Source organism: Cupressus sempervirens, chromosome 3 (genome assembly GCF_028749045.1).
Source record: "Cupressus sempervirens isolate cs-2001-9-10 chromosome 3, ASM2874904v1, whole genome shotgun sequence".
NCBI lineage: Eukaryota > Viridiplantae > Streptophyta > Pinopsida > Cupressales > Cupressaceae > Cupressus > Cupressus sempervirens.
In genome coordinates, this window is record NC_143120.1 from 1068311025 (window position 1) to 1068383113 (window position 72089).

Below are 72089 nucleotides of genomic sequence, written 5' to 3' on the forward strand. Positions count from 1 at the left end.
GATCTATACCATTGAACTAGTGAACTTGAACTTTGAACTTGAACTATGTGGTTCAATGGTCAAGTTCAATATGATAACTTGAAGTTGTTAGTCTATTTTGATAGGCTTGTACTCAGAGATTAATCAATTTTACATTTGATAAAAAAATTTGAATCACTCTTGTGAGAATCTGGGAAATTTGCCTCTCAACAACATATCCAAAATGGAGACAAATCTAATAGTTAAATTTGGATATATTGACCCCACACCAAGACTATTTCTTTTGAGATAATCATTTTGAAATTTGAACTTCAAAATTCTAAACTTGAACCATAAAATTGGCAAACCTTGAACCTTGAACTTGAACCTTTGCACTGGTGAGGTTCAAAGTTGGAGTTCAATGTAACCATAGAACATTGCCTTATTCAAAAATCATCATTAGAAATAAAGACCAACTAGATTCTTTCCATGGGGTTGATTTTTAAAGTCTTAAATTTAGGTGCTAAAAACATGCTTATAGTTGGCTCTAACTATGGATGTAGGTCATGAGGGGCATGAAGAATTTAGAAAACCTCTATTAGGAGACCAGTGCTTAGACATTGGAAAAATAGAGTCAGCATACAACAAAGGTCAAAGGGACTACTTGCAGAGAGGGAAAGAATAGGGGAACACCCAAAAGCACCTAAGCTACCAATAAGAAAAACCAACCAACTATGCTACACACTACCAAAATTGCAAAGAAGAAAACTATTTACAACATGTAAAGGTGAGAAGAATCTCACCATGAAAGACCAGATCTGAGGGAGACTTACACAAAGCCATTTACTAGTTGTAAGATGAAAGATCCTTTTTGGAACAATAGATTGTATCAACATAGTGCAACCTAACACCAACTCCATTTGGAAAACTCTTCATCTTGGTAACTCAAACTGATCATGTGCACAGATTTTATCAACCAATCACCATGCCCAAAAAGCCACATCTCATCATACATTTCTAATTTTTCCTTATCCTTATCCGAAGAAATTCCAATTCTCTTTCCAATACCCAACTTAAACAAAACTTGTTCCAACATTTCCAAAGAAGAGGTTATATCATTTTCAATATATATACTCTTAGGATCAGCATAAGTAAGAGGGTCTTTGTGATTGAAAACCTCCTCAAAATAAAAGTGAGATTCCTCAAACATGGGATTAATCTCAACTAGGATATATTCATCATCACTTGCAGCTACTAAATTTGGAAATCCTTGATCTAAAACAAAGAAATAAGGACTTTTACCTAGAGCTTTCATTGAAGCAACTCCTTTTTTGTCAACTGGGAAGGATGAGAGAACAATTTCTTCAACATCAAGAAATTTTTTTGTTGAGATATCCAATGGTTATTGGGGTTGCATCACCTTGGAAGCTCAGCATTCTCCTTGCTTAACACTTTTCTTAACACTTTTTATCCCAAGATAAAGAGACAATGTTTCTCACTCGAAGGTGATATCTAGAATAGAAAGTTGTCTACATGCTCATAAAACCCTATTGGTAGGTATAATAGGTTAGGCATACTCCAAGTAGCTTTACCTTCTATTTTTGTGAATTTTTCCTTTGTCTTATTCTCCGTTGCATCTGGATTCGAATACTCCATGTCTAGAATGAATGCATCATTACAATTTGAGCATTTACCTTTGGGATCTTCTTGCTTGGTTGTTGATAAGAACCCTTCGATAATTTCCACTTCATTTGAAGAATCACCACTTGAGAGAACCAATGTTGGACTAGATTTTAGCCTTTCAACATCCTCATTTTTTTAACTGCTACACCCATTTCAGATTTATCTTCCTCTGATAAATTGTTAGAGTTTAATTTAAATCTTGTAGCCAGATATGAATTAATTTTGTTCTCAGCATAAGAATACTCGTATGAAAGAAAAGACTCTACAATAGGTTGATTTAGAGGACCATACTTATCCTTATCCCAAGTAGAAAAGGTAACCTCAAGCTCTAGTTGTTCATACATCTAAGAGTGTTCATCCTTAAGCTTACTAGAGAAAGAACAACTACTAGAATCTTTAAACTTACATAGATGAATTAATTTTGTTCTTAGCATAAGAAGACTCATATGAAGGAAAAGACTCTACAATAGGTTGATTTAGAGGACCATACTTATCCTTATCCCAAGTAGAAAAGATAACATCAAGCTCTAGTTATTCATACATCTAAGAGTGTTCATCCTTAAGCTTACTAGAGAAAGAACAACTACTAGCATCTTTAAATTTGGGAAAAATAATGAAATATGGGAGGCTTTCTTCACTTATACCTTTCTTTCTAGTTAATTTTTTATCTCCATAAGGCTACATTGTTTCTTTTTTAGAGGATAAGAGTGGACTCTTTTTGGTCTCACCTTCACAAGGAGTACCTCCTGGGTTCCTTGGTGGTCTTTGAGGTTAGGTTTTCTCAACATAATTGTCACATGATCTCTATTTCCTTCGGTAATCTCCTTTCTAAGAAGAGTTTCAAAACCATAAGGTTGACTCTCAATGCATAATTCCAACCCACTACCATCACAAGTTATTCTCTCTTGGAGAGGTTGAGATGCTTCTTTTTAAATCATAACAAGGTATTTGTATGAGAGGGATGAACTAAAATGACTAGAGCTTCATCATCATCCACCTTAAGCTCCTTCTCAAGTTGTTGCACTCTTTTCTTTCATTCTTCCAAATCTTTCATCTTGTGAAATCTATAACAAAAACTCCTCTACAACAAGGTAGAAGTGTGATCATCTTTAAAGTTGAGGTTTGTTTTCACAAGATGCAAAATACTTTCTTTACAGTGCTCCAAGAAGTCTTGCAACACTTTGTCATTCATATGCTTAATTTTAAGTATAGTAGGGTCATATCTCTTCTTCTTCATGATATTCCTATATGGAATGATCATTTTCATAGAGTCATCAATATTCTACACACAAAGATAAATTAAAAGTTGACGAACCAAATATTAGGCATTGATCTTTTCCTCTGAGCTCCCTAGTAGAGTCGCCAAAAATATGTTAGTAAATAGATTTTTCCTTCAAAAAGAAATATATAAATTGAATCCAATTTCTTAAAATGAAGGACAAAAAGTACCAATCGTTGGATAGATTATCATTTCATTAATAATCTTCCTCTAGATTGAGAGGTACAACTCCTTCTTTTAACATATTCAATGAATCTAAATAACTAGATATGCCTTTAACTAGAATACATTAAGGCTTTCAACACCCACCCATAAACATGTAATGAATGTGATTATAAGATTTCTAATTTTAAATAAAGAGAAAGACAACCAAACAACCACAAGATTGTATGTTTAGTCCTTCACATATAGAGGAAATGAGAGAAGTTAAACATCTGATTCTGCAAGACATGAGTATGTGAATTACATGATTACATACAACACATAATTATGTAGGAAGATATCCAAAATCATGGAAAAGAAACCATGTGATTAATCTTAATCAAAAAAAGTAAATATACAGACCACATGATCTATTACATAAACTCATTTTATTCATATATATATATATATATATATATATATATCAAAATGAGTATAAGACCATTTGGTGCCCTACCATTACAATAAAAGATACAGAAAAGATTAAATAGATTTTTCCCTCTTCCCTCTGTTATAAATATATTATGCTCCCCTGTAGCCACAAGACTACTGAAAGAAGAAGAAGAAGAACCCTTTCTTCAAATTTCCTCCATAAATAGCCTATTGTAACCTTTCAATTTTAATAACTCATTCTTGATTTAAAAGAGAAATAAATGAAAATTCCACATTCCCATGAGACTTGTGTTGTTCAAATTGGTTAAAAAATTACTTAAGTATTTTAAAATGTTTCTCCAAAATTGATTTAAATCATTATTAAAATGTTTTAAATTGTTGCATTTAAAAGAGTGGAAAAATATGTAATTTCACCTCCAACATTTTTTTGGAAAATTCACCATGATTTAATTGAGCATCCTAGAGTCCTAAAAATTTGCAAGCCTTTATGATTTTTAAAATTACAAATGGGTTTTTAACGACTTCTTAATAGCTCGCCAAATCATGGTACTTCATTTGTAAACTTTCTCTGCTAACCATATTGTTACACTAATAAAATATTAAAATAATATATCATATGAGCTTGTATGATCATTAAATTAAATTTGTGTGCATTTGAGGCCAAAATATTAGGTGGGTCATCCTCAAATTTAGACTTTTAAACACATTTTTTTCAAATGCATTTTTGGACCAACTAATATATATGTAGATTTGACTGGCATGTTGAACCAGACTATCCTTTTGAACCATGATGATTTTGAACTATCTAAAACCTTGAGTTGGATGAACTATTTGAAGTGGTCGGTCCTTGGAAATTGAACCATTAGGATGCTCATAACTCTGAACTTGAATTTGCACCAGCACTTTGAACTTTGAACCTTGAACTATGTGGTCCATGGGTCAAGTTCAATATGAAAAATTTCTAACTTGAAACTTTGAAGAATAATTATAGATTGTTAGACCACCTAATTCTTTGAACTTTTGAGCTGTTGAACCTCAAACTTGAACTTCTAAACTAGAGTTTGGATTTGTACCTTTAAACTAATGAAGTTGATTTTTGAACTTGAACTGTGTGGTTTAAGGTTCAAGTTCAATATGATAACTTGAAGTTTTTAGTATATTTTGATAGGCTTGTACTCATTGATTAATGAATTTTACATCTAATAAAACTTTACCAATCACTTCGATGAGGATATGGGAAATTTTCCTCTCAACAACATATCAAAAATGGAGACAAATCCAATGGTTAAACTTGGAGATATTGCTACCGCACCAAGACTTTTTTTTTGAGACAGTCATTTGGAATCTAAACTTCTAATTTTTGAACTTGGACTATAAAATTGATGAACCTTGAACCTCTAAACTAGTGAGGTTCAATGTTCAAGTTCAACGTACCCATAGAACATTGTCATCTTTAAAAATTATCATTAGAAATAAAAACCAACTAGATTCTTTTCATGGTGTTGATTTTTAAATATTGAAATTCAAGTGCTAAAAATATTCTTACAAAAACAATTGTGGTTTGTGATTTTTGGGAAGGTAGTCTTGGTGTATGTCTATGGGAATGGCTTGCAATGGGGGTCGAGACCCAAAGTGGCTGCCAAGATAGCTCTCTATAAATTATGTAACAAGTGATAATATAGTAATTGAAAATATTGTCTCACCCATCCCTTGAGATAAATTAAAAGGATAAGTTAGATATTTTTCCACATCCATGTCTTGAGTGTTTGTATAGGCTAAGGATAGTAATGAGATGATACCTTGAGAGGTATGACTAGTTTTCTCATCTTTACAAGAGGGTATTATGGTTCTAAATAGAGTCTCTAAGGACTCAGGGTCTTGAGAAACTACCAGAGTAACCTTAGAGTTCACTCATGTGATAATACTCAATAGTATGTAGCCTGAGTCTCCTTCATGGTTTTTTCATATTTTCATCTAGTGGTGTAGTTTTTGAATGTTAATTTTAATGGTGTATTTATTGTGAATTATTATTTACTGATTAGATGTTAGTAACCATTGACAAATGAGTTTTATTAATGAGTGTCAGTTATTTATTAGTGGTGCTTTTATTGTCAAAGTTAGTGATTAGTAGTTTATTTTATTGATGATAATTTTTATTTATTGGTTATTGTGCTTGTAACACTTGACATTGATTTGGAGGTGGTTGTATCTTTTTAATTTTGATATTTGATTTCTAATTGTTATCTATTATTTATTTTGGTATGTAATGTTGGTTTGGATGGGTATCTTTTCCACTTTGGTTATCTTTTCTTTATCAGTAGTTTATGTACCCTTGAGGTAGATTTGGCTATTAGGATCCCTTTCCTAGGATTGTTTTATGGTTTGATTATCTGTGTGTGTGTATCATACATTATCTCTCCTACATGGTGGGAGTGAAAGCTTGATTAGGTGACCACATTATTGAGAGGTAGTGACTTCTTACCATTTAGGTCCCCAAGAGATTGACAGTTATCGGATGTTCATTGATATAGTTGTATCATTATGATTCATATTCTTCTCTTGGAGACTTCTATTCATATTTTGTATGTATGTATTGTGTATCTTGTATTTTGAGACCCTATGAGATGTTTATTATATATTGTTTTACTTGTATTTACTATTGCATAACCTACGACATGTGTAGTGGATGATGTTATCTAAATGTGCTTTATCATATTGTATGCGTGAATATGCGGCCTATGCTAACACACACACTTCAACACGGTCTTTGTATGTGGATTCATCCTGGAATGAACATTGGATTGTTCATCCAAAAATCAGCCAGCAAGGTGACCTGTTGCCTTCTATCTAAAGGGAATTGCTTGTTAGATATCCTTAGATTTGAGGTGTTTAAGCAACCAGACCCTCTAAGAATGAAGGATTTGAAATAAAATGTGACTAATCTATATGAAAATATAGATTAATCTAGAATGGAGTGTGCATGTTTAAGCTAAGAACATGTAAAAGAAATTATACTAAATGTATGCATATTAAATCTAGAAAATGAATATGAAAGTAGGGAGCTCAAATGAATGCACAATCTAGCAGCAATTCGATGCAAATTCTCATTCAACCTCCTCTAAAATGAAGAGCTAAAGGTTTCTTAAATAGACTTTCCTAGAATCCATCAATGGTTGAGATCGATTTCAATCAACGGTCAGGATTAAAGGTGAAGTTCAGTCATAAAGGAAGATTCCCAAATTAAAGGGAGTTAACTTATTTAATTTGAGTAGAAAAAGGAGTTAACTGATTCAATTTGAGTAGAATAAGGAGTTAACTAATTTAACTCATTTTTTATCAATAGTGAACTAGAAATTTCCTTTTTTGAACTAAAGAGAGATTTTGGTGAAATATTTAATTTAATAAAATGAGATATGTCCTCATAATTACCTTTTCTATTTAATTAAATAATCTTTTAATTAATTAGAGACATTTTTCTTATTTAATTAAATAACTTCATTTAATTAATTAGGAATGGCTTCCCATTTAATTAAATAACTTTTTTTAATTAATTAGAAGTAAGTACTCCATTTAATTAAATAATTTTCTTTTAATTAATCAAGATAGGCATATTTATTAAATTAAATAAATTTAATTCCATAGTACATTAGCCTTAAGATATAATTTAATTTAATTAAAGTATAAATACTTAGTAATTAAATTAAATATTAATCAATAGGTTTAATGTGACTAATATGAGTAAATACTATAGGAATTAAATAATAAGCATGATGAATGCAGATTAGGGTTTTCTGCATCTGACAATCAAATCAAGTAGTGAGTAGTAGAATAAGAATTTGCCTAATGGAATAGGACTTAGGATTGATCAGAATAGACTAGAATTGGTATCATGGCAATGAGCCAATTTTGGCATATTACATTTTGCCCCTCTTTGAATGAATGTGCGAGCAGCACATTCAATTCAAATAAAATCAGAAAGCATGACATGAACATGAGATTGGTTCCAAAGTTGATTACACGGAGACCAATTGATAAGCTTTTAAGGACTATCTCTAGAACAGAGCTTAATCCCAAGGAATCCAAGTAGAGTGCCTAGATACCTAAAATTGATAGCATTTAAAAGACTATCTCTAGAATAGAGCATAATCTTTAAGGATCTAGACAGAACATCTTAGATACCTAAAATTGATAAGCATTTAAAAGATTTCTTTAGAACGAAGTTTAACCTTCAAGGATCTAGATAGAACACCTAGATACCTGAGAGTAATAGTATTTAGAAGACTACCTCCAGAACAGAGTGTAATCTTCAAGGATCCATACAGAACACCTAGATACCTGAGAGTAATAGCATTTATAAGACTATCTCTAGAACAGAGCTGTTAGTGAACAAATTGTCCTTTTAAATAATTTATCAAATTTACTCTATACCCAATATTATAAAAGAACATAATCGCTCACTACAGTTGAGAAAGCATTATTTTTACTTTACACTTCCTCTCTGAATTTTTTGAAGGTACAGCTCCCTTACCAAATTTACAATAAATTGAAAATTACTTTCACACTTTTTCTCGAAAGTACATAAGGGTCTCTTAACTACTCTTGGGTAGTGAGGTAATTATCAAAAGACTACTTAAAGATGGACATATTCAACTGATACGAAAAAGAAAACCCACTTCAAAGAATGAATTTTTGCTAAATCTCAACATCCATCACTAACAAAGAACAGAAACTAAAAGAACTTACAACCAAGTAACAGCAATCTGGAACTTTCGAATCACAAAATCACATCCACAAAGTAATAATGATTCAACACTCTGAACACAAAGTTTCAAAGCATAATTCAAAATTCTTCATATATGTATATTCAAATTTCAATGCACCAAGTCTTTGAAAGCCAAAACATTCATATACTATCACTAATCACTGTTATTGAGAAAAAATCTATATCGAAATGCTACTATCTAACTTCTATCTTCTATCCCCTATTTGCTAAAAAAAACACAGTTCAATGCCCCAACATTTATAGTTTTTCAAATCCGAAGGGCCCCCATCAAAACCCAGCCCTATCGAATTAATACAAGAAATCGTTATTACACTAGAAAGCAGTTATCAAAAAGAAAGAGCACCAATAGGTGACAGTTCAGTTTCCAGTATCTTCATCAGTTTTCTCCTCCTCTTCGATAGTTTGGCGCACTAACTTCCAACTTCGAAACGTGGACATGAATTCTTGCATGGCATGGGATTATGGGTTTTTCAAGCTCATCAACCAGGCTCTGCATGCCTCTTTCTACCACCTATACTCCTTCACTTTCAGATTCTAATGTGGCATCAGGTTCTCATTAAGGCACAACATTGATTTGATGCTTGCTAATGAGGTGAAATCGTCAGCCTTTGGTGATTCTTTGTCTCTAATCTGTTCTACTACTCCGGTGAAACTCCTAGTTAATACTTAAGTGTCTATATTCCCTTCATTAAGTTGTAAGATGCCTGTAGGTTTGACAATCTTCATGTCCTTTACTAGTTCCTCATACATTTCTATGATCTTATTTTCAATTCCTTGTATTTCTTTGATGGTTTCTTTATATATGGACTCCTTCCAGTTCATATTATTTTTCAAAATAAAAAGCATGCAAGGGTCGACGGTCTTCATAGGATTTTCATTCCAAAATTTGAGAACCTCAAATTTTTCAACCTCTGATACTTGGAGAACCACAGCTTGGCAATGTGCTAATTCTGTTTCCCATACTAGGATCAAGGTTTGAATCTCCCCTAGCAGCGCTTCACCTTTGGAGTAGATACTAGTAACTTCAGAAATAAATTTATTTCCCTAGTCTACTATGTTATTCACCCAATTTTTCATGGCATTAGTTAGCAATTTTCCCCTCTACATCTATTTCATCAGTTGCTGGCTCTCAATAGAGTTTGGGTCAAAAGGCTATGGTATCTGGATTATGGGAGCAGCCCCTAGGTTGATTAGTGAATCTATGTATGCAGCCTTTGCCACCACCATTGCTTTCAATTCTTTTTTTCTCTGGAATCTTTCTCTAATTGTGTGAGCATGTGGTCAGCAGAAAACTTAAAGAAATTGTTGCCAGTATTCTTATTAATAGCACCTAGTTCAAAAGAAGTAACTTTGAACCCTTCATCATCAATCTCCCCATACTCTTTCTTTTGTTTATAAGTGGCCACCTCTGCTATGATTTTTCCTGTTACTGGGTCTTTGGTGAGAGAAGCATCGGTTTTCACTTTCTTTGTTTTAGAACCTTTGGCCACGTATCTAGTGACTATGTCCTTTACCGGTGTGGATACTGGCTGTAGACTCCGCTTCTTGTTGATTGAATTCAACAACCACGAAGGAACACTAGGAGTAGTTGACATCACCTAAGTGTCTCTAGTTGGAGTTAAGAACTTGGGTTGATCTACTTTTAGGGCTTCAATGAATTGAACCTCACTGTCTGCCCCATCAGGGGAATCAAATTTATTGTCTAAACCCTGCCCTTGAGATGTCACTTTCTACTTCTGAACACTAGGTTGCTTCAAGGCTTTAGACTTAGAATGGGATCTCATCCTAGGAGCCATAGCTTGTGAATGGGGGAGGGGATCTCACTTTCTTATTTGGAATCAGTGCATCACCTGCAATATGAGAAAATGGAATGTCAGATTGAAGTGGCCCTGGGGAAGAAATCACCTTAGGAGAAGACTCATTGATATTTCCTCTTCTTTTCCTCTGTAACCAATCCTCTATATAGGTTAATATAGATCTAGCCCTCAAATTGATATCATCTTCTTCCTCTTTGCTCCAGTCTACTGCTAGGAACTTTTCCTCATTTGACTCCTCCCAACCGGGTTCAATTAGGTATGAACCGTCTTCAATAATTCCTTGTGTTTTGAACTTCAATCTAAAAGAACTGATTTGCTGTAAGGTTAATCTAGAATGGTCTTTCTTCAAGACTTCTTCTTCATTTCCACAATCTCTCCATAGATCTTCTAGATGAGGAGCAGTTGAAGGGTTGATTTCATGGCCGAGGGTTAGAGCTGCATATCCCTTACTATCAAAGTTTTTCCTGTTGTGATAGAAACCAAGATTGAATCCTAGCAAATTGTTTCCGATGATGGAAGCATTATTCATTTTAGTATAGACTAAAGAGCCCAATTTGATAGGGAAAGCCATTTCCCAATTCTCCTAAGGAAGATTATCTTTGATGACAGAGAAAAGTTGTTTGCATAACTCAGCTAAAATGAAACAATCAAGGGCCTATCCGGGTAACTTCATAGGTTCATCTTCAAACCCTCCAACTCTCAAATATGTGAACCTAGGAAATTGAATGAAGTGACTCCCATAGTGTTGAACTAGCCTCTACAATTTAGAAGAAAGTCACGACATCTGAACACCTTTTAGAGTTAGATAAACACTTCCATACAATACATCATGCACCTTACGAAAATTCCTCTAAAACTCTATCTTTCTGCAACAAAGGACAATATTGGAAGATAGTTATCTCTTTATTCCATACCCCATGTGGAAGGGTAGTGAGATCACATGTACAGGCAATACAATAGGTTGAATATGAGGCCATATAGAAATCCTTGCGAGATTCTTTGGCGTGTTTGAGTTGATTCCTCAAGGAATTGGCAATGATCTCCGCCCAATCCATCCATTTCTCACCCTTTAAGATAATCTCAATGTACCTATACATCCACTCTTCAAACAAATATACATTAGTTGAACCCTTCACTCTGTGCAACAATACAACCAGGTCATGTATATGGGGTTTCATGTGATCCTTAGTAATGACCTTGGGCAGCCTAGACCCACCTCCATAGTTAACTTCAGTCCATTTCCTAGCAAGGGTGTTTCGTAATATGCTAGGGGTTTCTTGGTATTCGGTTAAACCTTGAGTGGGCGAGAATGCGGCAAAGGTATTTGCTGTTAATTGTAAAATAGATGAAATTGTTTCCCTTGAGATGGAAAGAATGGTGTTTCCATTCTCACTTACTATGCTTCTACTCCTTACATCATAATGGTTAATGCAAACTTACAGAAGCTCAGGGTTTACGAAAGCAGGAGGAAAGGCAACGGCTTCAATTAACCCACTTGTTAATACTTCCATGCACCCCTTAATCTCCTTAATATTCTCAAGAAAATTTGTTTGCAGCTTCTCTACATTTACCCCTTCTAAGTTTGTATCACAGATCACCAATCTCTTACATTCAAGGCTAGAAGCATTGCCGAAAAAGTGCAAGGCTGACTTCATTCTAAAAAAAACAAGCAAAACCTCTAGCAAACAATCCTTTGAAAATAATAGATTTGTAGAACAAAACAAAGATTTCTAAACTCTCACCTGCTTTTCGCTGAAAACCAAATTTCTTCTATCTTCCTTAACAGCTCCTTCTCTTCGAAATCAACTTTTTGCAAAGTAATTCACAAAGCTACTGAATGGGTTTTATTAAAGGAGAGGCTTACATGCGAAAGTACTAGATAATTAATAGGCATGATAACACATTACCTCACATCAAGCTTGGCATGTCTGAAGCATCGCTACATGAGCTTTTCGTTTAATGATTTCTCTTCTCACATGAATTAACAATGATTGATTTCGTACAATATTCGATCATTCCTCAAATCAAAGATCTATTCTCCCACTTCTAATGATGATGACTTCCTCCTCAAAAAAAGGACAACATATTTTGATTCTTGATATTCTGACAAGACCCTCAATTGATTGTGAAAAGGTGGCACACCGTACTTCAGAAATAAATTACCACCAATCATTCCAATCAAGAACTACTTTGAACTGCTTTGAACTGAGATTCAAAGTGCTTCAAAGAAAGCCACCACATGAAGAATATTTCCTGTCAAAGAAAAAGTGTTAGTATGAAAATCTTAGGTTGAACTACTTTGAACTACTTTGAACCAAGGTTCTAAGTGGTTCAAAGCGGTTCAAAGGAAGGGATCACAACTGCAGAAGCTTGCAACTTCGACCAGCTACTTCAAGGGATAGTGAACACATGAATGGTGAGGAAAAGGCTTCGAACAAAGATAGGTAAGGATTTGAAGGAGGTCCTCAGAAAATGAAAAGGTGACTCTATGCACAACTAACATGGGCTCTGACTAGGGACTGTGTATGCGAAATACACAGAGAACTCAAAAAAAGGGGACAAAAACTAAACTAAGAAAACAGGAAGGAAAATGACAAGAACAAGAAAGGCTAAACACGACAAAATTGTGATGTACATGGCAAGGGACATCAAAAATTAGAAGTTGACCAACTTCAAATCCTGCCCATTATATGTAAAAGGCAGATTTGTTCCATCTGGATATCTCAATCAGAAAGTGTTAGGACCAACAATCTTTGAAATAAAGAATGGACCTTTCCAAAGAGACTCAAATTTTCCATGTGCCCCTTTTGGTTCTTTCCTCTTATCCCATAGGAGTACTTCATCATTTTTAAGGAAATTTCTTTGTCAACCTCTTCTGTCAAAGATACGTTTCACATTCATCTGGTGTTCTGTGATATGATCAACTAGTTTACATCTCTCATTTTCCAATTTGTGCAGATACATGACTCTTTTTTCCAATGAATACCTAAAGAATTGATCCTCAATGACTAATTGCAATTTTGTAGCTAATAACTCCAAAGGTAAAGATACTTGGGCCCCAATACCATATACTAATTCAAAGGGAGCCATCCCAATAGCTCTTTTTGGTGTAATCTGGTCTACCCATAATGCTTCATAGAGTCTTTTGTGCCAATCTCGGGAATTAGACACCAATTTTTTAATGATGGCTACTAGATTTTTATTACTAGACTCTGCCTACCCGTTCCCCTATGGGAAGTAATCTGATGAATGATCCAATGATACACCATGCTCATAATAGAAAAGGGATATCTCTTCCAATGAAAAATAAGTGGCATTATCTGAAACTACTTTCTAAGGTACACCAAATCTGACAAAAATCTGCTCCATCAGGAACTTGACACCACTTGAGAATTAGTTTTCTTCGTTGATATCACCTCCACCTATATAGTGAAATAATTTGTTGAAGTTAAAATGTAGCTATGTCCAGCACTTGATGGAGGATTTATAGGTCCAATAAAATCGATACCCCATTGTCGAAAAGGTTCATCAATTACCACAGGCCTGAGCGGCAATCCTCTTAATTGAGGGCGTCTAGTAAAAAGATAACATTTTTCACATTTTTTCATGAATTCATAAGCATCTTTGAACATGCCCGGCCAGTAGAAACAATTCTACGAATACGAATATGAGAATCTTCGTGCGAAGAAAGAATATTTTGTGCAAAATTAGAGAGCTTCGTGCAAGATTTCACAAATTTTGCACAAAATCTTGTGACAGTTATGCTTAAAATTTTGATTTTCGCACTCCAAAATTGCATTTTAGTTTGTTTTGATGCTTCGTTTAAACTTGATACTGATCGTTTGTTTGTCATTTTTTGTTTGTGCGCGCAGGAGGTCTTTGGAGATGTTTCATTCAGATCACACTATCTGCCATATGGAGAGCTATTACGAAGTCTTGATGATGCAGATCGGGTGCACATTGCCCAATTGGGGCTATCCTCTCTATGCCAAATTCTAGCTATGATGGTGAATCACGACTTACTCACAGCTTTGGTGGAGCATTTCCATTCGGAGATGAACACCTTCCACTTGCCGATGGGAGAGATGACCATCACTCTGGAGGACATCTGGAGGATTCTGAGGATTCCTTTTCATGGTGACTAGGTTATCTCTGATATAGTACCCCTAGTAGGGACAGAGGCATTATTTGTTGTATTCGGGAGAGAGTTACCGAGAGGCAGGGCCATTAGCTGGGATGAGCTGATGCATACTTATGGACCCACACATAGGCTGGCATCCATGTTGGGTATATTTCTAAGCTACTTCTTATGTCCTAAAAGAGGATAGCATGGGTTGGAGTGCAGATGGTGTGCCATGTTTTGCAAGATGCTAGAGGCACCAAAGATCTTCGGGTGGGGTCAGTGCATGTTGGCCCACCTTTTCCATGAGATGCATGAGGTCATCTTTCATGAGAAGAAGACCATGGCAGTGGGAGTATATGTGTTATAGATATGGGCTTAGGAGCATCTCCCTATATGTAGGCCAATATTTTAGGATGCTAGAGAGCCCATGGAGCCCTACATTTGTAGATATCGAGGGCATATTACCTAGGCCCCCCTAGGTAAGACTAAGCATTGGCAGATGCATCTTGATGACCTGGTGTCCATTGTATGGTGACCTTGTGGAGAGACAGAGGATTGGGATGATGCCCCCAGAGAGCTGCCATGGATGTTTAGTTCTCGACCTCTGGCAGGCAGGACGACATCAGTTATAGAGAGATTTTCTATTTCATGAGTATGGCGATAGTATGGCCATCCCCAGGAAATTTCTCATGAGTACTATGCCTATGCCAGGGTGCAGAAGGATATTGAGCGGAGATGGCCACCACGAATGGATCCAGGGTGATCCATGATAGATATCTGTAGTCTAGCTGCAATCCAGTGGGACTACCTACCAGAGGTAGTGGATACAGGGATGACACCTACATATCAGGCATTTTTTATCAGCCATCCATTCCCATGCTTCACAAATCCACTAGGGATGGCAGGGCAGGTATAGAGATAGGTGCCCCAACAACAGCAGGCACAGCCACAGCTACTAGGTTAGCCACAAATTTTGCCACAGGTTTAGCACCAGGTACAGCAGATGCCTATTCCCCCACGTCAGATGGGATTAGACCCAAGTGCTGGTGGTAGTGGGGCAGGACACAGTAGATGACGAAGGCAGAGGATAGAGGAGCAGGCCCCTTAGTAGGAGGCTCCATAACAGTAGGTGCCACCACAGCCATAGGCACCTCCACAGCAGCAGGCACCAGAGCTGGTAGATGAGGATATGCCAGATTAGCTAGAAGGTGGGGTGCAGGACATGGTGTGGCAGTATCGCAAGCAAGTTCATCAGGCCTCTCGATAGTTGGGAGAGTTACAAGTTGCAGTGGCAGTCAGGGATGCACAGCTGGTAGAGCGACAGCGAGACACTGATCTTTGGAGAGAGTGTGCTAAGACTGCAGAGCGGAGATTAGAGCTAGCCCAAGATGAGATCCACTTCTAGTTAGCTCGAGCAGCGTATTACTATGCTACATACACTAGTGTCATTCCTGATGAGACACTTTAGGTGTAGCAATATTCTCAGTGTGCGCAAGAATCTAGGGGCGCACGACCTCTTGTCAGGCCAGATATGCCACCGTCACCTCTGCCACCTACTGCCCCTACCCCTCCTGCTCCTCCTAGAGGTGAGAATTTGGGACAGAGTTAAACACTCTATGGCTGATCTTTGATTTTTATTCCTGGCTATGTATCAATTGGTGTGTCAGCACCACATGTATTTTTGATCGATTGCACTCGAGTAGCGCCCATTTTTGTACTAACCCATTCTTTTGATATATATATATATATATATGAGATTTTGAGCCAATTTTCTATGTACATGTCATTGTCTATTTTGTTTTGCTTTGATGTACATGAGATGTATTTTGTACTTAGATAGAATGCATATGTATGAATTGACATCTCACATAGTGTTGCGTATTTTTGCTTGACAATCACAGCTATTCCATTGAGCAGCATGAATCGATGAACCAAATGCTTGTGCAGCCATGGAGGAATCTGATACATGTGGAGTATGAACAAAATGACCATTGAATTGTGCACTTATACAAATGAAGTATGTAATGAAAGACTATGTTAAATGCAACCCTAGGTCTGGTTACCAAGCCTTGATGATTTATCATCACTGGATATAAAATAAAGCTGGTATATTATACAATTCCCACTAACATTGCAATCATGGAAATATGAATATAACATACGTTACTGGTTTTTTGGGATTAAATATAAGCATTCGAGGCACAAGAAGCTAGAATGGCCAGAACATTTGTCCCTTTTAATGTAGCAAGTTAACATAAGCATTAGAGCATAAATGCTAGGATGACCTCAATGTTGCTTGCATGACAAGCACACCAAACACATGGGAGATCCCTCTTATGCTAAGTATTCAGTATTCATTTTGTCTGCAATGACCCTTGAGTTCGTAACCTCAGATAGAAGTGTGCTAGATATACTCGCAGTGACCCGTATGTTCACTTAGTAGGACGAGCATCAGTATTTACTATAGCATGAAGAGTTTACTCCAACAAATAAGGAGAAGAACCATTATCATTGACGTATCTATATAAAAGTAGTTGAGGTACACATGGCCATTCAATACGAGATAGAGGATCTTACAGTGGACACCCCTCTTATAGGAATATATCAACTTATTGAAACTAAACCGCAAATAGGAAGCAAAGAAAAGATAATGCCCCCAATCATTACTTCTCTAGTCATAGATGACATCATCGAGTTACTCAAGGAGATATGATAAAGCAAAAACAAAGAAAACAAAAAAAAAGCTTAGCATATCCAAACAAGTATATCATTTTTTTTGAGTTCCATGTTTTTGGGATTGATGTCAAGTGTCAATGTCTAGAACAAGTTTGAAATAAATCTCATCAGTAGGGTGAAGACAGTAGGCAAACGCAGTCAGAATGACTGGTGACTGAGGTAAAAGAGGAATCTTCACGATGAAGAACCTAAAGAGGACTAAACGATAGTAGACAGACATAGCCAGGATGACTGGTGACTGACACAAAAGAGATCTTCCATAAAGGAGCCTGGAGACATGAACTTAGCAATAGTAGGTAGACACAGTTGAAACAACTGGTCACTGTTGCAAAAGAGATTTTGTGAGGAGAATCTTGAAAAGAGTGACACTAGAGATAGTAGGCAGACATAGTGAGGACTACTGGTGACTGTTGTGAAGGAGATTCTATGAGAAGAATCTCAAAAAGAGTGACACTAGCGACAGTAGGCAGACGCAGTGAGGATAACTGGTGACTGTAATGAAGGAGATTCTATGAGGAGAATCTCAAAAAGAGTGACACTAGTGACAGTAGGTAGATGTAGTGAGGACCACTGGTGACTATCACGAAGGAGATTCTATGAGGAGAATCTCAAAAATAGTGACACTAGTGACAGTAGGCAGACGTAGTGAGGACCACTGGTGACTATCGTAAAGGAGATTCTATGAGGAGAATCTTAAAAATAGTGACACTAACGGGGGATGCCCTCAAGCTAAGACTCAATCCATGGATACATGAGCGAGAAAAGTAGGAAAGTGAAAGCATGAAAGTGACTATACAGAAAGCTAGAAGGTACGCTACAAGATGAGGCATTGGGAACAAGAGGCACCTTTTTACCAGGTTTTCACCTTCTTGGCAAATTTCTCTTTTTTTTTGCTACCATGATGCCTGTTTCCAAGTTTTCACCAATGGCACTTTGTTTGTTTCTCAATTTTTTTGTATTTTTCTCTTCTTGATTTTTTGTTGTTACCAAGGCACCTATTGCTAGGTTTTCACTAGGGTAATAATTTTTTTAGGACTTTTTTTTATTTTTAGATTTTTTCAGGACATATAGATATGTACAAAAAGCTTGCTGAGATTAAATCAACTATAAAATCGCTTCAGATGGGGAGTGTTGATAGGCTCTTTAAGCACTTCTCCTTCGATTGTGGAAAGCTTATAAGTGCCAGATCCATATATTGCAGTGATGATGTACGGACTAGCCAATTTGGTTCAAACTTTCCTTTTTGCATTCATTGTTGTTGATTCTTAAGGTTCTCTCTCAAGACAAGATCACCCAACTGGAAGTCACGTGGCCTGATTCTCAATTGTAGCTTTGTGCCATTCTTTGTTGATATGCTCATAGATCAAAGCAAACAGATTTCCACAATCCATGAATATTGAATTAATTTTTGGGGAAGATTGTGTGAGAGTTTTTTCATCAACGTTTCAGATCATACTGTATGATCCATCATCAGGATGCCACTGAGTCACTGAGAGCAAAAAATGGAGTGCAGATCTAGGAGAGGGGATAAAAAGAGGATGGAGAGGAGGGAAGGGGCATGGAGACCGAGGAGGCACTGAGGACGGAGAGGGAGAGAAGTCAAAAGAAGAAAATGCAAGGAAGAAAGGAGGAGAAATGAAAATGATAAGGAAACAAGAATAAAATAAAAATATAAAAACGAGAATAAGTGTATATATATATATATATATAAAATCAAAAATTCAAAAACAGAAAACAAGGACAAACAATCAATAAATTAAAGTAATAAATAACAAAAAATAAATAAAAACCTAAGCCAGTAACCATGCAAAAACCAAGAAACAAAAAATTACATAAATATCAAAGGGGATAAATGAACATCTATACGAATATATATATCTATGAGAATATATGTATAACTATATATAAATATGAAAGAAAATCTAAATGAATGAATAAATCAAGGTGAATAAATTCGTATAGATATATATACGAATATATATCTATATGAATGTAAATATCAATAAGAATATATATATATATATATATATATATATATATATATAAGCCAAAAATACCAGAAGCGATAGAACACGAACGCAAGAAACTAAAAAACTAAAAAATAAAACGAACAAGAGAAACAAAAAATAAAAATGATAAAAAGAAAAAGAAAATGGAGCGAGGCAATAAAAACAAAAGAGTTTAAATAAAAATAAAAAATAAAAAATAAAACAAACAAAAAATAAAATTAAATAAATAAATGGAATGTGAATAACAAGAAAAAATAAATAAATAAGTGTAAAAAGTCAGAAAAACGAAAATAATATCCCCAAGTGTATAAAAATATAAATATAAAGACCAAAAATATGCAAAACGAAAGTAAAATAAAAATAAATAAATGTAAAAAACAAAAACTAATCAGATAAAATCGGAAAAAAAGAAAAGAAAGAAAAGAAAAGAAATCAACCCAAAATAAATTACTAACTAATAGAAAGATAACAAGGAAAGAAAACAGTGAAGTGAACAAAAAGAAAAAATAAAAATTGGAAAAGAGAAATAAGAAAAGAGAAATTTTATAAAAATACAATAAAATAATAAATAATAAATAATAAAAATAGAAAAATAAAATAAAGAAAATAAAAATAAAAATAAAAATGAGAGATTAAGAAGAAAAAGAAAAATGGAAAGAAAAAAGAATCCAAAAACTAAAAAATAAACGGAAAGGAATACACACATAAATAACTGTAAAAATAAGTGTAGACCGCAAAAAACTAAGGCAACCAACAAAGAGAAGAAAAAAAGGTTGGGGACCCCGAGGAGAGAAACAAGACCGAGGGTGACGAAGAGGGAGGGAGAGGGAGAAGGGAGGGGAGAGAGAGCGAGAGTGGAGGAGACGAGGACAAGCATCCACCCAGAGCTGGAAAGTGAGGGGGAAAGGGGAGAGACAGAGGGGAGCAACGGAGAGCCAGGAAAGAGAAAAGTGGAAGAAAAAGGGGGAGGGGAGAAACCCGAGCTAGTAGGGAAGAATGCAAGGCGAAAGAGGAGGGAGGGAAGACAACAGAGGATGCCAAGAGGTGTTCAGGTTCCAGCCGTCATCGCGATTGAGGTTGGAAGGGTTGTTGAAGATTTCAACAGCCTCTTTGAGAAGTTGTCTTCCCTGCACACAACATGAGCATTTTCTAGGGAGACATGATGCTTAGTGGCGGCGGAGTGTTCTGCCAAGGCTGATTTGGCCACTCGTTCATGCCTAATGTCAGCAGCATGTTCTTTGATCCTCGTGTGGATAGAGCGACCAGTTTCACCTATATAAGGAGTGCCACATGAGCACTAGATCTTATAGACGCCCGATTCCAAGAAGACATCCCTGGGGTCTTTAAGCGAGGGGATGCAATTTTTTAAGGTGGTCAAGGGTCTGAAAGCCACCCGCACACCATGCTTGGTAAGAATTTTGGCGATCTTGTGAGAGATGCTGGCAACGAAAGGAAGAGAGACAAAAGAAGAGGGGTCTGGGGGAGAGGAGGAAGGGAGTGAGGAGGCGCGCGAGAAAGACCTAGCGAGCTTGAAAGCCTGAGAGATTTATTTGTGCGAGTAGCCATTCCATAGGAAGACTTGGCGGAGGTGGGAAAGCTCAAGGTCTAAGTTGTCCACATCGCAAATACAGAAGTCTCTCAAGGCAAGGGTTTTGATAATGCCCACTTTTTGGCTAGGGTGGTGATGCGAAGCAGCATGAAGATAGCGGTCGGTATGAGTGGCTTTGCGGAAAACCTTGCAACCTAAGGAACCATCAGGTTTCCTGATGATCAAGATGTCAAGAAAAGGTAAGCACTTGGCAGATTCAACCTCTTTGGTAAAAGAAATGCAAGAAGCCACATTGTTGAGATGCGCATGAAACTCTTCAAGCTTTTCAAGGCCATGGGGCCAACAGACGTTGGTGTCATCAACATAACGTTTCCACCATTTAGGCTTGAGAGGGGAAGAATGTAGAGCAATGTCTTCGAAATGTTCCATATAGAGGTTGGCGACAAGTGAAGAGAGGGGCGAGCCCATGGCTACACCATCCACTTGTTCGTAGATAACCCCTTGGAAAGAGAAGAAAGTGGATCGAAGACATAACTCTACTAAGGAGGCAACCTTAGAATTGACCTTGCGCTTGATGATGTCAATAGCATCGGTGATGGGGACTTTGGTGAAGAGGGAAACAACATCAAAGCTGACCAAGATATCCCTATCATTGCATGAGGCATCATGGATAAAATCAACAAAGTGTTGCGAGTCCTTGACAAAAGAGTCAACATTACCGACATGAGGGGATAAGAGCTTAGCTAAGAAGGAGGCAAGCTTGTAGGTAGGGGATCCCATAGTATCCACAATGGGCCTTAAAGGAATATTGGTTTTATGGATCTTAGGGATGCCATAGATACGAGGAGTAAGCTCTTAGGAGGGCAAGAGACGCCTCTTGGTGGCGTCGTCAAACGAGGAGTTGGCGATGGCCAATCTGACCTTCTTCAAGATTTTGCTGACCTTCTTCAAGATTTTGGCGATGGCCAATCTGCCCTTCTTCAAGATCTGGCCAATCCATTAACGGCCTTAATTGTCAGCTTTTCTTTCTTCACTTGGAGCTCTCTTCGTCGCTTAGACCGGACCTATGGATTCGCTTGGACATTGCCTCTCATGCCAAAGTTGTGGGCCGAACAGAGGAATGTATCAGAAGGCAAAAAAGGAAATTCTACAGACTCCTCAGGAAATAGCAGGGATTCAATCCTTCGCTCTTCGGTCCAACCCCCGCCCTCTTGGCTGACCCTCTTTCTGTTCCCCCACCTACCCCTCCTCTTCTTTCCAACTCCTCGAGGCTGTGTCCCTCATCCTCCTCCCTTGGCTCTGTCCCCCGCTCCTGCTATCATTCTCTTCCCCCACCGCATGACCATATCTTCGACCCCGTCGTTCTGTCACCTTCCCAGCTTTCCTCCCCTCATTTTCCTCTTCCTGCGCCCTCCCAGCCACTCCCCCCGCCACCTTGTTTCAAAGCTTCATCTTCTCACTCGGCAGCGACTGCCCCCACAGCATCATTTCCTCCTAAGGTCTCCAGGCGCCAGATCTCCTCTCCTCATGCATCCCGTAGAAACTGTGCACCTTCATTCTCTCGCGCTGCCAGCCAGCCCATGGTTCTTAACGCTCGTCTTTATAGCACCACGCCGTGCTCTCCGTTCCAGCAGCGATCCTTGCCCAACGGCTCATCCATGGTGCAGAGTTCGCTTCGTTCCAACTGCTCATCAATGGTGCATAGCTCGCTTCACCCAAACGGCTCCTCCCTGGTGCATGGTACGCTCCTGCCCAATGGCTCTTTCTTGGTGCAACGTATGCTTCTGTCTACTCCTCCTCATTTTTCTTACTGCCTCAATTCATTGGACTCAGCTGCTCACCTATCGTCTGATCTTGACTTGGACGCGCTTTCTCCACCCACCCATAAGCTTCCACCCAAGGTTGACATCAATTCAACCATTCCTCCGCTCACCAGCCACTCTGACCATATGTCCCATCACTCTTTTCATGCTGCTTCCTCTCCGTGCGTCCCTTGCTCTCCACATTTATGAACCCCCTCTTTCTCTCCTCGCCTCTCTAAACCTCGGGCTTCCTCTCCTGGCCCTCTTTCTCTCAATCCAAGTGCTGCCCCTCCTTCCCATCATTCATCGTCCAAGCTTGTCCTTCGCCCTGGTTCCCCTCCCTCTCTGCCTCGTTCTCCGCTTCCTAGCCTCATCCCCTTCTCTCCCAACCCTTCCCCAGTGTTACACTGGGAATCCAAACTTGTGGTCAACCTTTCCCGTGCTCCTTTAGACCCCCTCGCTTTTAAGTTTCTCAGTAGAGGCCTCAATTTCTCTATCTCTCCCCGCTCCATTCCTCACATCAATTTTCTTGTTGAAGTGGAGAATGCTGCTCATTCCCTCCCCTCCGCTATCGCCGAGATTGTTAGGCAAGATTGTGATGTTGCTTTAAGGCGTGCCAAACCTCCCAAGTGTAATATCCCCCGTTCTGAGTCTCTTGCCTTCCAACACCTTCTTCACAATCATGACCTCGTTATCTCCAGGGCGGATAAAGGCAATGCCACTGTTATCTTGGATAAATCAGACTATATTTCCAAGATGTATGACCTTCTCTCAGACCCTGACAGCTATAGGGTTGTTCATCGCAACCCGTGCAGCAAAATCTTGAAGAAGGTCAGATTGGCCATCGCCAACTCCTCGTTTGACGATGCCACCAAGAGGCATCTCTTGCCCTCCAAAGAGCTTACTCCTCGTATCTATGGCATCCCTAAGATCTATAAAACCAATATTCCTTTAAGGCCCATTGTGGATACTATGGGATCCCCTACCTACAAGCTTGCCTCCTTCTTAGCTAAGCTCTTATCCCCTCATGTCGGTAATGTTGACTCTTTTGTCAAGGACTCGCAACACTTTCTTGATTTTATCCATGATGCCTCGTGCGATGATAGGGATATCTTGGTCAGCTTTGATGTTGTTTCCCTCTTCACCAAAGTCCCCATCACCGATGCTATTGACATCATCAAGCGCAAGGTCAATTCTAAGGTTTCCTCCTTAGTAGAGTTATGTCTTCGATCCACTTTCTTCTCTTTCCAAGGGGTTATCTACAAACAAGTGGATGGTGTAGCCATGGGCTCGCCCCTCTCTCCACTTTTCGCCAACCTCTATATGGAACATTTCAAAGACATTGCTCTACGTTCTTCCCCTCTCAAGCCTAAATAGTGGAAACGTTATGTTGATGACACCAACGTCTGTTGGCCCCATGGCCTTGAAAAGCTTGAAGAGTTTCATGCGCATCTCAACAATGTGGCTTCTTGCATTTCTTTTACCAAAGAGGTTGAATCTGCCAAGTGCTTACCTTTTCTTGACATCTTGATCATCAGGAAACCTGATGGTTCCTTAGGTCGCAAGGTTTTCCACAAAGCCACTCATACCGACTGCTATCTTCATGCTGCTTCGCATCACCACCCTAGCCAAAAAGTGGGCATTATCAAAACCCTTGCCTTGAGAGCCTTCCGTATTTGCGATGTGGACAACTTAGACCTTGAGCTTTCCCACCTCCGCCAAGTCTTCCTATGGAATGGCTACTCGCACAAACAAATCTCTCGGGCTTTCAAGCTCGCTAGGTCTTTCTCGCGCGCCTCCTCACTCCCTTCCTCCTCTCCCCCAGACCCCTCTTCTTTTGTCTCTCTTCCTTTCGTTGCTGGCATCTCTCACAAGATCGCCAAAATTCTTACCAAGCATGGTGTGCGGGTGGCTTTCAGACCCTTGACCACCTTAAAAAATTGCATCCCCTCGCTTAAAGACCCCAGGGATGTCTTCTTGGAATCGGGCATCTATAAGATCCAGTGCTCATGTGGCACTCCTTATATAGGTGAAACTGGTCGCTCTATCCACACGAGGATCAAAGAACATGCTGCTGACATTAGGCATGAACAAGTGGCCAAATCAGCCTTGGTAGAACACTCCACCGCCACTAAGCATCATGTCTCCCTAGAAAATGCTCATGTTGTGTGCAGGGAAGACAACTTCTTCAAGAGGAAACTCAAAGAGGCTGTTGAAATCTTCAACAACCCTTCCAACCTCAATCGCGATGATGGCTGGAACCTGAACACCTCTTGGCATCCTCTGTTGTCTTCCCTCCCTCCTCTTTTGCCTCACGTTCTTCCCTCCTAGCTCAGGTTTCTCCCCTCCCCCTTTTTCTTCCACTTTTCTCTTTCCTGGCTCTCCGTTGCTCCCCTCTGTCTCTCCCCTTTCCCCCTCGCTTTCCAGCTCTGGGTGGATGCTTGTCCTCGTCTCCTCCACTCTCGCTCTCTCTCCCCCTCCTTCTCCCTCTCCCTCCCTCTTCGTCACCCTCGGTCTTGTTTCTCTCCTCGGGGTCCCCAACCTTTTTTTCTTCTCTTTGTTGGTTGCCTTAGTTTTTTGCGGTCTACACTTATTTTTACAGTTATTTATGTGTGTATTCCTTTCCATTTATTTTTTAGTTTTTGGATTCTTTTTTCTTTCCATTTTTCTTTTTCTTCTTAATCTCTCATTTTTATTTTTATTTTTATTTTTATTATTTTATTTTTCTATTTTTATTATTTTTTATTTTTTATTTTATTGTATTTTTATAAAATTTCTCTTTTCTTATTTCTCTTTTCCAATTTTTATTTTTTCTTTTTGTTCACTTCGCTGTTTTCTTTCCTTGTTATCTTTCTATTAGTTAGTAATTTATTTTGGGTTGATTTCTTTTCTTTTCTTTCTTTTCTTTTTTTCCGATTTTATCTGATTAGTTTTTGTTTTTTACATTTATTTATTTTTATTTTACTTTCGTTTTGCATATTTTTGGTCTTTATATTTATATTTTTATACACTTGGGGATATTATTTTCGTTTTTCTGACTTTTTACACTTATTTATTTATTTTTTCTTGTTATTCGCATTCCATTTATTTATTTAATTTTATTTTTTGTTTGTTTTATTTTTTATTTTTTATTTTTATTTAAACTCTTTTGTTTTTATTGCCTCGCTCCATTTTCTTTTTCTTTTTATCATTTTTATTTTTTGTTTCTCTTGTTCGTTTTATTTTTTAGTTTTTTAGTTTCTTGCGTTCGTGTTCTATCGCTTCTGGTATTTTTGGCTTATATATATATATATATATATATATATATATATATATATATATTCTTATTGATATTTACATTCATATAGATATATATTCGTATATATATCTATACGAATTTATTCACCTTGATTTATTCATTCATTTAGATTTTCTTTCATATTTATATATAGTTATACATATATTCTCATAGATATATATATTCGTATAGATGTTCATTTATCCCCTTTGATATTTATGTAATTTTTTGTTTCTTGGTTTTTGCATGGTTACTGGCTTAGGTTTTTATTTATTTTTTGTTATTTATTACTTTAATTTATTGATTGTTTATCCTTGTTTTCTGTTTTGGAATTTTTGATTTTATATATATATATATATATATATATATATATATACACTTATTCTCGTTTTTATATTTTTATTTTATTCTTGTTTCCTTATCATTTTCATTTCTCCTCCTTTCTTCCTTGCATTTTCTTCTTTTGACTTCTCTCCCTCTCCGTCCTCCGTGCCTCCTCGGTCTCCGTGCCCCTTCCCTCCTCTCCATCCTCTTTTTATCCCCTCTCCTAGATCTGCACTCCATTTTTTGCTCTCAGTGACTCAGTGGCATCCTGATGATGGATCATACAGTATGATCCGAAACGTTAATGAAAAAACTCTCACACAATCTTCCCCAAAAATTAATTCAATGCTCATAGATGATCACATGCCACTTATCGTCATTCATCTAGTAACACAAGCTCTTGAAGCTAAGCTATCCTGTAGTCATCATCAATTATAAGGCCTTTCATAAAGATTCTCAAGGTAGGAATCTCAACTTCTATTGGAAGCACAGCATCTGCCCCATACACCAATGCAAAAGGAGTCATGCCCGTTAGAGTTCTAATGCTTGTCCTATATGCCCATAAGGTTGGGTTGATCTGGAGATGCTAGTCTCTCCTTGACTTACTAACTATGCGATGAAGAATTTTGAGGATCGCCTTATTGGATGCCTTAGCTTGGCCATTACCCTGGGGGTAATAAATGGAAGACCAATGTTGTGTGATCTTGATTTTTTTGCACAGTTCCTTGAGGCCTTTATTCTTGAACTGTCCTCCATTGTTAATAATGATTGAGGACAGTATACCATATCTACAGATGATGTAGTTTGCGATAAAAAGCACTATAGTTTTTCCATCAGCAATTGTGAGAGAGACTGCCTCTACCCATTTCGTTAAATAATCTATAGTTGTGATAATGAACTTATGTCCATTGGAAGAGGTTGGGTGAATCTGCCCCACCAAGTCGAAGGCCCATTGTTGAAATGGCCATGTTGTAGTAGAGGGAATCAGCTCTCTAGCTGGAGTGTGAATGAGATTCCCATGTAGTTGACACTACTTGCAGGACCTAGCATACTTAACAGCGTCTTGCTCCATTTTAGGCCAGTAATAACCAGCACGAAGGAGTTTGTGAGCTAGTGTCAGGCCATTGGAATGAGATTTGAAAATGCATTCGTGAATGTCAATTAGTGCGCATTTGGACTCGTCGGGTTCTAAACACCTAAGGAGTGTTCTATCGAGACCTCTCCTATACAGATCATCAGCAATAATGACATAATGTGTGTCGACACCTAAAAATCCTTTAGAAAATAAAGTATTTTTATTTTCTGAAAAAAAATTTGATGACATCATCATTTATTAATTAATTAATCATTTAATTAATTTACTTATTTTTATGCCATTAAATCCCTTTATCTTAATTTAAAATATTTAATTAAGGAACCCCTCCCAAAAATGTTTAAATCTTATTTAAACATTATTTCCTTATTTATTAATTATTTAATTAATAAATTAACCAAAAATTTTAAAACAAATATTTAATTTATTTTTTGTTCAAAACTTGGCCAATTTTCTTAAGACCACTAACCTCTTCCAAAATCTTATAATCCTTCTTTAATTTCGATTAAAGGCTAATCCCATCATTTTCTACCCCTAATCCCAACTCAAAATATTTAACTAAGGTTAAATATTAATTCTCATATTTATTAAAAATGTTTTAATAAATATCTCCTCAAACCAAACCTATGAGATAAATAAACTTTATTTATCCTAACCCTAAGCCTATCCCTAAACCCCCTTTTTAGCCTAATCCACCCCATCCACCCATACTAACCAAGATTAGCCACTAACTCACCCACCCTCATTGAATGCCATCCACTTACACATCTCTAACAAACTTAATCTAATCCTAAATCATATCTAATCCCCCCCTAACCTTGCCACATTCCCTAAGAAAGCTTAAGACTTTCCTAAGCCAAGCAAAGTCAACAATCTCAACTCCCTCCAAAATATCCCAACCATTAAGCCTTCAATGCTCTTAAAAATTTATAAAAGACTCTTACAAGCCCATTCATTGCTCTTAAAAGCCATTATGAAAGGTCTTTATGAAGATATTATCCCTTGAGCCTCCTTTGTTGACTCATCATTGCCCTTTCCTCCATCTACTCACCCTGTGACATTTGTCACTTCCTGATTGGCTGTAAGGAAGCACAATCCATGTGCTCTCCTCTCATGCAATCTGAGCCCTCCATGAGTTTTTCCCCATCCTTACATCTTAGCCCTCCATCCCTAGCACCTTTAGCCTATAAATTGAATCCCCTCCTAAGCCATTTCATCACAATCCTTGAGTTAAAGTTATAATGCTAGTTTGAGAAGCCAAAGCCCTTAACCATACCCTTATAATGCCATTTTCAAAGCTCACAAAGCTACAAATTTGCCATTTTCCATCTCCATTGAAGCTAGCTTGAGTATCTTGAGCACAAATCCCAAATCCTATCAAATAGACTCATCCCAAAAACAAGAATGGTCTCATTGAGAGAACCTCTTAATGGTTCATATTCTCAATTGAGGGCTTGTCTTAGTCTCTCATATATGTTATATTAATCTTTGTTAGTTAATGCTTTATTCTCTAAATAGATTAGTGTTTCTTGCTAACATATTGGTATACACATTTTGGCATGCCCAGTGGGACCCCACTATGGGTCATTTAATCATCCATTTCTATCTATATGTTATTTTTTCTAATAATCTAATGTTTCTTGTTGTTTGAGTGAGTTGTAGGGTGTTTCATTTATTTTTGCAGGTTGAAGAATGCATGCACTTGGGAAGAAAACATACCTTCTAAAACTTGAAAATAATAAAATAAAAAAAAAATTTCTAAAAAAATCTACGCATTTCAGTTCTGTTCACGTAGTGTCGTCTCTGTAGATTAGCGTCTGCACTTGCAAACTATCGTCTACGCTTGGTAAACTGTCATCTCCGCAACCTCAACTGTCATCTCCACAGATTGGCATCTACACCTACAAACTATCATCTCTACCAGATACTCTGTCATCTCTGCCACCGCCTCTAATATTCTGTCATCTCGGCCATCGCAAAACTGAATTGTCATCTCCACAATTCAGCGTCTTTGCCTAGTTTCCTATTTTCCATGTCGCCAAACTAAACTGTCATCTCTGCCTCTTTCTCTATCATCTCTGCAGATTGGCATCTCTATAGTTCAGCATCTCTGTAGATTAGCATATTAGTATACATAATGTGAAGCGTTGCAAATTAGGTAACGTTTCTCATTTTGGGTAAGACCTTTTGAAATGGTTTCATTACAAAGGTAGGAATAGATGTGATGGTAGTGGGATGATTCTTGTCCTATAATTGAACAAATCAACTTGAAATTAGGTGTGTCATAGGCTGGGTAGTGTAACACTTCCACCAAGAACTCATGTCGGAGATCATCTTCTGGCATTTGAAGTAGGAAGGCCAAAGTGGCCATGGCATTAGCCGCTTTATTATCCACGCGTGAAACTTGTTGGAAGGTGATGTGTGCAAAATACTTCGTCAAGTCATCAACCATGCATTTGTAAGGAATTAGTTTCTCATCCTTTGTTTGATACACATTATTTACTTGGTTGATAACAAGCTGAGAGTCATCGAAGCTATCCAACTGATCTACTCTCCATTCAACTACAATTTTCATACCATTGATCAAAGCTTCATATTCAGCAATGTTATTTGTACAAGGAAACAGAATCTTGTATGCTTTAGGCAATGAGTATCTCTGTGGTGTAATGAAGAGTAATCCAGCACTTGATCCTTGTTGTGTGAAGGACCCATCGAAGAACATAACCCATGTATGGTGTGTGAGTGTCAGAATTGACTCATCTGGGAAATCAATGTTCATTGGTAGAAGACTTTGTATGGGTGCCTTGGCCAGCTGGTCTGCAATTGCCTATCCCTTTATAGCTTTGCGTTCAACATATTGGATGTCAAACTCAGTTAGTATCATGACCCATTTAGCCAATCTTCATGTTAGAGCTACCTTACTGAGCAAGTACTTTAATGGATCTATTTTAGCCAAAAGCCGTGTAGTGTGGGCAAGCATGTAGTGTCTCAACTTTTGGGAAGCAAAGACAACTGCCAAGCAAGCTTTCTCAATAATGCTATAGTTTTTCTCATAAGAGACCAATGTTTGGCTCAAGTAATAAATAACTCTTTCTTTGTTGTCATTGTCTTCCTGAGCCAACAGGATTCCCAAAGATGTTTTAGTGGCTGAAATGTATAAAAGAAAATGCTTCCCATGCATAGGAGGCATCAAGATTGGTGGATTGACAAGATATTGTTTGATTTATGTTAAGATTTTCTCACAATCCTGGCTCCAATTGAATTTCACACCCTTATCTAAGGTCTTTGTGAAGGGTTGTGATTTATCTGCCAATTATGAAATGAACTTACGAATAGATTGAAGCCTTCCCTGTAGTCCTCTCATCTAACTGATGTTCTGAGGTGGTGGCATGTCCCTTATTGCTTGTACTTTTTTTGGATCTACTTCAATTCCTTTTGCAGAAACAATATATCCTAACAATTTTCTTGATGTGACACCAAATGCACATTTTCTAGGATTGAGCCGAAGAATGAATTTTTCCATACAATTTAGGATGGGACCCAAATCTTGTAGATGAGTATTGTGTTTAACACTTTTGACCAAGGTATCATCAACATAGTCCTCCATGGTTCTATGCATCATGTCATGGAAAATTGTAGTAATAGCCCGCTGATATGCAGCTCCAGCATTCTTTAAACCAAATGGCATCACATTCCAACAAAAGGTTCCCCATGCACATGTGAAAGCTATTTTCTCTTGATCTTTTGGCACAATTTTTATCTGATTGTATCTAGAAAAACCATCCATAAGTGAGTACATCTCATAGCTAGCTATCATATCTACGATCATATCAATATTAGGGAGAAAAAAGTCATCTTTAGGACATGCCAAGTTAAGATCACAGAAGTCTGTACAAACCCTGATAGATTTATCATGCTTGGAAACAGGAACAATATTGGATATCCATTTAGCATAATCAATTGCATGGATGAAACCAGCCTTTAGAAGTTTCTCCAATTCTACTTTGATGAGCAATGCAACATGAGGGTGGATTTTCTGAAGCTTCTGTTTAACCGGTTTGATGCCTAGTGCTATGGGCAAGTGATGCATGATAAGATCAGAATCCAATCCTGGCATGTTAGAATATGTCCAGGGAAAATTTATTTTCTTTTCCTTGAAAAAGAAATGAAATTTTCCTTCTCTTCAGATGATAGTGACTGTGCCAAATGTATCACATGAGGATGTTCTTCTGTGCCTAGGTTAATTGGTTACGTCAGCTCTATTAACACTGACAATATCTCCTAAAAGTGACTAGGAAGGACATCAAATATCTCATCCGTGGGCACCTCAAAGAGGTTTTCACCCTTGGATACATCTTTTGTTTTTACTTTTTTGGGATCCGACATTGGCACAATGTGGTTTTCACCATTGGACCTCTTGCATTTTTTCTTTTTAATTATGTGACTGAGATATTTGATGTCGGCCTCAGTCATGTTGATACTCTACTCATTGGTGGAAGATGTTATAGGTTCGATAGTGTTTAGGTAACAGGCAAGAGCATAGTCATTCTGGAATGTGGGGACTTTGTTAGATGCATTGGGGTTCCAGTCTATAAGCTTAGGATGTGTGAGTGAGAGAGTAGTGGTTGGTTCATTTTCATTCACAGTATAGTCATTAAGTGCGTGGACTAGAAATTTGAGACCTACGGTGACCTCATCCACAGGTGTATTCAAATGCCAAAAAGTACAAACATTAGTAATTGATGACTCTAGGACACTAGTTGGATCAGACCCCCATGACCTAACCCTAGATGTTTCACCCACTTCGATTTGATTTTCATAGACATGAACTTGGTCAATGTCTTTATCAGTAGTCACTTCTGAAAGATTGTCAAACTCATATTCATAAGAATCAGTGCTACATGGTGATAGACTATAGAACTCCCCAACAGTGATAGGGACATACTCTCCTTCAGCCTTTGGATTCTTTCACAAATACTCAATATGACATGACTGAGTAGATTCTCCCTTTTCTAAATGATATTTGAGTTGCTCAGTATTTTCCTCAAAAGAATCATTAGTATCATCCATAGTGCTAACACATGGCACAAAGTGATCTGGCTCAGCAAAGAATTTAGCGAGATCATAAGGAATAGGATGAGGGTAGGAATCCTCATCATTAGATTCTTACTCTTGAGTACCTGACTCAGATTCTGACTCATTTTCAGATGAACTCTCAGATATAGGTATGAATTTATTGGATCCCAAATGGAAAGGGACCTTCTTAAACCCTAGGCTAGTTGTGTCATTGTTGCTTCAAGCTATTTCTTTGATAGGATCTATTAGACCATTGTTATTGCACCCAATAGGGTCGGTTCCCTTGTAACCAAAATGTTTCATAAGCTTACGACCAGGTCCATATTTCTTAGGATTGATTTCTCGACCTTGTTCTATTAGGTCCACTGAAGCTTCTTCTTTGTAAATCCATGCAGCAATGGCTCTATTTTCACTTTCATCTTCTAAGGGAATTGTAGCCTTGACAAAAGAGCCATTAAACTTGGTCTAAGGTGTCACCACGAATGGCTTCTTTGCTTCTAAGGGCCTCCCATAATGTCGAGGGGACTCTGGAAGAGATGTTAATGACAACACTGGTTCCATGTGGTATTCTCCCATACCAATTTCTTTCAATTTAAATGATTGCTCAATTTGTTTTAGCTTATTATTGTGACCATTAGTAGACTCACGATTAGTAGGGATGAAAGAATCAACAGCTTTGAGCATATTTCAGGTGTAGCTAGTAGTGGTAGGAATAGTAACTTCGGAACCATGAAATGAGAATTTAATGCATTGGTGGTATGTGGATGGCACATCATGCATCTCATGTATCCATGGCCATCCCAACAAAATGTTCTAGGCTAAGGGAATGTCAAGCACTTGATAGGTGAAATCCCTTTCGACAGGACCGATGCGAATTGGTAAAACCACAAGACCTAGAGACTTTCATTCCACTTCATCGTATGATTTAATAGTAATCTTTCATTGAGGATCAACAGAGTCCTCAAAATAATCCAATTGTCGAAGCAGAGCAGCAGAAACAATATTTAGGCCAGTGCCATTGTCAATGAGTACCCAACGAACACGTGTCTGGTGGATCATAACCTCAATGTGTAGAGGTTGATTGTGTGAGTGATTCAATGAGTTGTCATCCTCTTTGGAGAAGGTCATAAGATGAGGTGAGTTCAGGTGACCTACGATGGATTGAAATTTCTCAAGATCAAGATCTTGAGGAATGTTTGACTCAGTGAGGGCTTTGTCTAGAATTTGCTTGTAAGCAGGCGAGATTTTAAGCAGCTCAAAGATGGGAATCTGAGCATTAGTTCATTTCAACTAATTGAGAACACTATAACTAGTTGCAGTCATGTTCATTGTGTGTTTTGCACCTTTATTGGATGGACCAAAAAGGGCTTTGTCTTTGTGTTGTTCAAGATTTGAAGTAGGAGGTGCAGGACCTTTGAGCACCAACTTCGCATGAGAGCAAGTAATAGCATTAGCACAGTGTTGTGAAGACACATTATCTATGTTATTGGAAGTAGGGCCTCTCAAGAAAAAAGGTGTCTTGGGTTTTTTGTTATCTTGTTTGCCCTTTATGCTAATAATGTCACAGTATTCAGAATCTATAGGTTCAACCATGTGAATGACATTATCATCATTGGAATCTATATAGTTGACATTGTTGTAGGGTTCTGGTTTCAAAGTCTCTCCTTTTTCATAAGCTGGGAAAGGCTCTTTGAATGTCTTGTGGTCTGAGTTTTTGTTATGTCCATCTACCACAAGATCACCAGCATCAATCATGTCTTGAACTTTATGACGCAAGTTTATACAGTTGCTAGTTTTGTGTTCCTACTTTTGGTGACATTTACAAAATGAGGTCTCATTCCACCATGGTAGACAGGGTTGTGGATCATAGGGACGAGGGTTATCCATTGGTGAGATAAGCTTGTGTTGTAGCAATGTTTTGTAAACCACATCCAAAGGTTCCCCCAAAGGCATATACTCTCGCTTGGGTCATGTTGTCCATGAGTTTCTTGGTTTTTTCCCAAATGCATTATTGTTAGGGGGAGGCTTCTTAGCATTTTTGGCCACTTTGAGGCAATTTGTGAGATTAAATGTTGCTTTAGCAAGTTTGGGTGTGACATTGTCAACAACCCCATCATGTACAATTTATCGGTTCTTGTTGACATGTTTGGTTTTATCCCTGTTGGAAGTGGAACCTTGTTTTGCGTCTCTCTGAAGAGTGAGCTCACCTTTCTTGACCATAAATTCTTCGATACAGATAGCCTATGTAATCATGTCTTCAAAGGTACGTGAACCTTGTAGTTGGACTCTATACTCGAAATTAGGTAAGAGGTTATCGATGAAAATGTCAAGCTTCTCCATTTCTGGGATTTTACGGGAATACTTAGTGTATAGTTGTCTCCACCATTGGAGGAAAGTGAGAAAAGGCTCACCAACCTTCTATTTAAGGTTACATAGATCTCAAATATTTACAGGATGTTGAATGTTATGAGAATATTGTTGAACAAATAAATTGGCAATTTCATCAAACGTCTTGATACTAAGAGGTAAATGTGACAACCACTCCAAAGCCTGACCACCTAGGCTTCTAGGGAATAAATGCATGAGGTATGTTTGATTGTGTATAAACTTCATAAACAAAGCACCAAATTCTCGCAAGTGATCTTGGGGATTAGTAGTACCAAAGTACTTTTCATATTTGGGTAGTTCTACGCCTCGTGGGAAAGGCAGCATGTTTATGCTTTTGTCAAATGGAAATGAACAAAGAGCATCCAATGTGTATGTCTTTGTGAGTTTCTCCTTCTCATGCATCATCTGAGCCAACTGGTCTTGCATAATTTTCAATTGTTTTTGGAGTTTGGAGGTCTCAGTTTCTTCTTCAGTTTTGACAATGGTTTCTACATTGAAATGAGAAGGTAACTTTTCTCCCTCTTGGGCAAGTTTGAGAAAGTATTTTTCTTTCTCTTCGTTGATTAGGATTCCCATGACCTTCTAAAAGTTTTTGTCTCTTTGACATTTTTCTATGTGTTTAGGGAGGATTTCCACTTCTTCCTATTCCTCATCAGTTTCATAGTCTTTTTCTTTCTCTTTGTCATCCCTAGGTGGTTCTTGATATCGACTATGACTACCATGTTCAGGTTCATGATTAGTCATTATAGGAACGTGTTTAGTTTCAGTGTTTTATGTTTCAAAAGAATCTCTGAAGAAAGGATCATACATTGTGTTTGAGAATGCAGGACCTCTACCTGTTTGAGTATCCTCTTGGTAAAAAGGATTCCTAACTTGTTGCAAATTGGAAAATGTTTGTTGAACTCAAGACGACTTGGTAGGTGAGGAAGATCGTGAAGATGCCTCACTAGCCAAACTGGATACAGATTGCGTAGCGAAAGGTAAGCTATCTTTGCATCGATTATGACACCTAGCACAAACATGTCTAAGATTATCGGGATAAAACACATTGCCGCTTCTGGTCGTGACAGTCATAGACAAGGACAAGAAGCTAGAACCTGGACAAGGACTACCCTAAGATTGAGTCTCAAAAAGGACAAGATAATAGGAAGAATTTTGTTCACTAAGGCACAAATGGTCTGATTTAAAGGCTAGAACAGCCAGAGATTATGACCACTGCGACACAAAGTATGACAAGCATTAAGAAAAAGACCAAAAAAATTACTTATGAGATGAGACTAGTCAAGGTATAAGACACAAGTCTTCAACTAAGCGAAGTGTCATTTTTTTAGGACTATTTGCAAATAGAGTGTGATAAATGGATGCAAAAAATGACAGCATGCAGGCTGCAGATAGCTAAAATAGACCCAAATTCGTAATGTTGATACAAAGTCTCACATGAAAAACCTTTATGGGTCATGCGAAGAAATTTTACAGGCCGTGCGAAGAAGTTTCTATCTCATGCGAAAGTCAGTGATAGCAGTTTAATTTCACGCAAAGAAGTTCAAAAGGTCGGGCGAAGACTCATAACAACAATTTAATTTTGTGCAAGAATTATATGATTTCGCGTGAGACCAAAATGATTTCGCGCGAGAAGGCAGACCAGTTTTACAATAGCAACTGATTTTGACAAAAAATTTGATCGTTTCAATAACTAGGAAGATAAATAGGCACGTAAAATAGCAAGCAAGTGATTTCAAGCACGTTTGAAAACAATGAGCAAGGGCAATAGCAACCTTGCGCATGAACAATCAAGTGACTTAGTTTGTGCTAATCCCTAGGAGAGCTATTTTTGTATGTTTTCAAAAGGTTTTGTAATTATGCATACATCCCTAGAAAATAAAAGTTGGCCTCTCTAAAGTTTTTAGTAATGGTTTGACTCTGCAACTTTTATGACTCACAAGGGTGACCCCAGCGCATCGAGGTTTTGACACAGTCTGAGAAATTAATCTTCAAGAGTTGCTAGGGAGATCTAAAAACCCACAATGAACCACACTTGTGGAGATTTCTTTCACAAGGACATTTATATAGCAGTTGTCACTACCACGTCAAAAATGGCTATTATCGCTCGAGGTTCCATCAACACAGTTTTTCCTGAAGAGGGATTTTCTGCTACGGTTAACCCTCTCTAAAGGTGACTGACTCATAATAGTGTACCACAAGGGGACATAGCTTCCAGATTCAAGATTTTGGAACCTTTTCACTTTTAGCCCAATCAAAGCAGACAGATTAATCTAACACGCTAAACTAAGAGTATCTCTTAAAGATCTATGATATCAACTCCCAGTGATATATCAACCTCTCCGGAGAAAGGATGTCTTAATAAACAAGTTGAAGATTCATCTATCTACGAGATGCTCAAAGTATCCTCCCCACCTACAAGGAATCCATCTTAGAGAGGAGTTTCACTAGGAACCCACTCCCTCAAGATCCATGAATAGTGTTCATGGGGGCTTAATTACTATGTGTGTACAGATGTTAATTCTTGAAAGAAAATCTATCCAAAAGCAATCAAAAAGTACAAGGTGGTACACTTAACACCTTAACTAATGCGAGGTGAGTCCAAAGATGTGGAACATTTAACCCCTCATACAAGCCAAAACAAGTCCACAACTCAGAAACTAGTGAGTTCTAGAAAGCACAAAAGGGTTGCCTAGTGGAGCCTTTAATGCTTCTGTCCTATAGACCCCTCCCCTTTAACGTGGTGCTAATCTTGCAACCACAAGGTGGAACAAGGGGCCGACGGATTAGCGAGTCCAATAACCCAAGATAGCTAATTAGATCTATCACTAATAACTAAGCCGGCTAGATGAAACTAATAGAGACCACAACCTAGTATCAAATTATGCATGTGTTGTAAAATGAGAACATGGAAAGAAATACACACAAGCTTGACATAAGAGATGTTCATTTTAGCTCCAAATGAGGTGTTATCAGTCAAAGAGAATTACCTAGTAATCCTCGCAATGCGCTTAGTACATGTTTTACCTATTTTTAGCAACTTTATCACGCTTTTCCAGTTATCCCGCAAACTACTGTTATGTTGTTCCAAAAAATTAGAAAACAAAAAAAAAACTAGAAATCGTGAACAGTTAGCAAAAAAACTAGAAAACACAAAAATCAATGCAAAAAATTACCTCTGTCAGCAGAGTCTTGCGCGAAATTCCTGATAGTCCACGCGAAGAAGTTTTAAGACTCGTGTGAAATTATATTTGGCTCACATGAAGAAATAGGTTCTGCGCGAAGTTTCGTGCGCCTAGGAACTTTCTCACGCGATACGAAAAGAATCTTCATGTGAAGATTCTAAATCCTCGCGTGAAAATGAATAGTCTCGCACGAAGATTATCGAATCTGTATGGAACAGTACGGATAGAGAACCAAAAAAATGATTTAAAAAAATATAGAAAGAGGCCAAAAAAATTGATTTCCGTGCCCCATGGTGGGCGCCAAAAATGTATGCGTGAATATACGGACTATGCTAACAAACAGACTTCAACATGGTCTTTGGATGCGGATTCATCCTTAAATGAACATTAGATTGTTCATTCAAAAATCAGCCGGCAAGGTGACCTGTTGCCTTCTATCTAAAGGGAATTGCGTGTTAGATATCCTCAAATTTGAGGTGTTTAAGCAACCAGACCCTTTAAGAATGAAGGATTTGAAAGAAAATGCAACTAATCTATATGAGAATGCAGATTAATCTAGAATGGAGTATGCACGTTTAATCTAAGAACATGTAAAAGAAATTATATTAAATGTATGCATATTAAATCTAGAAAATGAATATAAAAGTAGGGAGCTCAAATAAATGCACAATCCAACAGCAATTCGATGCAAATTCTCATTCAACCTCCCCTAAAATGAAGAGATGAAGGTCTCTTAAATAGACTTTCCTAGAATCCATCAACAGTTGAGATCGATTTCAATCAACGGTCAGGATTAAAGGTGAAGTTCAGTCATAAAGAAAGATTCCCAAATTAAAGGGAGTTAACTGATTTAATTTGAGTAGAAAAAGGAGTTAACTAATTCAATTTGAGTAGAATAAGGAGTTAACTGATTTAACTCATTTTTTATCAATAGTGAACTGGAAATTTCCTTTTTTGAACTGAAGAGAGATTTTGGTGAAATATTTAATTTAATAAAATGAGATATGTTCTCATAATTACCTTTTCTATTTAATTAAATAATCTTTTAATTAATTAGAGACACTTTTCTTATTTAATTAAATAGCTTCATTTAATTAATTAGGAATGGCTTCCCATTTAATTAAATTACTTTGTTTAATTAATTAGAAGTAAGTACTCCATTTAATTAAATAATTTAGTTTTAATTAATCAAGATAGGTGTATTTATTAAATTAAATAAATTCAATTCCATAGTACATTAGCCTTAAGATATAATTTAATTTAATTAAAGTATAAATACTTAGTAATTAAATTAAATATTAATCAATAGGTTTAATGTGACTAATATGAGTAAATACTATAGGAATTAAATAATAAGCATGATGAATGCAGATTAGGATTTTTTGTATCTGACAATTAAGTCAAGTAGCGAGTAGTAGAATAAGAATTTGCCTAATGGAATAGGACTTAAGATTGATCAAAATAGACTAGAATTGGTATCATGGCAATGAGCCAATTTTGGGGTATTACACATATAAGTTATTTTTATGTATGTGTATATGAGATTGTGTATCTATTGTTGTTTTTTGATTATGGACATTGTAATTAAGACTTAAACATATTTTAAAACTTTCTTAAATGTGACTCAATGTGAAGGAACCCTTTAGGAATGAAATTTGTACTATCATTGTATTTGCATAAATATTGTGTTTCTGTATATTGCCTCCACATTGTTACTTTGATGTTGTTTAAACCTTTTTTTTTTTAAATAGTTTAGCAAAATTTGCATCATATTTTGTTTATTTCTTTTGGGATCTTGAGTGGAGTGTTATAGGAGTCTAAGATTTTGTCAAGATAACAAACTAAATAGAAAAGAGAGTTCATATCCTAGAAAAGTATTCACTACTTCAAAGAAGTTAGAGATTGTTCACACAAACTTGTGTGGACCTACAAAAACAAGGACATTCTATGGTGAAAGGTACTTCATTATTTTCATTGATGATTTTGCAAGAATGATGTGGGCTTCATTTTTAAGAGAGAAATCAAAATATTTTGATAAATTTAAGATACTCAGGGATAAGGTTGAGAATGAGTTTGATATGAGGATTAAATATTTGAAATCTGATAGAGGAGGATAATTTACATCAAATTAGTTTAACAACTTTTGTGAAGATAATAGAATTAAAAGATAGGTTTTAACTCTTAAAAATCTACATCAAAATGGTATAGAAGAAAGAAGGAATACAATAGTGAGTGAAGAAACTAGATTGATGGTGCTAGTAGGAAATGTAGCACATATTTTTTGGAGAGACGAAATTGCCACAATAATATATACTATGAATATATTTCAAATAGACAAGGGACAGGTAAGACTCCTTATGAATTATGCTTTGGCCATAAACCTATTGTGAAATACTTCAAAAACATTTAGAAGAAAATCCTAGAATTGACAAAGGCATATTTCTTGGTTATTCTACTAAGAGAAAAGAATATAGATGTTATAATAAGAGATTAAGGATAATAGTTGAAAGTGCAAATGTGAAGGTTGATGAAAAATTTTAGTTGCAAGAAAGGATACTTAACTATGATTTTGATAGAAATCAAGCTAGTGTAGTTTAGATACCTATGCATAATTAGAATGCAAAACAAGAACAAATTCTTTGAATTAGATAATGAGCTACAAGAAAAAATTGAAGATGAACCTAGATGAGAGTCTAGAGAAGAGAAAAGAGCACCAAAGTATGTTGGAAGAAATCATTTTGAAAATTAGAATGGTGGCAATGCAAACAAAAGAGTAATGACAAGAAACAACGTAAGAGAATAAATTTGTTTGATTTCACAAGTTGAACCTAAGACTAAATTTCTCCTTGTCATCTTTTGTACAACCTAATCTAATGAGGACTCAATAGAACTCTTTGGTACACTCTTGAAGAAATATTCTCGCTTGCTTCAACCCTTTCATTTTCTTCAATAGATCAAGCTCATAAGAAACAAGAAAGAATTATTACTTCAATTTATCTATTATTTGATCCCATCTTGTGATTTTCTCATTTCCTTTTCTATTTTTCTCCAATTAGACCTTCTACCACAAAATCTTTGTATGACCCTCCAATTTAGACTTTGCAAACTTGACCCTATTAAGATCCTCAATATCTTTATACTCAAAATATTATTCTACTTTGTTGATCCAGTTGATCAATTTCTCCAAGTTAAGATTTCCCAAGAATGTGGGAAACTCAAACTTAGGTCTTTTCTCAATATTTGAAATGGCCTTTAAAATCATTTCTTCCTCTTTGTTCATAAATTCATCTTGTCTTCCTTGCTCAATATTGTCTTTTGTGTCTCTTTCATCCTTACTCTCATCTCTTACAAAAAGATCCATCCCTCATAAAATATCTTCTAGAAATATTTGTACCTATCTTTGGAGGGCTCTAAAACCCTCAAAATGTCACACTTCCATCTCTTCTACCTTGTTCCCTTTGTGGAGGTATTTTATTCATATTATTGAAACCCTAAACTATAGTCCTAGTGTAAACTATCTCACAATGGGTGATTTCTCTACACACTCAGGAACTCCTACTCTAATACCACTTGATGAAGGGTGCTCCCTTAATACAATAATTAGATTTTAAAAAATAGAGATACAACAATAATTTTACAAGAACTAGAAATGGGCTTCTTATTATCTCCAAAAGTATTGAATTGCAATATTTAATGTATTGGTCAGTTCAACATTTTGATATGTTATCTTGAAGATCTACTCTTCATTATTGACTGAAGCAATTTGGATAGTGGGTTCAATTGTTTTCTTATCATCCTTTAATAGGATGGAACCTTTTGGAAAGGGTTCAAAATCTCCTAATAGGGACCAATGTTAATTGAATTATAATTTTCTCTTAATAGGGTCATATCATTTGACAAGGAACTTATATATTAGGACATCATCTTGTGATTGGTGCCATCCCATTAGCATTTTCCCTCTGAATAAGGTTTTCCCTTTTTAAAAAATAATTGCGTCACTATGGATGGTTTATCTATTTTTGTTTCTCTTTTATTGGTCATTTAAGTTGGATATAATTTTGAACTTCTCACAGCTGATTCACCCCCTCCCCCTAGTTGTGTGGGTGGACTTTACTTTCCAACAAAATATTGACAAGGTTATTAAGTAATTGTGATACTAAATCATATTCCATACCAAGGAATTGTGGAAGATGGGGTGGAGGAGAAAGAACAAGTTGAGAAGGAAGTAGAGAAGTAGTAGGTTTGAGGATTATTCCTTGTATGATAGGTGTGAGACACCACATTTTTTTCTTTAAAAAAATTAGTTTCCCCTTTAAGATTTATGGAAGGACAACCTCTAATGGTGATGCAAAGTTTATTTTATGAAGGATGACCTTTGAAAGTGAGAATACATTGAGAAAAATTAACTTTATTAAGATCTTGTTTCTCCGTAGATTGTGACTAAAAGGGAGAACATTAAGGAGATTCACATTATAATCTTTTCCCAAGAATCATTAGAAGAGGGATTGTTGTTCTCCAATAAGGATACAACTCTAATAGGAGCATCAAATGAAGGCAAAGTCACAATTAGAAAATAATTTGTGTCTTTCTATTGCTCTAAAATATCACTAAGAAGAGGGTATGTACATATTAGGAGAAGAAGAAACATCAAGCTTGTCATGTTAAAAAGAAAAGGTATCCATCAGTATGTTATTTTTTCACGAGGAAGAGAATAGTAGACATTATCATCTAAAGGTTCATCCCAAAAGTGACATTATCCATGGAAGTAACATCTCTATTAATATTCATGCCATAGAAGAAGAAGAATCATGAGTTAAAGTGGGTTTCATAAAAGGGGGGGATTAAAAGAAGATATAGGACCACCCTCTGTAAGGAAACTTGACAATAAAGAATATAACCATTTCCACATAACCCATAATAGATCTAAAATAAATATGAAATTAAAATCCACATGCAAGATAATAGACAACATACCCACAAAATTGTGACACAAGATATACCCTGGGAAACCCTCATTGAGGGAAAAACCCAACCTCCAAAAGCATCCATCACCATGTATTATTCAGCAAAAATACCATTGCAATACAACCATGGAAGCCTTCATGGCCATAGCCACAATCGAGCAAACTATGTGAACAAGCATGAATCCACACATCCCATGCCATGCTTCTAACCTTCACAAATGCTCCCTTGGCTAACCTATCAAGCCTTGTCTCGCTCGACTCTTGCATTTCCCACTCTTAATCTACAACAACTACCCTTGTGGCTGCTTATATAGTAGCAAGTCCCACAAAACCACTAAGTGGTATTATATAAACCATGTGCTAAAACCATGTGCTACCTAAACCACTGACTCCACATCTAATATTGGGCATTCAATTCTTTTTTTCAATATGAAATAATTACATGAAATATTATCACAATGTTACATTACAACTCATCAAAAATATTTCATGGGAATCTTTAAATGTTGCACGTCCATCTAGGTGGAACATTACATGATAAAATAAAATAATAAAATATAACAATATTATGCAATGTGTGCAACACCCATTATCTCAACAATCTCCCACTTGTTGTATACATTGCATAGGGTCAATCTGTAGCCATACAAATGAACAAGGGAACAATCCCTCCCAACACATCCACCATCATGGATCAAAAATACACCAAGTGCTCCATCCTAGTACCCGCAACAAAAATAAAGTATCCAACATCCCGAACATGAATGATCTCACCTCCTATTATGCCACTACCACTGGACATACATAGAAGCCATCCAAAGAGAAAGCCACCCAACTTGTCGCATTAAAAGATCATAAAATCTTGTACCAACTAAAATTCCAAGCACAAAAAAAGAACTTGATCCAAAGGTAATCACATGTATCTATAGTTGTCAAAAATATTCATAGCTGAAATAACACCCAGAGCAAGTGCCAAACCCATCCAACTATCCATACCTCCAAAGGTATGCCAAGTGAATCTCATATCATCAACATATCCAATCTGTAACCTACAATCACAAGCCTCAAGAGAAATACCTACCACATATATACCAAGAAGCTCTCACTGCAAAAGATAATGTCAAATCTATAACCAATCCACTCACAACATCTCAAAGAAGTGAATCCATGTAGTATCAAGGACATCCACAATACATAAATTGATATCCTACAAGAACAACTCTCGTAACAAGTCTCCAATAGTCTTCCAAATTCTCCACAACCAACAGAGGAAAGAGATAAAGGAATAACCATGTCATCTCTCACATGACATACATGAGCACAAACTAGTGATCACAATCTCTAACCGATCTCAAATCCAATGTAGGTGAAATCAAACATCTAGGAAGATAACCAAGACCAAAGAGAGAAACCATGCAAATCATAACATGTATCATGTCCTTTTACACACACCTCTAGATGTAAACTGTGCAAGTATGATCTCCTCCATTAAACCCCAACAAGAAGCCTCAAGAACACCCAAACCATACCATATAACTAGTCATGGATGTAAGCCTCTCACAAGAAGATCAAACTCAATAAATCATTCCTAAACCAAGGAATATGTCCAATATAAAACCATCTCCTAAACTCAACCAGCATAATAACATATGCACATGGTGATAACCAATGCTAAACTCATGTTCCATAGCTCAAGATCCATATCCATGAAAGATAAGCATAAATATAATGCACTTGAGAAAAACAATGGGCTATACCTCTCAAGTAGCAAACCGCCGAGTAGACCGAGAGTGGGGAATGAGAATGCTCATCAAGATACCCAAGTCTCCAACCAAGACTCATCTAAGAACAATCTCCTCTCAAGTCCATATCAGGTGACTACCCCTCGGACTTCCTGCTGAAAGCATCAGCCATCCCAACAAATACTTCTCTAATCTAAGAGAAATCAGCATCACCGCCATCTCTAAGTATCCATGAGCACCTGTAACCAATCAATCCATGCCAACTCCAAATGCAACATAGCAATATCATGAAGTATCCAACTTATGACCAGTGTACTCAATACCAAGAAACTAAACCAAGATCAATGTCAAAGTTCTAACCATGGCCTCAAGAACATAAACATGACAACATGATCTAACCATCTCAACTAAAGAGATAACATACTCCACATGAAAAACCTATAACATGTCACAAATCTAAATGTGTATCAAGAGTATACCATGACATAATAATGAAACTATCCTCATACCAAGGATAACATGCCAAATAAAAGCATAAACCACACCTTTGCCAAGAACCCTATGAGTCCTGAAGATGCAACCATCTCCATACACCATGAAGAAAACCATCTCCACATACCATGAAGAACCATCTCAACACACCATGAAGATACCAAGTGCACATGCAAATGTCAAAGATGCTTCTATAGCAACAGGATCTAAGACAAACCTCCAATATCTGCAAACACTCAATAAATATATCAATGCCAACAACTCCCACTCAACTGTGGTACCAAGTCACCTATGACATCATAAAATCCATCTCCTACATGAAGATCCAAACCAAACTAGGAACTAATCTTGCACTGTCACCCCATCAGTGTCACAAGCTCTCACTAAACCATGTATCCAAGCTATCCATGACATAATGATGAAAAACCATCCTCTAACCATGAGAATCAACCAAGGAATCAAACCATCAAAGAACTCAAAGTGCACATCATGAGCTCCTCAAAAGAAACCAAATAACCATGATCCTCAACCAAGAAGATATACCACCATAATTGAATTAGAAAATCCAAGCTAATGAACATCAAGGATGTACCTGTATATCCAATCATGTCATGCCAAAAACCATGACACCATGATCACATCCATGAACCGAGCATCTAACTCTCAAAGTGTCCAACCTGTCAGCATGAAATAGTCAACCATAATCCTCTACCATAACTGTACTTGGTAACAACATCTCATCCCTTCTACATGAAGAAAAAATTAGCAAATAATGTGACTTAGGGCATAGACAACCCAAATCCATGCCACCAATCTGAATATGCATTAATAATGAAAGATCAATGGGCAAAGACAACCCATAACCAAGCTATAAATGTAACCTATAAGTATAGACCGCTTACAGTACTACACAACTTGTAGATCCAACAAGTCATCATACATATCCAAACCAGATACTGATAACCATATCATCATCAGACCAATTTGAAATATGAGCTGAGTATACAATGACATCAAATCTTAAATCTCCAATGCCATAAACTCACAATGTTACCATAGTTAAAATATACCTATAAACTATTTAGATCAATATATCACCAAATAAATCATGCAAAAATGACACCAAATCTAAACCAATGTGTAGAGCTCTCCAAGAGCTTTCTGTTGACTACTTGAAGTTTAAAATCTAACTCCGCATGCCCAAGTTATGCCATAATCCATGCTCAAAATAAACATCTAACTTTAGGGCTCTTAAAACCTGACAAAATCTAAAAAATCATAGAACCAAACCTACACCAAGTTGTAGTGCTCTAAATTAGCTTTCCAATGCCTATAAGAACTCTAAAATCTGATATTCTAAGAGAAAGTTATGGACATTTTACTAAGACAGTCTTTTTACTAGTTTCACTACAATTTTTCATTTTTATTGTGACGAAAATTTTGATGGGATTAAATTTGACAGCCATCATGAGCTAAAATAAAATAAAAACTCTTTCATTTCCTCTAAACATGGCCAAACTAGGGCATATTGTATATCAAAATTTATGGAAATGTTGACCCGGATCCAATGGTGAGGTCTGTTTTTACCCAGGAGGTCATTTCTGCATGCTCCCCCTAAAACCCTCATTTAAATGAAACATCCAAAAAATCCTTTTGTCCAAAAAAATTCACATGCCCAAATCTTTTAACATCCCATCATAACAACAAACCTAAAACCCTCAAATCTATAATAAATCACTCATATATCTTGTCATTTCTTTTATCCTCTCATGCATTCCCATGGATTCAATCTAGGGTCACAAACAATAAAACCATAGCTCTGATACCACTTGTAAGGAAACTTGGAAATAAAGAATATAACCATTTCCAAATAATCCATAATAGATCTAAAATAAATACGAAATTAAATTCCACATGCAAGAGAATAGACAACATACCCACAAAATTGTGACACAAGCTATACCCTGGGAAACCCTCATTGAGGGAAAAACCCAGCCTCCAAAAGCATCCATCACCATGTATTATTCAGGAAAAATACCATTGCAATACAACCATGGAAGCCTTCATGGCCATAGCCACAATCGAGCAAACTATGTGAACAAGCATGAATCCACACATCCCATACGATGCTTCTAACCATCACAAATGCTCCCTTGGCTAACTTGTCAAGCCTTGTCCCGCTCAACTCTTTCCTTTCGCACTCTTACTCTACAACAACTACCCTTGTGGCTGCTTATATAGTAGCAAGTCCCACAAAACCACTAAGTGGTATTACATAAACCATGTGCTAAAACCATGTGCTACCTAAACCACTGACCCCACATTTAATATTGGGCATTTAATTCTTTTTCCCAATATTAAATAATTGCATGAAATATTATCACAATGTTACAATACAACTCATCAAGAATATTCTATGGGAATCTTTAAATGTTGCACATCCATCTAGGTGGAACATTACATGATAAAATAAAATAATAAAATATAACAATATTATGCAATGTGTGCAACACAGATTATCTCAACACCCTCAACAAATACATCCCCATAGTCAAAGCCTATATTAGGATAAGGGTCAATATCAATCCACCATTCATCTCCATAAAGAGAAAGATCATATGGTAAAGATAAATTGATAAGGGGTGGAATTTTATGTCAAATATAATAGAATGATGTTTGAAGAATACTTTAAGTAACTTGTACAACATGAGAAAAAAAGAAGTGCATAGATATTACATTCAACTAATCATTTTGTAATTTAAATGTATGCAAGATCCAATGAACCATTGAAAAAGAATGCATGAAAAGTACATAGACAATTATGCAATTCCATGTGCATACAATAAAACAAAGTAGATCTAGAGGCATAAAGAAGCAATCAAACTCTAAAAAATAAGAGAGGAGCATGCATTGAGTTCACCAAAATATGGTAAACACCCAGTACAGAGAAGGAAAAAGGGAGATCAAGGGATCTAACTCCAAAGTCAAAAAGAGGAGGTGTATCAACTTCACCAAAGTCTTTAGCTTAAACAAATAAAAACTAAGAGAGATCATACATGAAGTTGAAATAAAGAGGTATAGGACATTAGGTTCAACCAGAAAAATTATAGGGAAAATGGAAGCACTCAAAAAGATGTGAAAATATAAGGCTTCAACTTCACACTAACATTCAAATACAAGAGGAAGAGGGGCTTCTAAACATAAATCTAAAAATAACCCCAGTTAGACTAGAAAAAACCAAGATGAAGGGATGCTAATGTTAAACCCAAATTATATCAAGTATGCAAGTGATTCTCCTTTCATGAAATGTTAATTGATTTAGGATGTGTAATTGTAAAAGCAAAATTGAACTAATTAATTTAATGGAAAGTGTAAGTTATATCTAAGTGCTTTATGTATGCAATCAACCCAATTAAAAAATGAAAATATGTCTATGATAAAAGATGAAATGAATAATAAGGTACTTACCTCAATATGTGCAAGTAAATGTACATTTTCACACTACAAACCATAAATTTAAACTTGTATCTAAATTTATGACTGGGAAATTGTGATCATGAAAAAAAACCCATAAAACCTTATTTTTCATAGACCTCCAAGAACGTGAAGACTTAGTGTAAAGTGTCCAAAAACTTTATAGAAAGATGGACATGTTCTTAGGACATGCTAGAAAATTCAATTCAACTTCTTCAGAAAGCTCTTGGAAAGTATTTTTTAGATTTGCAACCACAATTTGGATATCGTGCTCTTCTACATAGTAAAACTTGGTCTTTATTTTGGTTTGATGAGGGATTTCCTTGGTCAAGTTCTATATTGAGGAATAAACCTTCAAATTAAAATGTAAAACATAAAAGGAAGCAAGATGAATGTAAATATTCACCTTGCTTGATGAAACCCTTGTCAACAAGAATTTTGTAACACTTATCTATTTTCACTGATGAATTTGCAATGAAGGATGAAAGAAATCTCCATAAATGAAATGGATCTACCAAAACCACATCATGGAGGTATGGATGCAAATTTACACCAATGAAGAAGATTATGAATGTCACAATGTAGATATCCTCTCTTAATGGCCAACAAAATACTAGCTCTTGAAGAGGAAATGCTCACAAAGAATCCTTGAATCTTGAATGCTTGATGAATTCTTGAAATTCCCTAGGAAAATCTTCTTGCTTGATTGTCCTTATGCACACTAAATGTCAAGAGCACATTCATGATGTGAAAATGAGGTGCCTAGGCTTCCTTTTGTACTAATTTTTGTGTGCAAAATAAAACAAGTTAATGGGGTCACCTAATTTCTATATTTGTAACCCCGAGACAAAACTATCCTAAGACTCAAAATCCCAAGTGAATGGGTCAACCTTAGTTAACCTATTTTGGAATAGGTTGACTTGGGCTAACATATTCTAGAGATTGGCCCAAAAAACTTTAACCCTGAGGTCTTAGAAACTACACTCATGAAAATAGAAGAAGCAGTAATGAATATGAGAAATAGATAATTGAGAATGAATCTATCCATGGTCCATAATCTCACTAAAGGGTGGGAGTGAAAATGTCTTAAATAATGGGCACTTCCATTTCAAAATGGCACACCTTTGTCTTTATGAATCCTATCCTTGAAAGTGTATAAGGTGAAATCTGAATCAATCAGAAAAGGTCTCAATATTGATATATGATTGAAAAGATCATTTGAATGGAAAGATTGTTGTAAGAAGACTATGTGTTTTGATTCATTGTTTTGTCTCTGATGTCAAACCTACTAAATTCTAGTAAGACAATTGCTTATATGTTTAGAGCACTATCACTTAGTTGATTGATGAGGAGGATTTGATCAACAAGATGTAACAAAAGTATCTAGAGGAAAGGTTGACTTATGATTATGTATTGAAGCATAAGAATCAGCTAAGCTAGTGATAACATAATGTATTGATGATCTACTTGAGGTTGCAAAAGGATTGGCTACACTTAGAAAGTTTAAAAGAATAAGGTTGGACAAAGTTCATTTGCTAAGCTTGACCAAGTTGATATAAGGTGCCAAGTGAAGTTAGTGCAAGCTGAGTAAAAAGTCAGTTGGAGCCGAGTGAAAGCAATTTCTAGTGGATGCCAAGAAAGTTAGTAGGTGTCGAGGAAGATAGTAGAAGCCGAGTAATTTTTAGTTGGTGCTAAGCATCAGTAAAATTCAATTGATGCTAAGTGATTTTACAATAGATTTCAAGTAACACAATATGTGATGAGCATCAGTAAATTGATAATGTCCAGCTGCTACATTATGAAAAAGATCAAAGATTTGCCAAATAAAAGATGAAAAGTTTGTTTTCTTCGAACTTGTAAATTAGGAGGAAGGTAAGATTGATGAGTTGGAGGCACAAAATCTTATGTAAATCATTTTGGAGGTGAATTCAAAAGGATTCTAGGAGAAGTTTCTAGAGAAGACAAGATATGGGGTAGATACATTCTATCCTACCTAATCCATAGAAAACCATAATTTTTGAGATGGCTAATGAGCAGGAAAATAATTCTAATTTCCTATATGTAGGGATATTTGGTCATGAAGCAAAGAGGTTGGAGAGTTTTGGATGCAAAAATATACATCAAGTAACCCAAGAGAAGAAGTCTGCAATGGCAAACTAAGCAAGAATGCTTAATGACAGGGAATGCTTGAAGGTTGAACAAACTATCAGAGCTACAAAGATTGGAAGCCAAGAAAAGTTGAGGATTGAATAATGATCTGTAATTTGCAAGTAAGGTTGCAAGTTGTATTAGATCAAAGCTCTATTGTTACTTTCTAACTATTATATCAGATTAGGGTAAATCCTTTGGAGAAAGGTTGACTTAATAGTCATTAGAAAATCCTTTAATAGGGTGGCATTCCATGTGAATGGCCTAAAGTCCTCTAACAAGGCTCACTTTTAATAGTGTGATTGAAATCCCTTAACCAAGTCACATTTAACAATGTGTGTTGTAACCTTTAATAGGGTTAGCCTTTAATAGGGCATCACTTTGGAAGAGTGAAAAAGGAGTAGCATGTTACTGGTTGTTTTTCTCAAATTGGGTTTCCACATTAAATAATTGTGTCAAGTATACTGATGGATATGTTATATTTTATGCTTTATACTTATGCATGTTAATTTTATAGTAACATATCAGTTTTGGTTAACACACAATGAATGCATGCATGGTTAAGAATATTATATGGGTTCACTAAATCATGAAAAAAATTATTTGTACATATGGACCTTGAATAATTGATTCATCCCCTAGTTATTCTAAAAGATTTCCAAAAATTGCTATTAGAGCATAGTTGCTTAAGAGGATTAGTTTTAAGGTACTAAAAGCATAAAGATCAAGATGTCAAAAAGTGAGGTACTGAAGTTAAATAGAGATAACTTTTTTGCATGGAAAAGTTTGATGAAGCTACACCTTGGAGGACTTGGAGATTATGCACAATCTTGCATTTTAGTAGAACATTTTGATCTAGGAAGAGCCCCAACCACTAAAGATTTGAAAAAAAAGAAGGAGCACAATCAGGCTATGTTGGAGATTGCCTCTTCCTTAAGCTATGCTGAGTTTGATGATATCAAAGACCTTAAAAGTGCAAAGTAGATGTGGGATGCTAGACACCATTGATGGAGGAGACAAAAAATTTCAAAGAGCCAAGTCAGAGAGCCTCAAAGGTAAGTTTGATGACATGAGAATGGAAGAAGGTGAGAACATTGCTCAATATGTTGCTAGAATAAAAGAAGTTGTCAATGCAATAAAAGGTGCCACTGGTAAAATATATGATGAAATTGTGCTAAGTAAAGTCTTGAGAACATTGTTTCTTGTGTATGCCATTAGAGTATCTACAATCCAAGAGTTAAGATGTATGCAAGGAAATGATCTAACCCTTAAAGGACTGGTAGGAAGACTCATTGCATTTGAGTTATCCAATTTTGACAACTACAGAATAGACAGTATTGAATTAGCTTTCAAACCCATGTTGTTACTAAAGGATTCTGAGGAGGTGAAGCCAAAGAAGAAGAAAATAAAGATAAAGTATGCATCTAGTGACAACAATACAGATGAGGAAGAAATTGAAAAATTGGAAGCATTGCTAGCTAGAAGATCCCACAAAGGAAAAGGTAAATTCAAAGGTAAGTTGTCTATCATTTGTTTTAATTGCAATGAAGTTCATCATATTGCAGCAAGATGTACATAGAAGAAGAACTTTAGAGAAGGGAACAAGCACAAAAATAGAAGAGAAGATGATGGAAGAGATTATAGAGATGAAGGCAAGAAGTCATGCTACATTGCTAATGAACATGACTCTAATGAAAATGATGATGAAGTGGTATATGTTGCAATAAAGGATGAATCAGGTGAGGATGAGGCTACTACACTTATGACTTGTGTGAATAAGAATGACAAATGGATCATTGACAATGGATGCTCACATCACATGACTAGAAACAAAAGTAAGTTCATTACCTTAACTTGTTATGATGGAAATAGTGTAAGATTTGGTAATGATGCACCATGTTCAATAAAAGGAAAAGGGTCTATCAAACTCATAGACAAGATTTCACGTGATAATGCTTATTATGTTGAAGGATTGAATTATAACCTATTAAGTGTGTCACAATTGAATAATTTGGGGTGAAAAGTTGAGTTTGAAAACAAATCAACCAAGATATATGATACAAATGGAAACTTGATTGGAAAGGGTAATCAAGCTAGGAGTAATCTATTCTATTTGGATATAGAAGATGCTACTTGTCTTATTGCAAAATTTGATGATGTATGGCTTTGGCACAAGAGATTATGTCATGTCAACTTTGATCAGGTGATTAGTATCAGCAACATGAAAAGAGTTAGAGGTTTGCCTAAGTTGAAGAAATCAGAAAATATAATGTGTAAACAATTTCAACTAGGCAAGATGACAAAGTCAAGCTTTAAAAGTAAATCTTATACCTCTAAGGAAATACTTGAAATTGTTCATATTGACTTGTGTGGGCCTATTGAAGTGCAAAGCTACAAAGGAGATAGGTATATAATGTTTCTTGTTGATGATTACTCTATGATGATGATAGTCATGTTTCTAAAACAAAAATTGGATACTTTTCAAATGTTTAAATGGTATTTGGCAAGAGTTGAGAAAGAAATAAGTAAGAGCTTGAAATGTTTGAGATCAAACAAAGGAGGTGAATTCACTTCACATGAGTTTAAGATGTTCTACAATGATAGAGGAATCAAAAGGTAGACATTAGCACCTAGGACCCCTCCACAAAATGGAATTGCTAAAAGAAGAAATAGGTCAGTAATGGACTATGCCAGAACACTGATGATGGAGAAAAATGTTGCTCTAAAATACTGAAGAGAAGCTGTAAGTAATGCAGTCACTAATACATTTGGTACCAAATTGCAACGGAAATGCCGTTGTAGTTTTTCCATCACAAACTTGTCGTCATCACAATTGCGACGATGACAAGGTTGTGACGAAAAAATTGCATCGTCGCAATTGCGACAACGATAAGGTTGTGATGGAAAAACTGCAACGGCACTGTCGTTGCAATTTGGTACCAAATGTATTAGTGAGTATACACCTTGAACCATGTACAAGTAAAGAAAGGTACTCACTCAACACCTTTTGAACTATGGTATGGTCATCCACCTAATGGGAAATATTTTAAGGTATTTGGACGCAAATGTTATATTCTTAAAGATGTTAGGAGTGAAAAGTTTGATGCAAAGAGTGAAGAAGGTATATTCCTTGGTTACTCCACAAGAAGTAAATCTTATAAGTGTTTAATTACTAACACTAAAAAAATTATGGAAAGTGAAAATGTGAATTTTGATGAGTTCACAGAAGCACATGAGGAAACTATATAAGAACCTGAAGATTACAAGACATTTGCATACTATTATGAAGGAATGCCTACTGAAGAAGATGCTACAAATCATACAGCAAACCAACAGAAAGTTTCAACAACTCCTGAGTAACATCCTATGAATGTCAAGTTGCATTCAGATGCTGAGTTGTAGAATGAGGAGAATGCACAATCTAACTCTAAGATTGGAACACATGAAAGAGATGTTGAAAACCTGATAGAGATGCACATAGTGATACTGAAGCTGAGAGAAAGAATGCAGCCACAAGAACTAAGCCAAGACTATCCAAATATGTCAAAAGACACCATCCTACAGATCATATCATTAGAGACAAAGATGCAAGGACAATGACAAGAAATAGGTTGAGAAGTGAATCATGTTTGTTAAACATTAAGGAATCTAAGACAATGAGAGATGCATTGGAAGATGATGATTGGTACAAGGGTATGGAAGAAAAAATTCACCAGATAGAAAAGAACAAGACTTGGAGCCTAGTTCCTAGACTAGAAGACAAGAATGTGATTGGCACAAAATGGGCATTTAGGAACAAGCTAGATGAGAATGGTGAAGTGACAAGAAACAAAGCAAGACTAGTCTGCAAAGGGTATGCACAAGAAGAAGGAATTGACTATGGTGAAATTTTTTCCCCTGTTACAAGAATGGAAGGAGTAAGAATTATGCTTGCTTATGCTACATACAAAGGATTTAAAGTTTATTAGATGGATGTTAAGTTTGCATTTCTGAATGGCATATTAGAAGAATAAGTCTACATAGAAGAAGGATTTTTTGATAAAAACAATAAGAACATGGTATGTAGACTGCACAAAGCCCTATATGGATTGAAACAAGCACCAAGAGCATGGCATGAAAGACTTCATACTTATCTTGTTAAGATTGGATTTGAAACAACAAATTATAATAGAAATTTGTACATAAAGATAGATAAAGAAAAAGGTGTACTGTTATCTGAAATATTTGTTGATGAGATAATATTTGGAGGTCAAGATGCTTTGTGTAAAGATTTTGCAAGTCAGATGAAGTGGGATTTTGAAATGTTAATGTTTGTTGAGATCAAATTCTTTGTGGGATTACAAGTCTATCAAATTAAGTATGATGTATATATCACTCAATCAAAATATGTCAAGGAGATATTAAAGACATTTGGACTTGAGGATTCAAAACCATAAAGTACACCTATGGTAACAACACTCAAGCTATCAAAGAATGATAATTCAACTAAGGTCAATCAAACATTATACAGATCCATGATTGGAAAATTGCAATATGTAGTGCACAATAGACCTAATATTGCATTAGCGATGGGGATAGTTGCTAGATTCTCTGCTAATGTTAGAGAGAATCATTTGATGAGTATGAAAAGAATAATGAGATACTTGAAAGGAATAGAAGAGTATGGTTTATACTATAAGAAAAATAAAAAGTTTGAACTCAAAGCCTGCATTGATGTTGATTGGGTTGGAAATATTGATGACAAGAAAAGCACCAATGGAGGAGCATTTTTCTTAGGTAGAAGACTTGTTAAATGGACAAGAAAGAAGCAGAGTTGTACTTCCCAATCTACTTTTGAAGTAGAGTATGTTGCTGCTACTATCAATTACACAAACATTGTATAGATCAAACTAGTACTAAAGGGAATGAAGGAAGAGATCACTGAACTAGTGACACTTTATTATGATAATAAAAGTGCCATAAATATATCAAAGAATCTTGTAATGCATATAAAGAAAAAACACATTTCAATAAAGTATCATTATGTAAGGGAGTTGGTTCAAGACAAAGAGGTGAAGATGGAATATATTAACATAAAGGAGCAAATTGTTGATATCTTCACCAAAGCATTACTTAAGGATGCTTATGAGAATCTGAGAGGTAAATTACGGATGATGCCCCTATCAAAGGCTATGTAAAAGATAAACGGAGTACCTTGCATCAGATAAGTTGACATTCATTTCATACAAATTGATGCAGTGGATCTTACTTTAGGAAATTGCCTAAAGTAATCATAGAGCTAGGATTTCAAATCAGTCATAAGCAAGGTGACAGAGAGACAAAGTTGAAGAGTTTGCAAAAACCTATGTTTGCATATACCAAAGATGCCACTTGTTGAGTATTTGTCTTTGGCATTGTTGTCAAAGAGGGACAAAGTATAGTAAACTGATCAAGTGCATATTGATCAAGAGGGAGATGATCAGATGATCAAAGCAAAAAATCAAGGGAGAAAGTACAAATAGAAAAGAGGGAGATATTTAGATATTTTGTTGATCTATGATAGAAGAGAATTAGATAAGAAGGATATTTTGTAACCTAAGGAGTTGCTAATAGAGGGAGAAGTTTTATTCACAAGCTTTCTTTTTGGTATTTCCTTACTATTCTAACCTAGTTAGTTTGACAGAACAAGGTGTTCATCATTTGTTTGACTAGTTGACCAGTTTGGTTTGCCATCAATGTCAAAGAGGGAGATTGTTGATATATGATTGAAAAGATCATTTGAATGGAAATATTTACGTAAGAAGATTGTTTTTTTTCAATCATTGTTTTGTCATTGATGTCAAACCTTCTACATGTTGGTAAGACAATTGCTAATATGTTTCAAGCACTATCACTTAGTTGATTGATGAGGAGGATTTGATCAACAAGATGTAACAAAAGTACTTAGAGGAAATCTTGAGTTATGATTATGTATTGAAGTGTAAGAATTAGTTAAGATAGTGATAACATAATGTATTGATGATCTACTTGCGGTTGCAAAATGATTGTCTACATTTAGAAAGTTTAGAAGAATAAGGTTGGACAAAGTTCATTTGCTAAGCTTGAACAAGTTAATAGAAGGTGTTGAGAAAAGTTAGTGCAAGCCGAGCAAAAAGTTAGTTGGAGCCGAATGAAAGCAATTTCTAGTGGATGTTGAGCAAATTAGTAGGTGTCAAGCAAGATAGTAGAAGCCAAGTGATTTTTAGTTGGTGCTGAGTGATTTTACAATAGATATCAAGTAACATAGCGTGTGCCAAGAATCAATAAATTGATAATGCCAAGCTACTGCATTATGAAAAAGATCAAAGATTCGCCAAATAAAAGTTGACAAGTTTATTTTCTTGGAACTTGTAAATCAGGAGGAAGATAAGATTGATGAGTTGGAGGCACAGAATCTTATGTAAACTATTTTGAAGGTGAATTCAAATGGATTCTAGGAGAAGTTTCTAGAGAAGACAAGTTATGGGGTAGATACATTATATCCTACCTAATCCATCAAAAATCCTAATTTTTGAGATGGATAATGAGCAAGAAAAGAGTTATAATTTCCTATATGTAGGGATGTCTAGTCATGAAGCAAAGAGGTTGGAGAGTTTTGGATGTAAAAATATGACAAGGAGAAAGAAGAGAGTTTGCTTCATCAAGTGACCCAAGAGAAGAAGTTTGCAATGGAAAACTAAGCAAGAAGGCTTAATGAGGATGAATGCTTGAAGGGTGAACAAGCTATCAGAGCTGCAAAGATTGGAAGCCATTCAGAGTTAAGGACTAAATAGTGATCTATAATCTGCAAGTAAGGTTGTAAGTTGTATCAGATCAAAGCTCTACCATTACTTTCTAACAATCGTACCAAATTAGGGTAAATCCTTTGGAGAAAGGTTGACTTAATAGTCATTAGAAAATCCTTTAATAGGGTGGCATTCCAAGTGAATGGCCTAAAGTCCTCTAACAAGGCTCTCTTTTAACAGGGTGATTGAAATCACTTAACTAGGTCACATTTAACAGTGTGTATTGTAACCTTTAATAGAGTTGGCCTTTAATAGGGCATCACTTTAGAAGAGTGAAAAAGGAGTAGCATGTTACTAGTACTTTTTCCCAAAATGGGTTTCCATGTTAAATCATTGTGTCAAGTGTATTGATGGATGTGTTATGTTTTATGCTTTATACTTCTGCATGTTAATGTTACAGTAACATATTAGTTTTGGTTAACACACAATGAATGCATGCATGGTTAAGAATGTTATATGGGTTAACTAAATTGTGCAAAGTTTTATTTGTACATCTGGACCCCCCCACCTCTCAATTATTCTAAAAGATTTCCAACACTCAATTAGTCCACATTTTGTGTTGCAAGTTGAACTTATAGCTTAGAGGGAAACTAAGGAGATCAATCCTTTGAATTCCAACTCTAAATAAATTAGGTCTAAGAAGATTATTGCAAACTGAATGATAAAGGAAAAATAATGCAAGTAAAGGTCTAATGGTTATAGAAGTAGAGAAATAAGATAAGATCCTTAAAACCCTAATGTAGTAAGATTTTTGAAATAGAATTGAGATTATAAAAATGGAAAGTAGATGTATCGGAATGAAGAAAGGAATTAAATGAATTACCTTGAAAAGTGAAGTTGAATATAGGATCTGATTTTATGGTTTATGTGTAACTCAAAATAATGAGAAAATCTATTTCCAAACTTGAAATAGCAAGATCTCCAGAACCCAAAAATATTTTGGCTCTTGGTCAAGGTCAATTAGGAGGGTTAGGGTTGACCATGAGGGGAGGGTCATGGTTATACTATGTCCCTCAACTTCAGTGTCTAATCATGAATTTTTTTCTAAATTTCTAATTTGTTTGAAAAGGGTGTTTAAATATATGCTCTATTTTTCCTTTCAATGTCTACAATTGGTAACAAAAAATGGTTTTGTTTTGTTGATGGGGGGTTTTCCTTGGTCACAACATACTTTAAGAATTAACCTTGAAATTGAAATAATCAAAATTCTTGAGAATGTGAAGTAAATTCTTGAATCCACTTTATAGTAGTGTGATATCTCAAATAAAATAAAATGATCTTACTTTACCAACTAGATGGATCAAGAATATGTGAATGTAGAATACAGATGAATATATAATCCCTCTCTTGGTGAAAAACTCTACTATCTCCAAAGGAGGAAGCTAGACCTTGAAAGGTTATGGAATGAGCATAGAAGATAAATAATGAAGTGCCTAAATGAATTCCTTGAATCTTCTTGAAAGAAACTTAAATGCAAGAGATCTCCTCTCCACTAGCTTCCAAAAGTATCTCCTTGAATGTACTTGAAGATGGATTGAATACTTGAATTCTTGAGTGCATGTATAAATTTTGAAAATGATGGATTCTCAAAATGAGGCAAATGGATGGGCTTATAAAGGATTCAAATTAAACTTTCTCACATTGACTAATGAGAGACAAAATTAATGCCTTAGATCAGCCTAACAAACAAGTTTAGAAGGGGACCCAAAATGGGTCCTAGATTAAGGATGCATTGTGTCATCAATGATGCACTATATTCTTAACTCCCAAGCACAGAAACTTGAAGGATTCCCTCCAGGTCCTAAAATAGGATTTGGCTCAAGAAATTAGGTATATATCTTGAAAAAACTCTATTTCATTGTGGAAAAGAGATTATGGGTGATTAGAAGAAGAAAATGGAGGACCCAAATGAATAGGTCTTACCTTGAGCTTTGTGCCATAACATAGGAATATAAAGAAGGATCTATCAGGTCTTATCCTAATTTTTTCTAGGAGGAATAAAAAGAGATAAGAATAAAGGGGGTCGAATGAAAATTAAATGCAATCTATCATTAAATCTCAGTAAATAGGTGTTAAACTATTATTAAATTGAAGTGCTTCTAATTTAAGACAATACTAAAAGAAGATTTAATCCTAGGTAAAGAATATTTTAATCTAGAAGTTTCAAATGCCTATAACATACCAAGAAATGTCTCATTTTTTAGTCCTATAATGAGAGGAATAAACTCCTCATTAAATTCATCTTATTCCAATAGGCTAGCGGACCAAAGATCTAAGAATCTTCTGCACAATTTCATCTTCTTCTATGGTTCCACTACTATTCCTTATCCTTGTAACAATATTTGTAACTCTCTAAACATAGGCCCAAACTAACTCATCCTCTATCATTCTTACAATCTCCAAATTTTCTCACCAATTCTACAAATTCACTTGCTTTCTATATTAGTCTTCTTCATATAATGTTTGCAATTTTGTCCAAATCTCATTTGATAAGTCTAACTCTTTTACTTCATTAATTTTTTCTTCTGAGAATGCACTAATCAATGCTTCTTTTGTTATCATATTTTATTGAAATTCCTTATTTTCATCATTTGTACATGAAGATAGATCATTCTCTAATTTTATAGTAGTCTTTAATGGTTTTGTATCATCTAAAATTCAATACCCATGCATGTAAATCAAGTGAGTTCTCATCTTTCTCTTCCAACTATTATAAATTGTCTCCAACAAACTTTCAACTTTCCTTCTTGTAAGCCATCCTCAATCTCCTCAAGTTGTTAAGATTCCTTATCAAAGAAGATCTAATGCTCTGATACCAATTGATGATAAGAAAATTATATGCCTCACAACTAAGGGGGTGAGAAGATGAATCAATTATGGATAAATACAATGAAATACAAACTTATAAAAAATGACACTACCTCACAAGATAACAATGCCCAATAAAAAGAAATCCAAATCCATAACACAATGATTTTTTTTCTCTTAAGGAAACCCTTGATTAGATGGAAAAGCCACAATAAGGATGGTAACTAGATAGTGTACTAATATATGAATTTCTTATTAAAGGATCTTACCCTATTAGGAGTCTATTAAAGTGGATTTAATATAATTTCCCATGTTAAAGGACCTTGAACCCCTACTAAAAGGTTCAGAACCCTATTAGGAGTTTATGGGAAGAAAAAAAATCTCACTTATCGAGCACATTTCCCAAAGAATGAAATTGTTAAACAACATTCTAGATGAAAAATCTAATGAGTTTGAACTGGTTGAACATCAACACACTTTCCCTTATAGCTCCTTTGAAGTCCACTAGGGATGATAGAGTCCACTGATGCCTCTTCTCAAATAATCTAACAATATTTTATCTTTCTTTGACATTCAAGCATTAAGACTCGCATACATAACCACTCCAACCACATTTCATCCTTCCATCTATAAAAATGAAGGGAATAAATTTCATTTATATCAATTACAAATAAGAAATTAGGTTAATATGTTATAACTTTCCCAATGAAAAATTAAATACATAGGACTACACTAAGGAATACATGCATTCTTAAACAATTAAATAACCATTACAAATATTAATCCACAAACTAGAATTCATAATTAATTTTTCCCAATAAAGATCAACACGCTACATCATTTGGTCAACTTGTAGTATAAAAAATTGCATGTTATACATCAATGACTATTCCCACATGAACCAAATAATCCACATATTCAAACATACACATACAAAAGAGTCTTTTAACATATTATATGATGAAAACATTAATTCCAACTTGCCATGAAGTTACATCCCAAATAGTGCAACTACCTCTAGAGTAATTCCTTGTCTATTAGTTTGCAACTAGTCTTCACTAAATCAATTGCAACTCATCTAAACAACACAAAATTTATTGAGACCATAGACATAATGTCTACACTCATCCTACAACACAAAATCATGTTTTCCTATTCAAAACTATTGATCATTGTCTGTACTAACTTGGTCAATAACCTACAACATACATAATTTGAAGCTAACTATAACCACAAAAGACATGTTGACATTAATGAAAAGATAATCATCAATACAACATCTCTCTCTCTCTCTCTCTCTCTCTCTCTCTCTCTCTCTCTCTCTCTCTCTCTCTCTCTCTCTCTCTCTCTCTCTCTCTCTCTCTCTCTCTCTCTCTCTCTCTCTCTCTCTCTCTCTCTGTTTGTGTGTGTGTGTGTGTGTGTGTGTAATATGACAAAAGTCACTTTTGAAAGTATTTTTAGAGCATTTGCATTGTACTTTTATAAACTCATTTTAAATTCCCACAAGCTCATGGGAGGACACAATTGTTAAAGTAATTGATAGTTTGGTAAGGAATTTTATGACAATTTGACAAAGAATGAAAACACAGGTAAGAAGAAAACATTTAGATTCTTCATTATTTCAATTGTGTTTTTTAGTTTTGAGGCTTTTTTTAAGGCAATGGTAATTTTTTATTTGGTTTTATTCTTTACTAAAATTCTTAACATAATTTCATACAATTCTTAATGTAGCCATCGAGAGTCTATGTAAAAGTTATTACTTGGACGTAATGTTTTTGTCTAGGGTTATATGCTTGTTCTCTCAAACTCTACTTAGGACAATAACAATATTATATTCAAGGGGTTGTTTCTTTTTATTAATAAGTTTATTTTGTTTATGATAACTTTGGGGGTCCATGTGAATGCATTTTCTTCATACCCAAGATGTCTCCTAACCCTAGTCAATGGTTTCTTCCTTTGTTCATGACTATTATACTCTATTAATAAAGGATTGTGTATATTATGGTCCATATGGTCTTTGAATCCTAAGGTATTAGTTGGGTAACCCTAGTTAATGGTTTTTGATGCAATGTTATATGTATAATCTTTTTCTCTTAAAAGTCTTGAACCCTAGTTTTTGTCGAGTTTATGAGTCTTTAATTATGTTGAACTTGTGGTAAGTACTTTCTACTTCAGTTTGTCCATATTAGTTCTCCACTCATGGAATTTCTTTATGTCATTATTATGTGTTTGTATAGTTATAATGTGATTCATTTTTAGACTTATTTTATTTTATTTAAACAAAAAAAAATTCGAGAATTTTTTTTTTAATTGAGTGAATTTGAATGAATATTGATTCATCCCACTCTGAGTGTTCACTCTACTCCAACAATTTTGTCCCTTATGATACTTTAAGGAAGATTTCAATTGTTGTTAATTTATTTTTATTTTTAATCATTAAAAGCAGCAAGATGGTGTTGGCCCATATAAAAAAACTACCATATTAATATGGAGTGTAGTGGAGTGACCAATGGACAAAGCTAAGGGAGAGGTGATTTAATTTATTTAACTTTTAAATTCTATAACTACAACTGAAATTCTAGAGAAGAAGCTTTAATTTATTTTTTGGTTTTAGTTTAGGGTCTGATGATAGTTTATAGAACATGATTTACAATTAAAAGATTAAACAACATCAAGAAGTTGTATGAGTAACACTAGTGACTTTCAACACATAAATAGAAACATCTAGCTTGCCCTTATCAAAAATAAAAATTGTACAGTTCAAAGTATCAATGGTATTGGTAATTTCATATAGTAAAATAATAATAATAACAAAGCATCTATGCCATGTAGGGTAGATAAAAGTTCTAAAGCCATCCAGGCTGAACAAAAAACTAGGAAAACCCATAAAATCGAAAAACTAAATTTTCCCTAACCACACAGATAGCAGTGTGGAGGTCCACTCTTCCTTGAGGAAATGGAAGGTATCCTTGTAATCTTCACCATGCTTTATCTTAGTCCCAGTAAACTTCTCATGAAGGGAGCAAAGGGTCACCAAACAAGCATGCATAACTTTAATAGAAAATTTATTGGAGTTGTTGGTGTAAATTAGTATTTACTATTTACACTTACTTAAGTTTACTTAGGTTAATTCATATTTATTATTATTTATTTATTAGCCACCTTAGAGTATGTGCAGTCTTGTGAGGAGTTCACACCTCTTTTATGCACATGTTGTTTACGACACAGGAGTTAGCACACTAATTAAGCACATGGTGTCTACAACCTTCTCATTCTTATCCACTCATCTAGAATGTTGGATAAGGTATGTGCTTAGTTTTCATGATGCTTATCTTATCTCCTGGTTCTTTCTAGAGACATTCTAGGTGCTTCTTGAGAGGCCTTTATATACAGGCACTCCTAGTGTGTTTGCATATCACATATTGAATAGAGCAATGTATTAGGACATACTATGATTGATTGATCATATCCATTTTTGGTCTACAATTGTGCTTGTGTTTGAGTTCTTAGTTCCTAGGTGAATTTTTCCCTTAGGAAAAAATTCTTACATGCTATCAGAGCTATACCAAATTCTTACATGGTATTAGAGCTTGGAGATTTTCTCATCACATAGTCATTCGAGACCATTGTTACTTTAGCACCTCAGCCTGGATCTGGAGTACTGCAAAAATTGGGAGTGTCTAGAGCTAGATCTAACCTCGGCATTGCATCAGGAATGTTGATTTAGTGAAGATTGACTATAAAGTCGCCTACCCTAGGCATAGTCAAAATTAAGGCAATTTTTTTGCAAACTGACACCCGAAGGACCAATTTGTAGAATTGGTATGATCATTTTAGATCTGTACATTTAATTTTCAGATCTGCATTTTTTTCAAATACATCTCTGCTATTTTTTTCAGATCTGCATTAGTTTTTGAATTTTTTTTGGCCATAGGGCCATATGAGAGATTTTTTGCAGGTGAAGATTGAAGCTTGCTAGTGCAAATTAGATATTTGTATCACATTTAGAAGGTCCAAAAAACCCTAGATCAGATTTTGTTTCATCCAAATCAGACATCTGAGGCAAAATCTAGAGCCATTTGATTTTTGGAGGCACGACAGCGATTCAGAAAAAATAATAGCAACAACGATTTTCAAATAGTGATATCTTCCTCATATGGACTCTTGTTTGTGAGCAATTTTTTTTGTTTTGGAATAAGAGTTTGTGATCTACATATTGGTATAGATGGTTTGAGATCTCTGTTTCTAAATTTTTCTACAACTCCAAAATCTTGATTTTAGCCACTTAAAATGCTTAGTACGGGCTCATCTGGACTCCAAATCAAGTTCCTTTTTTTTTTAAAGTGCATTTTTTTTCCTACTTTCTAGATTTGTAATCATATTATAGGTTCTATAGATATAAATACTACTTTCAAAAATAGGCCCTAAATTGGCAAGTGGCTATCAAGTGCCTAAATCATACATTAGGGGGGGTTCTTTGATTTCTTTGATTTTTTGGAGGTTACATTGATTGGTCCATCATGGAAGTGGATGATTTGATCTATTTTCACCCATGCAACTATCCAAAATGGAGTCAAATAGCTATTAAATATCTCAGTTAGCACAATGCACTACCATATGCGAGAGGACTTGACTATGATATTGAGACTTTCAGCTTCATTACTCATGTTCTCTTTCTATATACAGATATGGACATTCTGGATTCACTTATTGACCATAAGGAAAATTATCCATATGTTCATTGGATGTATCTTTGGGAAGCATATGGAGATCCTTGTGATCCTCCATCTCTAGAGGACATTCTACATCCAATCACTCCAACTATGGTTTCTTCAACTCCAGATGAGATCACACCTCACGCTCCTGTTGCTCCTACTGATTCTATTATAGCCACTGATGCTTTGAATTTAGTACAGTAGGAACCTTTATCACCTCCAGCTCCTATTTCTTCTACTAATCTTGTTCCAGCCATAGATGCTTCGAATTCCATGTAGCAGGACCCTTTATGTCTTCCTACTCTAACTTCATGCGAAGACTTCCTTCTCACCCTTATGGGCATATTCATGGAGTCTCGCATTGAATATGTGGGAGACATTCTTGATGACATTCATCTTCTTTTTGAGGTGGATACTCCATCTTTTTTCGCAGTGACAGATTCATGTACTTCAGTACTGTAGGGTACACCTAGTCTTCCAGGTGATGATTTCTTGCCAGACATTTCAGCTCTATTCTTGGAGTCAAACACAATGGATATGGGAGACTTTTATGATGATCTATCGCTTCTCTTTTCTAAGGATTCTTCTACAGTTATTGCACATTCTCTACATGATCAATCCTTCCAAGTTGGCATGATTGTGGATTCTTATGTACAACATCTATAGGAGGTCTCTTTCACATTTGAGAAGATAGTTGGTTTTCTAAGATAGGTTCTACCACACTCCGTGTTCGGTCTGCACTTCTCTTTAGTAGCTTTAGAGGAAGCCATCATCAGTATCGACACAGGGACTTTTGGATAGGTTTCAGAGACACCAGTCATCATAGAGATTCTTTCTCCATATAGGGGATGCATCTCCTTTGAACCCTTGCATTTGTTTCTTCCAAAGGGGAGGAACATCAGTCAAAGGTCATGGATCAGCTTCTACATTGGAGCATTCCTCACTAATCAGCACACTACCTTTAGGGCAAGGGACTACCTCGTCTCCTTCTTCTCCTTTTTAGTGGGGGGACCTTTTCCTCTTAGCAAGTTATGTCCTTCTCTCATCTTTGCTTTTGTATATACTAGATGTATGCCATAATGAGGGGGGTCTTGATTACTCCATCCATCCATGCATCCCCTTTCATCTCTATTTCTGGGGAAGGATTTTTCCCATGAGGTTTTCCCTCTTTCCCCACTTTATGAGAGATTTGCATATCATTATGTACATGGGTACCTAAAATGGCCTAGTAGTCAAGACCCATCATGCCTTTCATCCTTTTTTTTGTAAGCTTAAGGCCATTCCCCTAAGTTGCACTTAGGGGGGGGGTGTTTGTGTAAATTAGTATTTACTATTTACACTTACTTAAGTTTACTTAGGTTAATGCATATTTTTTATTATTTATTTATTAGCCACCTAGGAGTATGTGCACTCTTGTGAGGAGTTCGCACCTCTTTTATGCACATGTTGTCTACAACACAGGAGTTAGCACACTAATTAAGCACATGGTGTCTACAACCATCTCTTCCTTATCCACTCATCTAGAACATTGGATAAGGTATGTGCTTAGTTGTCATAATGCTTATCTTATCTCCTAGTTCTTTCTAGAGACATTCTAGGTGCTTCCTGAGAGGCCTTTATATATAGGCACTCCTAGTGTGTTTTCATATCACATATTGAATAGAGCAATGTATTAGGACATACTTTGATTAATTGATCATATCCATTTTTGTTCTATAGTTGTGCTTGTGTTTGAGTTCTTAGTTCCTGGGTGAATTTTGCCCTTAAGAAAATTCTTACATGCTATCAAAGCTATACAAAATTTTTACAGGAGTCCTCAAGACAGTTGTTTAAGCTATCAACCTCCCTTCTTAGCCCCTAAATCTTTGAATCCTGCTTGTCAATTTTTTCCTTCATTTTGCCTATCAGGTCACCAACAACCAAGCCACTAGCCTCCTTAGCCTCCTCCAGAACTTGCACAACAAAGGGGTTGGAGTGGGATTTGGGATAGGGTTTTTTTCTTTGGGTCTCCAAGGGTGGGGGTACATGTGTATTTTTGACATCAGAGGGAGGGGAGGATTCCAAGGATTTACTAGAGGAATGGCAAAAAAATTTCTTTAGTACAATTAGTTAGAGAACTACCAAAATCTAACCCATCAACATTTGTCAAGGCGCATTTACACTTCTCTTTAACAAGTAGGTTAGACCTATAGGCTCTAGGGGTTTCAATAACATCACCCAAATCAATAGCATAAACCTCATGCTTGCCTTTATTTGTGAGCTCACTAGATTTTTCGACAGGTGGAGATTCCATATTTTGTCTTTTGTCACCAATATGGGAAAGTTTAGCCTCAAGGGGGCCCAGGGGGGTAGCTATGTGAGACACAACAAGTTCCCTAACTAGTAGAAAAAGTGCGCAATGAAAGTTATAAAGCCTGAATAGTAACCTTTGATGCAAAATGATATTATCCATATCTTTCTTATAAGTCTCTATAGTGCACTCAATGGAATGAACCAGGTGAAACAAAATTGAAATTAAGGCTTTGAAGCAAAAAATGGTTTAGAAAAGGAAAATGGTACATATAGTAAACAATAAAATTACCTTCTAGAGTGAAGTACTTCATAATAATGTGGAAAAATAGCTTTCCAAATGCCTCACAAATCTTTCTTGTCAAACCCACCTTACTTTTTTACCGATTCCTTCAAGGGATTGAAGAAATGGTTAAGGGCATCGCAGTCAAAAGTCTTACTCATCTTTTTCCATTTTCTCCCCTCCATGGCCAGGCCCATGGCTTTCAAGATGACCTCTTCATCGACCTCAAACATTAGGCCTCCTACCATAACCTTCTTGTTATTCCAGAACAAAACAAACTACTTCAAAAAAATCTCATCGTGTCCACCATACATGCATTTTATGAACTGTAATATTCCCCCTTCTTCACACAAAAACATGGCCCTCACATTTTTCCTAAATTCATCATCAATCCTATTAGGCTCAATGCAGAACTTGTTGCCACCCATATTCTCTAGCTTGAAGAGCTCTAAGAAATGCCAAAATTGGTTTTTTTCTGTAGAATAACACAAATGAGTTTCAAAAAGCCTTTTTGAATGTGGTTATAGCCTTTTATTTTAATGTCATGATGATAGTGACAAGAATAATCAATAAATAAGCCATTTGCTTGACCGTACCTGTGCAAACCTTAATGTTGAGTAAATAATCAAAAACACCACTTGGCTTTATAATTTAAGCCAATGTTAGGGGAATAAATACTTAATATCACCAAGATATCACCATATGATACAATATCATTAAAATTTTGTACCTACAGATCTTTCCAAAAAAAATCAACGGTTTCATGATTCGAGCTACAAGTAGAAAGTTATGACTTCTACAAGTAGATGTAAATTTTAATATAGAATGTTGTAGTTTTTTAGAGTTTTTTAGAGTTTGTTTTGTAATTGATTAGCTTGTGGACTTTTTGTTTTTCATATCCAAGGGATAATAATGACCCTTGGGATCCATCAAACTTGTATAAACTCTATTTTTTGAAATGAATGGATCACTTTTTGGCTTGCAAAAAATATCTACTATTACATTTTAATTGCTTTTCAATTTAGTCACAATACCGTAGGTTCTACACCAAGTATTGTAATCTAAATTCCTAATTCAAATCAATACCCATATATTTCTCCCTCATTATAAGGTTCCTTCTCTCATGCGGAATGAGATTTTTTCTCCTTCCAATACCTTAACCCCTCCATTTGTAGCCTAGTGGAAGCCATTCATTCTGTAACCCTATTTCCCTCTCTGTATATGTGGTCAATTTGTGGTTCTAAAATATTTTGTATTTGGGGCATTGGCATCATCCAGGATAGTATTGAACCTCCACCCAACACTAGTCCTTTTTTGTGAATGGATTGTATAATAAATTTGGAATCACCCCCCTACTTCAATATTAGCAATTCCTAAGGCTAGAGCAATATTAAAGCCCTAGAGGAGCATCATTCCATTGGCCTAGTTAATTGTGTACTCTCTGAGAGGGTCTTGTGTAGGAGGTCAAACATTTTCCTTTATAGTCCCTTGAAATTCCAAACTCCTACCTATTTGTCTCCTCTAATGGCCCCATCAAAGTTAAGTTTTGTACCACCCAACCAACGGTAGAAGCCCATTTGGTGTTTTCTCTAGCCAATTTCTTTGAAGCATCAATTTTATTGAATCCTTGTAGGAGATTCTAGTCCCTTGAAATTTCTATTTTGGATGGGAAGGGTGGTCGATTTGGGCCTTTTCCAATAACTAGCATTTACATTTTCAACTAGCATTCCAAGAACTGGATTGAAAGTAAACTTGAGAGGTATTTTTCCTCCTCCTAAAATATCATGTTATTTTGTTCCTTTCATATACACCAACAGACATGCGGGGGGGTCAACTTCCAAAGCATACTAACAAGGGGTGATTAAAGAAATTTTTCCAATAAACAAATTGTTTGAGATCCACATCCATAGTCAAGTTGATCCTCAGCTTATTGAGAACTTGATGCCAAATAGTAGTAGTCACCTCGTAGTGAATAAAGAGGTGGCTAATGGTCTTCTTCTATTTTTTTTACACAAAAACACATCTATTGGCTAAACTAAAGAACCTCTTAATAAGGTTGTCTTGGGTGAGAACCTTCCCACGAAGAAGAGTCCACCAAATGAAATTTATTTTGGGGGTGAGGTGCTTGTCCCAAATTTTGCTTTGTTCAAGGCTAGCACTAGGGGGGGGGGGGGGGGGGGGGGGGGGGGCAAGAGTGAGGTCATAGACCAATCTAGTGGAAATCTTGAAGGCATAGGGGGGCCTGAATAATTATGTCCTCCATGTTTAGTTTGTAGGATCCTAGTGTTCTTCAGTTGTTCAATCAGATCTTGGGCAAAGCCATGCAGGCCCCTGATTATTGATCACTTAGCCCAAAATTGATCCACTTTCTATTACTAATGTACCCCCTCCACTTTATCCCCCAATATTTTCATTAACATGGTACTCCAAGTTATGATTCTTAACAACATTTCAAATGAATCAATTTATTCCAATTATCCTTCCATAAATTAATTTTCTAGCCATTTCCAATCTACCACATTAGACCTTTCTATAAGAAAGCTTTACATTTGGTAATGTTGTTTCAGATTTTAGAACCTCTGGGAAAGATTACTATCCTTAAACTTAGTCAAAAAAACTTTCACCTTGCAAGTGCTTAGCATACATGATGTTGTACTAGTCCTTCTTTTCCAACATTAGCGTCCAAGCCATTTTACAATTGAGGGCTCTATTGATGTTTCTTATTTTTCTTAGGCTCAAGCAACCAAATGTTTTGGAATAAGGGAGAGCTTTTTTATTTCTTTAGTTTCCAAACTATAGGAAGTTCTATTATATCCTTTTCCATTTTTTCATCCATCAACCCCAAGATTTTGAAGATGGAAATGAAGTAGACTGGTATACCTTGGAGGGTAGATTTTCAAGAGCTAGAGCTTACCTGCATGACTCATGATTTTTCCCTTCCACCCTATGAATTTCTTTTGAGTTTCTCTCAAGGATAGAGTCCCTAGAAACTAGACGTAAACTTCCTTGATTTTGAGAAGGGAGCCAAGTTAGGTAGGAGGGAGGTTGGCAGGTTGGCATCCAAAGATCTTGATAATTTTTCTTTGAATATCATGATTCATCTTTAAAAAAAAGACTTCTATTTTGAAGGTTGATTTTTTTGACCCAAAGTGTTTGCATAATTATCCAAAATACATTTCCATTCTCTGGCTTCCACCACCGATGATTCACCAAAGAAAAAGGTGTCATCCACAAATTGTTGGATAACAGAGGGGGGAGGGTTGAGGTTGACCTGGTGCCTTTGGATTTTTAGTTATCCACTAGACATTGCATGTTCCTTCCCAAGACCTCGAGAATCGTTATAAATAGGTATGGAGAGAGGGCTTCCCCTATCTAAGGCTTTTATTGGAGACAAAGAACTCCCCTAGAGTCTCATTGGCAATAACATAATAGTTAACAATTTCAACACATTTTTAAATTAAATTGACAACTTTGTTATTGAGACCAAAGAAAGAAATAATTTTGTACAGAAATGACTAGTTAACATTATCATAATCTGATAAGAATTCAAGTTTTAAGGCCATGCCCAAATTCCTACTTTTGTCCATAGAGTGGATGATTTCATGAGTTGAAATGGCAATGTCCAGAGTTTGCATTCCTAGGAAAAATCCCTTCTAATTGGTGCTGATAAGTTTATCAAAGATGTTCTTGATCATGTTCACCAAAACTTTAAAGAGAATTTTGTAGAATGTGGTAAATAGGCTTATAGAACTATAATCATTAATGTTAATAGGGGTACAATATTTAGGGATCAACACAATAGAGGTTTTATTGTGTTGTTGTAACATTTTACTAGTCTTGAAGAAGTCCCTAGCTGCTCTAGACACATCTACCCCCAAAATGTCCCAAAATTCATGGTAGAAGGTTAGGGGAAAGCCATCTAGGCCTAGGGCTCTATAAGCATTCATGGAGAACACAATTTACATAACTTTATCATTTGAAACCCTTTCTAGAAGGTGTTTATTATCTTCAATGGTAACCACTCTAGGGATGTTTTGTACAAGTTGGTCATGGTACCTGTTGGTGTCAATTCCTTTAGAGGAAAAGAAGGATTTGAAAGAGTTGGTAGCCAATCCCCCCAACAACAACTTGTCATTACAGGTTTCTTCCCTTTCATTCTGAAAGGGTATTAATAGTATTTCTTCTTTTTATCATTTGTGGCAGGCCTATAGAAAATGTAGTATTCTTATCCCTTTCCCTCAACCATTAAACCCTCAAACGTTTCTTCCAAAAAGTTTCTTCCCAACCTATCATTTGCTTCCACTCCCCTCAGTACATTTCTTCCTTATGTTGACAATCTAGCAGGGCATTCCTTTAGCTAGCTAGTCCTAGAGGTAGGAAAGTGAACCAACAAGATTTTTCTCAATAACATAGTAGTCTCTAAAATTAAGCTTACTCCAACCTTTAACCTTATTTTTAATTAGATCCAACTTTGAAGAGACTTTAAACATAGTAGTGCCCATTGTGGGGGTGTTCCACCATGTTTCAACCATCTTCCTGAAGGACTAGTGGGAGCTCCACATGATTTTGTATCTGAATGGGAGACAACCTCATGGTGGGAAATCCTTTCATCTAAACATCACCAAGTTGTGATCAAACATAGTACAAGGCAAGGATTTGAAGAGGGAGACATTAGAGGCCACCCATGAAGAGGAG